Consider the following 59,035-nt stretch of genomic DNA (forward strand, 5'->3'; position numbering starts at 1 on the left):
TTTCTCCCACTATTTGTTAGTTGGTTGTCCCACTTAGAATAATATAAAAATGAAGGTCGTACTTGTGACAACAGGCGACAATGACAAACACAGTAGGCCTACAGAACGATAAACGAGCTGTCCATCGCTTTTGCATGTAGAGGTACAAGTCTATGCTTCTTACATGTGATTCTGTGTGTTTATATTCTTTTGATATCGACGTGGTAAGCTGCAATTCTGTCCAATGTCACAAGTGTTTCTTCACGAATGTGTTGTAGCTTGCCACTATATTCATGGTTTTTGTCCATACTTGCGCTTATTTTGGAATCATTTTTAGAAACATATATGCCTTCTGATACTACACAAACTCTTGGAGGCAAGAAACTAACTCGAATAATTCGGAAATAATGTAGGAAATGGATGCAAACAAACATTATGCTTACGACGTATCTGACGTTCACCTTACCTTCCGCTTGGAGCGCTAGTGTCGCTCCACCTGTCAAACGGCAACAACTTTTACAGCAGTGAGTGTCGCGACTGTTATATTAGGCTAAATTTACACTGCCCGCGATGCGACGCGATGCGATGCCGAGCCGAGCGGAGCGATGAAGCGCTGAAATCGCGTGACAATGGGCAGGCTCGGTTTAACAGTGGCAACAGAGCGGTGCCCGTTTAGACTGCAGGCTGGGCCGAGCGATGTGATGCGGTGCGATGCGATGACTCCGCTGTAGTCGCAACCGAGTTTGCGTTTCGCGCGAGTGTTTGGAGCGATTGCTTGTTTGCGCTTGCGTCTGAAGTAGTTGCTTGCTTGCAATGGACTTCGAAAGACTAATTAACAGCGTGCGTGAACGCTCCGTGTTGTGGGAGCAGAAAAATAAATATTACCACAATAGGGATTTTGTTCGTCAAGCATGGAATGAAATAGCTGAAGATTGTGGAACAGACAGTAAGTACAAAAAAGTAAAATAAATAGCTACAAGACTCCAAGAAATAAGTAACACAAACAACTTCGTTTATTTTCTAATTTTAATTGTGTATAGATACTATTACAGTATTTTGATAATGAAATGACGTTCACAATAATTACAGTATTTGATAATTTCGACATGAAATATATTTGCGTTAATGACTGTTGACATAGTTTTTGAAGGCCTCTCTGACACTCCTCGCTCTTCTTGAAGCACTACTGTTTGCTCTGTCATTTTGGAATTTCACGTCTATATTTTCAGGCGAGGTACTGAAGAATAAATGGATGCACCTACGTGACACTTTCCGCTCTGAACTCAAAAAACCTCGTGCTGAACGTTCAGGAGACGAAGGTGGTATGCCGCATTTCCAATCCAATTGGCCATGGTACGAGCTAATGACCTTCCTGACTGACATAATGACGCCACGGAAGACCAAGACTAATGTTCATTACAGTAAAAGAACAGCATCGCAACACGACGACGTACCATTTTCACCAGCTCTTACAGAGAAACAGAGTGTTTCACCTGATGAAACCAATCAAGCCAGGTCTTCAAGACCGTCTGTAAGTTCAGAGGGTAGCGTTTCGATGCGTCCTCCCTCACCCACCCTACACACAAACCAAAACAAGAGATCCAAGAAATCGACAAACTCTGAGTTGCTAAATATAGAGAAGCAAAAGTTGAAGCTAATTGAGCAACTAATGTCGAAACGCAAGATGACAGCTATCATTTTGTAGTGAGTTTGCTGCCAGCAATGCGAAAACTATCACCAGCAGCTCAGTTGAGAGCCAGGATAAAAATTCAGCAGGTTCTTTTGGAAGAATTGGAACAATCAACCACTTCCACTGCACATTCGTTGATGTCACCCTATGCACCTGAAAATCCAGTTGAAATCGTAATTGCTGGAAATCCGCAGAATGAAATAGTCATTTCTGAAAATGAACCTGATGACATTGTTATTTCAAGCCACCAAAATTCTGAAAACTTTGATACTTAAGTGAGTGAACTGTGATGTATTTTACTTCTCATTGTCAACTATATCAAAATTTATTAAAAGAAAGTTTGAATCTATCACAATTTGTAAATTTTTCATAATAAAATGATTGCTGTAAACTTAATATTGTACTTACCTAATGGTGATCATAACTCTTTCAGGGATAATAGCCATTCTGAAATTTGTGATTTGCTTCTGTAATGTATTTGAAACAGACGGCACTATATAATCAAATGTCTCTGTACTCATTCTGGATAACTCCAAAATTTATCCTCATCTTTTCTCAAGTCACTGTACAAATGATGAAATTCTCCTCAAGCCCTCCTCTCCTTGTTGATTTCATGCACCCATTCACGACTGCGTTGAATTCTCAGAGCACTGTTTTCTAATTAAAAAGAATTTACTGGGTCCAGGAAACACGACATCGTGCCGAGACTGCTCAATTGCTGGCCAGATGGCGCGCGCTGTATCGTGTGCAATCTGAACGCTCCATCGTATTGCATCGCTTTGGCCATTATGCTTCGCATCGCGTCGCGTCGCGTCGCATCGCATCGCAGGCAGTGTAAACGTACACTTGTGAAAGCCACGGTCTCACCATGTCAGTTTTAGACAAAATAGCATCTCTTTGTGGTTCACTTGAAGTTCTTTGACGAGATTACATGTCCGCGGGAAGTGTAAGTTGTACCGGTTATTAGATGAGAAATTGGTTGCCCAATAGAAGATAAACAGGCGAGGGAGATGGAAAGCCTCGAGGATGATGTTATACAATTGAACAAAGGTGGTTAGTGTAGGCATATGTGGACGTATCTGGTTCTAAATGCGTGATTAGAAACACACATTGTCAGTTTTGCGTTAACTTTGGCGTCTTGATATTTGTGTGGATTGGTGCTACCTAGGTTAATGCTGATTGTTATGATACTTTTCATTTATTTATTTACTTTTATTCATCCAAGAATAATCCTAAAATGATTTAGGATTTCAGAAAGTAACACAGTGATAATCATTAAACCTAACAGATAATGCAGCATACAATCTTACTTTAAGGGGATAGGTAGTTGTATGTTCCAGGAATTATTTTGCACCATCAGGCGTAAAGATGTGGAACGAGTCATTTTACCGTCACATTCTGAACAAGTGTAAGTTTTTTTTTTTTTTTTTTTTACAAAAATATAGGCCTACATAGATGTTGAGTTAGTAATTCCTACCCACAATCTTTTACACAATACAGTAATAGAAATTCTTCTGCGAAATTGGAGAAGTTGTTAAGGAAAAAATTTCTCAGTTTGCCTTAAATTTACACTTTGCTGCCTGTCAGACATTTTATATCACTGATAATTGATCAAAAATTTATATTGCAGTATTGTGGCAGCCGTTTTTGTGCTAAAGGCAATCTTAATGTGGAGTAATGAGTGTCATTTTTTCTAATGGTATTGTAATTATGTACATCATTGTTCCTTTTGAGCTGTAGGGGATTATTTATAACGAACTTCATTATGTAATAAATATACCGTAAAGCAGTAGCCTAGTCAGAATACCCAATTCCTTAAATGGGTGTCCTAAAGATGATCATGGGTGAGATAACATACTATTCTTGTAGCATGTTTTTGCACAATAAAGACTTTCTTCGTTAAAGATCAGTTAGTTCAGAATATTATTCCATATGACATTATTGAATGAAAGTATACAAAATATGTCATATTACTGATTTGTCTCCCTCTAATATTTGCAATCATTCCAAGTGCAAATGTGGCTGACCTAAGTTGTTTTTTGAGTTCCAAAATGTGCTCTTTCCAATTCAAAGTCTTATCAGTGCATGTGGACACCTATGAATATGGAGGTTTCTACCCAATTTATTATTTCCTCACCATGTGTTACACTAATTGTACTTGTAGTAACCGTAGATTTACAGAACTGACAGGAGTTGGGCTATATCCTAGATTACTGAAGTATCCTGAAATTTGCCTTAATGATCCAGGAGAACTGCTGATGACTCCTGGACTGCTTCTGATCACTTGAAATAGAAAACAGTTCCACTAAGACACCAACTGATGACTTTTGGACTGAGAAAATTCTGCTGTGCCCCTTGAATCAGTTTCAGACTCCGCTCTCGACTCTGCAATGTCTCTTAACAAAGAGAGCCACTACTTTTTTGTTATTACAAAAATCTGTGGTAATTTATAACCATCTAAATATTGTCGCTTGTAACTGCAGAATTGCTGCTGCTTGTTCATGACGTGAGTAGAAATCAATGTGTTTCAGCAAATAGAAATTCCTCTACATCCATCTTACTGAAACTGAGTGATGCCAGCTCACTATCTGAGATGTTAATAACTGCTTATCTGCTCTGTCTAGTAGAAACACTCTCCCAGCATTCGTGACTGATTTATTTACTTTCATAATCGTAATTGCTATTATGACATCATGAACGCTAATCCCCATTTCTATACTGACATTGTTGATAATCTATGGCCTATTTCCATCTGCAAGGTCTAAGATATGTCCATTGCATGTGGGTTGGCAAGCTAGCCGAGTAACACAGTTTTCAGAAAACATGTTCAAAAGTATTTCTCATGACTGCCTGCTGTATCCCCCACATTGAATCCGTAAACACCCCAGTCTATACTTGGCAGGTTGGTCACCAGTATAGTATAATCTAGGTATTCACACACTATTGACCATAGACTTTCTTTGAATGACACTAGAACTGTCACATCAGAATCGGGTGGTGGCAAAAACATCCAGCAATTAACTTGTTTCACATACTCCTGTTATACGCGTCCAGATGACGTCACTGTCAGTCTACTTCGACCTCAATAGAGACAATATTTTTGCCAACTGCAATAAATGTAACTCTAAACTGACTCTTGTTCTAAGATTATGTATGGAACTATTAGTGCAATATTTATTAATGGGCCATTCCACATCAAGAAAGAGTAATTAAACTTTTAAAACTATTAACAGGTTAGTGCCCAACTGTGATAAGTCCAGCTGGTGACAGTGGTTATTCCAGCCCCCTCTCGACTGTCCACCTGAAAAAACAGCAAACCGATATTACTGCATTATATTTTGACATATGAACCTTGGGAAACCGAAATCATAACCGTGTATTGAAATGTGACAAGGTACTATAGTACCCCATTTCATTACCATCCACTAAGTAACCTTTAATTGTGTAATATGCATTGCTTGTGATGAAAGTTTTAGCTGTCTTTTTTTAAACAAATGTAGTTCTTGATCTTGTGGGAAGTTCATATTTAATCGCAGCAGTACCAAATCTCATTGGTCTTCACTCAGTTCTTGTATTTTTGTAGAGTTTTTATACGAAGGTACAGGTTGTAAAATGACATGATGTTTTTAGTAATTTTCCAACATTGCATGAATCACATTTTCCATTGAAATTAACTGAGCACTAATTCACTTAAACCGTAATTTATACAGGCACCACGACAAACAGATATGACCCGTCTCGGAGAAAGACAGAGAGTAACTGAGGCCAAATAGTCTAAGTGTTGCATGTCACTTATTCTCAACCAAGAATTTCAGTAATTATTTCATTGTTTTCATGTTGCCTGAACACATGAATCATATATATATAATAATCTTTAAAAAATTACTTAATTAGTCAAATGAAAGGAAATAAGTTTTCACACTTAAAATTAACTTGCTTCCCCAGAATGAGTTATACTTAAATAGGCTACTTTGATACCATTGCATCTGAGGCAGTGAATGGCTGACCTTACTTAAAATGATCCTTTTCCGTCACAGCAAAAAGTATTTTGATTTCAGGTGTGTGTCAATTAGCAGAAGACACGTTAAAATTTTTATTTTATTAGAAAGCTTACAATCTAAGGGATTATTTAAGACCAAAGTCAGGTTCTCAGTGGCTTGGAGAAATGAGATATAAGCATTTTTCCACGTCCTTGCACTTTTTCTGAAATCAAAAATTGACATATATAAATATTTTTAAAAAAGTTTCTTTGTAACTTTACTACTTCAATAACGGGATATTTGTTAACTGTTTGCCTTACTTAACTTCTGAAAAAAAAAAATCAAGTTAAAAGCTTCATAAACACCTGAATTATGGGCATTTATGTAGATAAATACCATTTTTGCACTGAAATTCTTTAAGAGCCCAGTTATCAGAATATCACTACCTTTAAAATTCGATTTAAAATAAATTTATAGTCTGAGACCAAAAATATTTTGCAGATGTTCCTATGTTGTAAGTACAAACAAATGTGCAAGGTTTTGTGAAAATTTGAGATAGAGGGTTACAAATCCTTGAATTATTGCGTGTTTTGATGTGTAGTGACCCTAATATTTTCCCTCATGTGCACCACTGATTGTTATATGTACTCACTGGGTGCAGTAAAGATGCCCAATTTTTTAAAATCACTCTTTGCAATGAACCGGACTACTGCAGCCACTCCTTAGTCTTATGGACTTTCTGCTATTTAAAAACTGTGTGCATGTTTTGTGCCTTCAGTCTTCAGAAGAAAATCCCATAGCTAAGAACTGAGTGTGTGTAGGCATAGTATGTCACTACAAGACATTGGCTGTGACAAACTGATGCTAACACCATAAGAGCGTAGCATGCTGATGAGTCTTTTTGCCACTGTCTTTGTTTTTCACTCCATATTAGCTGACAATTTATTTTCATCCCTATGCTATACAATCTATAGATTTATCACTAAGCTTAAAATGGCAGAGTTGCTTCCTCTATTTATTCTGAAATGTGTACTGTTAGTTTTTTTATTTCAACATTAATTTGTTATGTACTACTCTGTTCTAAATATCCTTGAGGCTGTCATATGCTTTCTCTAATTGGAGTTCGGATGTTTTCCGAGCAAGACTGAAACCACTCGTATTCATTACCTCTAATACCTAGTGCTTCTAGCTTGTCAGTAGTAGTTAATAGTCAAAAGCCTTGGACAAGTCTAAGAAAATGCCTGTAACACAGTCATTCATTAAAGATGTATTTACTCATGTAACTTATCAGCCTCTCTTTCATGATTTTCAGTTATTTTTGAGAATGAAGACAGCAGTGAAACTGGTCTGTAGTATTCATTGTTTGGAGCATTACTTTTCTCTTTGTACATATTTAGATATTCTGGAAAAAACACCTGAAGTGAAAGATTCATTTATGATGGTTGTTAATGTGGCTTGCATGCTATCTGTGCACACCTTCAGAACTGAGACAGTAACTTCACCTATGCCTGAAAACTTCTTGTTTACTTGTTGTACAGTCTTGCAACCTTAATGCTCTGTTGTGCAGATCGTCGTCATCATCATCATCATCATCGTCATCTTTCTTGCTTCATAAGTTATTGTGGGTGCTACATGTATTTACAAAATTTGATGATTCCCAAGAACTTTCCATTGTTCTACCCCCATCTTTTACTTGTATGTTGTTATGCCTGTGTCTGCCTTTTCGAGTTTCTTATTTTATAACCTCCTACATCACTTTGCTTTTATTTTCTGCAGTATATATCGTCACCTAGAAGAAGATGTAATTAGATGAATGACAAACACTAACTTCACTTAATGAAGGTTTGTTCAGTACTTGCACGTACAAGAGTGCAGAACGAACTGCCTCCAGTCAGAATACATACAGTATATACACATTAAAACTGTGTGCCGGACCGAGACTCGAACTCGGGACCTTTGCCTTTCGCAGGAAAGTGCTCTACCATATGAACTACGCAAGCACGACTCACGCCTTGTCCTCACAGCTTTACTTCTGCCAGTACCTCGTCTCCTACCTTCCAAACTTTATAGAAGCTCTCCTCTGCCGAGGTCCGAAAGATTGCATGCCCCCAATGGTGTTCCGTTCCTTTTTCCACTGACTTTTATCAGAGTTTCGGGACGCTGTTGTTTCCTACACCGATGGCTCTAAATCTGGTGATCGTGTGGGATATGCCTTCACGTCCTCTGTTGGCACGGAAAATGATCTGCTGCCACCTACATGTGGGGTGTTTACTGTGGAATTGATGGCAATTTCCCAGGCCCTTACCTTTATTAACCAGTCCCAACACAACCGCGTTTTGTTATGTACGGACTCAATGAGAGGCCTTCTGGCTATTGACTGGTGTTTTTCGCACCATCCCTTGGTCTCGGCCATCCGTGAGCATCTCGCTAATCTTCACCGTGCTGCTTTTTCCGTTGACTTTCTTTGGGTCCCTGGACACGTGGGTATCCCAGGTAATGAGCTTGCTGACAATTTGGCCGGGGGAGCAGTCACTTACCCCATGTTCTCTGTAATCCCTCCTGCAGTGGATTTGTGGCCTCACATCAAATCCCACTTTGCACAATCATGGGCCAACTCTTGGGAGGCTACCTCCCTGTCTAATAAGCTTCGTGCGATTAAGGTGACACCAGGCCCGAAGCGTTCTTCCTTTCGCCTCTCCCAAAAGGACTCGACCACACTGTGTCATCTCTGTATCGGCCATACTAGGCTGACACATGGTTTTCTTTTGCATTATGAGCTACCCCCACTTCGTGGTTGTGGAGCCTTCCCGTCACTAGCCCACATTTTGGTGGAATGCCCCCTTCTTTTGGCCCTGCCTAGTAAGTAGAGACTTCCCCGCACTTTACCTTTGATGTTGGCTGACGATTCCTGGATAGTCGAACTGGTTCTCAGTTTCCTCCGGGAAAGTGGTTTTTATTCTCAGTGAAAGGTTTTTAATCTCACTTTGGTGTTAGGGCAGGGCGGTGAGTGTTGGGGTATCTCCCACTGTAAGCTGTGTTTGGCGATTCCCGACTCCCCTCCCTGGCCAAGATCCTCTTTTCTTTCCTTTTACTCTGTTTTTATCACTTTTTAGAATTGCTTAGTCTCCTTTTCCCATACGCACTTCTACATTCTAGCGGTTGAACGCTTTGAAGTTGCAGGTGGTCTTGCCTCTACTGCTTCAGAGGTGGGATATTTCCTGTCTCTAGCATAGCCTTGGGGTCGCTCTCTTGCTAACTTACCTCATTTTGTTTTTACCATTGATGACACGACTGCACTTTTACGTTTTTTAGCCTTTTCCCTTTTATCGTTCTGACTTTTCTGAGATGTCAAACTATCTGAATGGACCACACTTGAAACAAGGGACTGATGACCTTGCTGTTTGGTCCCTTCAACCCCAATCGACCAACCGTCGTCACGAATTATTCAATATTATGTTGCTGACACACAGTATGCTCTCTGGCTTATTGGTTGATGGTCTCCAGTGCTAATCCGTGTTTCACCGTCGATTTGTCTAATTTGCTCTTCGCCTGTGGATTGAAGCATTCAGAGAACTCTTGAGGAATGCCAAGTAGCTTCTTCTGTTGTTCCTTAGTGAAATCTGGTGATAGTCGAGCTAGAAGATCTTGTCTCGTAGTGATAGTGCCAATTTCACCCACAGACTCGGCATGGGAGGTTTCTGCGACGCTCAGCTGTTCTTCAGTTAACGGCTCAGAGTTTGCTACGCACATGCGTCTTTGAAGGATCTGCGGTTCTCGGTGACAGTTAACTATCCACAATTAACTGAGTCCGTTCTTAAACGAGACAACAGAGGCTGGGATGACCAAGCTATTCTTCAGTGGTATGCTTTCCTTACATTCCACTATAAGACCCTTGGCTTGATGCATAGCATGACACGTGACAGCTACCTTTCTAGCGCTGACTGCAGGAATGATAACTTCATCCAGCATACAGTCTCTGCACACTCGGATGCGCATCTTCCTGTACACAGTATCTCGTCTCGTCTAGCATAATTTTCGAGCGACCACAATCTATAATTGCCCGAGAAGCTTTCAAAAAGTCCCATCCGAGAATGACGTTGTGACTACACTCTTGTAAGATGATGAATTCTGAGGGCTGTGTATAGCCACTTATACCCACACGAATAGTACATCTTCCTGTAGGTTTTACATATTTCCCACTAGCCACCTTCAGCAGAAATATTTTGTCGTCGATGAATACGGTCTGCAACTGGTGACGGTACTTCTCCTAAATGACTGAATATGATGCTCTAGAGTCCACAAGAGCTTGGGCTGGTTGGCCATCCGTGAGGATATCGACATAGTTTCCTATCATTTTTGTAGTGATCGACAGCGGAGGATTTTTCTTTTCGGCGGCCTCACCTCAAAAGAAGGCCGCACCCTTTAGTTTTCTGGGTTGCGGTGGCTACGTGATTGGTTGGAGCTTCTAAATGGTGATGGAGACCTTGATCGGTGTGTTGGAGCATCCTCTCCAGCGGCTAGCTTGTGGCGATGGTGACCTACGTCGTCCTGCACCCATATCTTCTTGTTCATCTTTGTCGTCCCGGAGTTGGCATCGACTAAGATGAGTCTGCTGTCTTCTGGCGCGGGCGTCACCAAATATCCGCCGCCTTTCTCGACAATAGCGCACCACGTGTCCCGGTCGTCTGTAGTTGAAACATACTTGGTCCTCCAGACGTCAGTCTTCCTCGGTGCCCAAACAGGTTCCTCATGCGGCATTGTAGGAATGTAATTCCACCTGGGTCTTGACTTTTTCATCATTTTAAAGGGAAATGAAGGACGAGAGATTAGGTTCAATGTCTGTTCCACTTCCTCCCTTATGACCTCTCGAAGCGTCTCGGTTTTTTGCTCGCCGTGCAATCTGAGTGCCTTCTGAACTTCCTCTTGCACTATCTGACGAACACCTGTGAAATCAGTTGCTTCCTGCGTCACAGACATCGATGCGACATTTGGAAGCTGTTCAAACTGCTCGAGTGTGATTCCTGTTTGGTGCTTTGTCTCTGTATACTGGCACTATTTTATGAAGTCATCTGCTGTCAAAACTTCCTTCAGGAGCAGGGCTTGATACATGTCCTCAGCAACACCCTTCATGAGATGTGCAACCTTATTTTCCTCCTCCATCCTAGGGACCACTGTTTCACACAGCTCCAAGACGACTCGAATGTAGGCTGCTGTAGTTTCTCCTGGACCCTGTGCCCTGCACTTTAATTGATATTGAAATTTGCACTTCTGTCGTTGTGTGTCGCCAAAATACTTGCGCATTTCGTCCTGGAATACTCCCCAGCTTGTTCTCATACCGTTGCTTGGCAGTGCCCTCCAAGTAGAAAAACACGTTAGCCAGACACACGGTGTCATCCCATTTGTTAAATTTGGCTATACGCTCATATACTTTCAGCCACTTGTTTGGATCTTGGCCATTGGCACCAGAGAACCCGGAAGGATGTCTCATGTGGTGGCACACAGTTGCTGTCATCGTAACATCCTCTTCTTCTTCTTCTTCTTCTTCTTCTTCTTCTGTCTCCGGTAGATTGCGATCTGTTGAATATGGCTCGAACTCGGGTTTCTTGCCGCGTAAACGGCGGCTCTGTCGTGGCCTGATGGGAGCCACTGTGCCGTCGATAATGTGCGCTATCACAAGTTCTGATACCCGGCGCCTCCACCGGAATAATGTCACGTAGAAGAAGGTGTAATTAGATGAATGACGAACACTAACTTCACTTAACGAAAGTTTATTCGGCACTTGCACGTACGAGAGTGCGGAGTGAACTGCCTCCGGCCAGAACACGTACAGTAAATATAAAGCTATAGAATATTCCAGTACAATGATTCTTGACATTTGTGGATACTTCTAAAATGTACTCGAACATTCCAGGTGAGTTTTGAACTCGCGATCCTCCGTGCAGCAGTTTAGTATCGTAACCACTATAGCACGGTGCTACTCAGCTTCTTCTGCGACAATATTAATTTGTCATCAGACGACTTTTTCACTGCAAGTAGTATCCACCTTTGTATTTATATCTGTAATAGTACTTGACAAACTGTGGATCAGTGGGGTACTTTTGAAAGAAAGAGAGACATTTGTGTCAGTGAGGACTTTCGAATACCCGTAACTGTCCATCTCTCTTCTTTATCTGGAGAGGAAGAAATGGATACTTTTGGAATTGTCATTCCAAAAAAATTAATTTAAACAATGCGTGAAATTTAGAGTGTTTAGCTTCTATATCAATTTCCATATGCTCTTCATCCCAATTTTGATCTGCCGATGACCTATAAGTCTTAAGATTTGAGAAAATCCTTTTGTAGGCTTGCAGTTTTGCATGTTTATCTGACAGTAATGATCCGAAATTTCGAGATTTCATATAAACACTTAAAATTTTCCCTGTAAGTACCTGCTCTAAAGTTGAAATTGCACCGTTTGAAAACCTTGTAGCAGTGTTTCCCAGTTGTGCCGCACCAGAAGTGCTCACAAATGTTTGGGAAGCTGTTACTAATGTCCCCCTCAACATCTGTGTTAATATCCATGTCTCAGTGTATTATTATGCTGGTTTCAGGGGCTGGGACCCTTTCCAGAACTTCAGTTAATTTGTTGACGAAAGTGTTCACATTACCAGTAGGTGAATAGTAAACACACAGAATCGTTAACTTCTTAGAGACATCTAGTTTTGTTGCTTCAGTGGCTGACAATTACATTAATTGTGGTCAGATTTTCTCAAGCTTTAAAGCTAATATAGATACATGATCCCCACCCTTTAAGGCAGACCTACATTAGCAACTTGCACAGTCATAATACCGTGTGCTGCAGTTCATAATCCTTACACCAGTACTCTGTGATGCACTGATGATTAGCTAAAACAGAAATTTAAAGCTCTGTGTTCTTGTTACATCACATCACAAGGTATGAAATGTAAGCTATTGGATAACACTGAGAAGTGTAAGATAACTGAATTGCTACATAATAATTTGTGCAGTTTTGATTTTCTCTGTATACTCGATTATTAAAGGCTAATGTTTTTAATCTCCTTTCGTCTGGTGGTTTTGTATAGCACAAACATTCTTCAGTCTTTGAGAAGTGGCTATAAAGCTGCAGGAAAGTAAATTTTGAAGAGGACTATACCACTGGATGTTCACCCTACAATTATTTTTCAACAGCACCAGAAAAGTGTGTGCTTGAACTGGAATAGTGGTGTTCCTCATTGCCATTAGATAACAGTGCATGTGTTGTCTGCCAATTTTGTTAACTTTGTGTCTCGGAGAGACAACAGTTCGAATCCCATCCGGGATTAGCTATTCCGTGATTTTCCTGTGTCGATAAAGAGCTAGATGATTTCTTTAATAAGGATTCAACTAATTTTGTACCCTATCTGCCCCCAAATGAAATTTAATGCATCTCATCACAATTAATGTGGTTTTTTTTTTTTTTTTTTTTTTTTTTTTTTTTTTTTTTTTTGTGGAAATATATATTTGCCAACAACAGAGAGAAATGTCCAAATTTCCTGTCGATTTTTCTTATACTTCGTCGTTTGTTGTATGTAACCCATCCAGGGATCTTATCTTGTCCTAGGCATTCTGTTTGTAGTATGCTCTCAATTTGCTGAAAAACTTTTTTTGTTAGAAGTTTTAGCTGTTGGTGGTACGTTAAAGCATTTATTCTTTTAATTTAAGCATTTATTCTTTTAATTTTTCTTTTAAAATGTGGTGCTTTCACTAGAAAGCACCATATTTTAAAAGCAAAATTTCTGTTCCCACCCTATTATGCACTTTTCAGTGCATAAGACTTAACATTTTATGTTTTATTTAACTCCATGCTGAACTCTGAAATCTAAGAATACTTCATTTTGTAGAAATCTGACTTAGTCTAATTTGTTTTGTATAGTCGTGGACCATGGCCATCAGCTGTTTTACTGTGGTGGTGGTAGAATGTGTAAGCATTCTCAATCTAGTTTGCCAAGAACTAAATCAGCCTTCGTACTGTGTTTACCCATTGAAAATGAGGGGATTTCTTCCTTTATTCACTTTGTTTTTAATGTAAAAGAAATGGTCATGTGGGTCTGCCATTGTATTTGCTTCTTCTTCGGCAGTAGGCATATTACTGTTGCTGTACTAGCTTCAGTTGACCTTAGATGGGAACTGAGTGGTGTGGAATGGGTACTTGAAGAAAATGTGCGTGTTGCAGGAAGATGAGCAGAGGAAACGGTGAACAAATCCTAACTTTTTCCACAACTGGATGTTGAGAACAAAATGGGTGTGAATGAAGTTACGTAAATGTTCCTTGTATACATTTCATATAGTGCGACTAAAGGGAGGTTTATTGTTATGACTTTTCTCACAAAATCATTCATATACAAGAAACTGCATGCATTCCTTCACTGATAAGTCACCTCACCTCATTTAAATATCTCATTATCACCATTTAAAGTTAACGAAATTGAATGTCTTGTAAATCTCTTAATCATAAAGGCCAATGGTAGATTATGGTTATTTTGATTATTATCCTCTGTAAAATCCTGGCTATAATTATTATTGTCCTAGCAGTATTTCCATAATAAAGTCCAATCATTCGCGAATCACAACACTTTTCCCCCCTTTGAATTTTTTGCACAGGTCTTGATGGAGGTGGCCTGTAGATTGCTAACATCCATAGGTGTTGCTTGACTGGCCGTAAAGTCTCGAGGAGGAGGCTTCCCGTACGGACGGAAGTGTCCCCGATGGTAAAGGGTCGAGATGACAGGAGACGTGGGGGTCGAATCTGCTGGGGCCCCATGCACCAATCTGTCCGTTGCAGCAAGTCCGGATGTTATAACAGGTGACATGGGCGATGTGTCTGCGTCCGTAGGAGAAGGAGGCGAGTAGAGTTGCTTCGACAGATGATGGTCGTCTGGTTCCTGCATGGGCACGTCTGCTGGTGGCATCAGTTCTAGTGCTGGCACTGATTTGATGGTGAGAGGACTGTGTTGTAATGAGAGATTCCAGGATCCCGAGCGTCAGGTAGAGCTGAAGGTGGTGTAGCGGCATCTGGAACAGGCGTTGCCGGCACTCGAGGCCGAAGCTGGTCTGAATGACGCACTGCAACACCCGAGTCCGTCTGGATTTCATACAGGCGTCGGCCACGGTGTCGTAAGATGCGGCCGGGACTCCATTTTGGCCGCCTGCCGTATCCCCGTACCCATACGAGGTCGTCGGCGGTGAACCGGCCAAGCGAAGGCACCCGCGGCCGTGAGGTGGAAGGCCGCAGAAGATGAAGTAGCGTGCGGGGCTGTCGGCCGTGTAAGAGCTCAGCCAGGCTGTGGTCACCCGTGGGGATGAAACGGTAAGAAGCCAGAAATTGGAGAAGCGCATCATCAGCAGCAGAAGAAGAAGTTAGGAGTTTCCTCATCTGAGCCTTAAATGTGCGGACCAGTCGTTCAGCCTCACCGTTTGACTGTGGATGGAACGGAGGGGCCGTGACATGCATGACGCCGTGACGGGCACAAAAATCCACAAAATCGGAAGAGGCAAATTGCAGACCGTTATCAGTAACAAGTGTAGAGGGAAGGCCTTCCAAAGAGAAAATGCGAGCTAGAGCATTGGTGGTTGCCGCAGTGGTAGGCGATGTGCAACGGACAATGAAAGGAAAGTTAGAGTAGGCGTCAATAACGAGAAACCAGTAAATACCTAAAAAAGGTCCTGCGAATTCAGCATGAATACGCTCCCACGGCTTCTCAGGTGAAAGCCACAGTGACAAAGATGACTTCGGGGCGGTGGCCTGTGGTGCACAAGGGCCGTAGGCAGCGACCGTGTATGTGATTTCAGAGTCCATGCCGGGCCAGTACACATGACGGTGCGCCAGAGATTTCGTGCAAGACACACCCCAGTGCCCTTGGTGAAGGAGGCGCAAGACCGAAGCACGCAAAGACGCAGGTACCATAACACGCGGCGAAGCATTTTCGGTGGAAAGGAGGATAACACCATCCCTAGCCGTGAGGCGGTAACACAAAGCTTAGTAGTTCCGCAACGGATCAGAAGTCTTAGTGGACGGACAATCTGGCCGACCCATCTGAATACAGTGTAAAACCCGGGAGAGTGTAGGGTCAGAACCCGTAGCAGCCGCCAGTCAGTCCCCAGTGATGGAGAACCCGTCCATAACCCGCTGCTCGACAACATCCAGGTGGAAACACAAAACTTCATCCCTATCGAATGCCAGATCAGGACCCACGGAAAGGCGAGACAGTCCGTCAGCATTCGCATGTTGAGCCGTCGGGCAGAAATGAATCTCATAATTGAAACGAGACAAGTAAAGAGCCCAACACTGGAGGCAGTGTGCAGCCTTGTCGGGAAGTGACATTGATGGATGAAACAAGGAAACAAGTGGTTTTTGATCCGTAACAAGATGAAATTTGGATCCATAGAGAAAAACACCAAACTTATGAAGTGCATAAATAATGGCCAAAGCTTCCTTTTCAATTTGAGAATACTTTTGTTGGGCATCCGGAGCGTTTTGCAGGCATAAGCAATGGGTTGTTCAGAACTGTCAGAAAAAACGGTGCGCAAGGACTGCACCGACCCCGTATGGAGAGGCGTCCGTGGCAAGAACAAGATGTTGGCCAGGTCGATAGGTAGCCAGGCACGGGGCCTGTTTCAGCAGTCTTCAGTTTCTGGAAAGCCGCATTGCATGACGCGGACCAGTGAAAAGGCACGTTTTTATGCAACAGGCGATGCAGCGGCTGAGCCACCGAAGCAGCAGACGGTAAAAACTTGTGATAGTAAGCTATTTTCCCCAAGAAGGCCTGCAGTTCCTTAACAGATGTAGGGCGAGGAAGGGCATCGATCACAGCGACAGTTTGCTGAAGCGGACAAGTACCATTCCAAGAGACTTGAAACCCCAAGTACGTGATAGATGCCTGAAAATATTTTGATTTCTGAAGATTACACTTAAGACCGGCAGTCTGTAAGACATGAAAAAGTGTGCGGAGTTTTTGAAGATGTTCGTCAGTGGTGGAGCCAGTGACAACAATGTCATCCTGGTAATTTATACACCCAGGGACAGTGAGCAATAATTGTTCCAAGAATCCCTGAAAGAGAGCAGGGGCGCTGGCAACCCCGAATGGCAATCGTTGGTATTGATAGAGACCGAAAGGCATGTTAAAAACCAGAAACTGGTGGGAAGCAGTGTCGAGAGGAAGTTGATGATAAGCTTCTGACAGGTCAAGTTTAGAAAAATACTGGCCTCCAGCAAGCTTAGTGAACAATTCTTCAGGTTGAGGCATAGGGTAAGTGTCGATAAGGCATTGAGCATTTACAGTGGCTTTGAAATTGCCACAGAGACGAATATCATCATTTGGCTTAGCAACGACAACAACAGGAGAGGACCACTCACTGGAAGTGACAGGAAGCAAGACCGTTTGACCTGATCATGAAGGGCCACAGGAATGGGCCGAGCCCGAAAAAACTTAGGCCGAGCAGTGGGTTTGAGCGTGATATGAGCTTCAAAGTCGTTTGCACGTCCTAACCCAGGAGAAAAAAGGGACGAAAATGTCGTTGACGAGGAATCCAATTGAGCAGAGACGATATTGACAGTCATCTATGGAGAACCCAAAAGCGCGAAAGGCATCGAAACCAAAAAGATTCTCCGCGTTACTATGGTCGACCACAAATATGGGAACAATGCGAATGACAGATTTGTAAGATACCTCAGCACCAAATTGTCCCAAGAGAGAAATTTTCTGTTTATTGTAAGTCCGTAATTGCCTAGTGACAGGTGACAAGATTGGAGAACCCAACTGAAGATACGTCTGAGAATTGATGATAGTGACAGCAGAGCCAGTATCCACCTGCATGCGAACATCTCGACCAAGTATTTGGACAGTGAGGAACAACTTCCCTGAAAGGGAAGAAGTACAACATCATGTTCAGGAACATCATGTATGTGGTCGGTGTTTTTTTTTTTTTGACAGACGGCCCAACTTTGTGGACAATCTTCTCGGGAATGTTTCGTAAAACGCCGCGGACATGAAGGAAGTTGCCGTGGTTCTTGCTGCAGTTTCTTAGAGGTTTGTTTACGGTTAGGCCGAGGCTGCGCTTGGGAGCGTACTGCGGCCACGTCGGCCAGCGGGGACACGCCACCCGCTTCGTCAACATCGCACAGAGGTTGTATTTCCCCGACGTCGCCCCACGCCTCTATTTGCGCTCCAGCGGCGCGAGAAATTTCAAAAGACTGAGCGATGGATAAGACTTAATCTAGAGTCGGATTTGCCAACTGAAGGGCACGTTGCCTAACTTCTTTGTCAGGCACCGACCGGATAATAGCATCCCGTACCGTGGAATCGGTGTAGGATTCTTTGTGATCTTCAGTAACAAATTGACACTTTCTACTGAGGCCGTGAAGTTCAGCAGCCCAAGCGCGATAGGATTGATTCGGTTGTTTTTGACAAAGATAAAAGGCAACACGAGAGGCTACCACATGCGTTTGCTTTTGAAAATAGACTGACAGAAGTGAGCACATTTCAGCTAAGGACAAAGACGCAGGATCTTTCAAAGGAGCCAATTGCGACAACAACAGATACATTTGAGGTGAAATCGATGAAAGGAACGGACACGTTTGTCCGTGTGCGACACGAAATGCCAAGAAGTGCTGTCGAAGACGTTTTTCGTAATCGGACCAGTCTTCCGCCATCTCGTCGTAAGGAGGAAAAGGAAGTAGAGACGACGACGAGGGACGCCCCACATTTGATGCCGCGACAAAATCAGGAATCGCATTTGTGAGAAGCGTTTGCTGTTCTATGAGACTTTGCAATAGTTGCTCTAAAGTAGCCGTGGAAACATGTGGGTCAACGATGGAAAAGAAAAATCACTACCTCATCGCCAATTGTAATTACTTCAAGTTGAACAAATATATTCCAAGGACGACGCAATACATGAAAGTCACAGATCAAGTAAACAGAGTGAGACGTGTGTACACTTTAACAGTCAAATCATAACTGAGTCTGAGTTAGGGGCCGCTTAGGTGGCGCTGCTGCTGCACGGCTGGCAGACAGCGCCGCATGTAGAGGACGTGCGTGACTGCGCGGCGCCACTTTCAAAGATCAGCTAGTCCTAATAGATAGAAAGCTTACTTGCAATTTTTTTTAAAGAGCAAGAGACTTCATTTTATAAGCAAATATATTTAGTTTTGTACTTTCTGTAATGGCGTAATACAGATGGTCTTATCTGCTCACTACTAAAAAGGAATGGTCCAAGTTTTTCTTATTTTGAATATGACAGCATTTAATTTAATTTACATAAATTGAAAATTGTTAAATAAAAGTTGGACAGCACTTTAAATTTCTCTTTCACAAACTTTTACATTGAATTGTTCTGGTGCTGAACTGAACTGATTTGGCAGGCACAGCTGCCGAAATATGAATATGTCCTTAATAGTGGAAACCTGGACGTGCACTATTGATGGTATTTTAGTTTAGTTACTATTTAAAATCGTCTAAATGTTCTTACAGTTTCTGCAGTAACCACAATCATTGTACGGGTCCAGTTTTCCGGCTATTGTTGATGAGCTTCTTCCACATCTTGTCTGCATGTAGCCTGTCACGGGGAAAACCATCTATTGTCCACCCTCTGGCAGTGTGGCCATCCTCGATTATGTCCATATGAAAGGTTGTGTGTCTTATTATAGCGTACGTTCTTACACCTCTTTTTCTGAATTTATTTGGGCTTTTGTTGTTGGCTCCAGCCTCATTGCACGAGTGTATCACCATAGTCTGGATGTACCGTTTTAGTCCAGAAGGGATGTCCCGAGTCCTGCCTGCTGTCTCACCTCCTCATTCCTTAACTTCTTCTGGCCGTTGGTCGAAGAAGTTTAATTTCTGATGCCTGCGGTCTCTGTGACACTCTTTGTGAGGCTGCATGCTAAAGTACCCTAGATCAATATTGGTATGAAGTAGTTGTTTAACATAATTAATGTCACTTTTTCAGGAATATGGAGCCTGTGAAAGGATTCTCACTTATGTGCAGAATTCAGCAACTACTCAGTGTCGGTAATCTACTGAGATGCAGAAAACTGTACATACACTCTCACTGGTGATACAGTTTCACACTTGCCAGATGTCCACGTCTGTTGACTGCCATCATCACCGTCTTGGTCTCATTGATGTGGAAGCTGTATTCCTGGAACTGGGATTTCCTTATTTTGAGCCTGATCTGAACTTTCTCATCTGTTTCACCCTGAGATCATATCAGCAAAGGCAACTCCATTAAGTTCACAAAAACTTTTCTCTATGTTCCGTATTATGTCATCCAGAACAGTTGCGGGGGCAATGTATGGCCTCCTCTAGCTCCACCCTCCGTCCGAAACCGCGAAGACCGCCCCTCGGCAACTCGTACGCAGCTAACACAATCTCGCACGACGTCACCAGTCTGTGACGTACATCTCTTTTTTCCTCGGGCACTTCCAGATGTGTTCCCTTGTAGCACTGTGATATGCCTCCTTTACATCTAGGAACACAGTTAACAGGTTCTTGCCTTTCTCCTGGTATGTTTCCATCAGCATGCAGATACTAAAAATTAGATCCACTATTGATCTGTTATTTGTGAAGGCATATTGCCCGTCTTGCAGCTGCAATTCTATTGTTGTTCTCTCTCTTTCCTCTGTGATTTTATCCATAGTTTACACCTCGTGTGACAGCTGAAGTACTCCCCTTTTAGTGAGTTTCAGTAGCGAAGGTGAAAAAATTTGCATTATTTTAAATTGAAATTCATACTGTAATAATTGTTTTAACAATAAATTTTACATGATGTTAAATTCATACATAATTGAGTTATAACTTCCACTTCTCTCCAGTTGTAATGGTTTCTTATGACAATTCGTGTTTTATGTAAATTACTTCTGTTTCAGTTTATACTGAAGATATGGCTGTGATATTTTCTTACATTACAAACAATAATTGTACAATTTATGACCAATTAAAATAATTTCTGTATATGACTAAATATCATTAAGAATAATTATGCATGTTGGAATGTAAACATATAAACCTTAAACATGAATATATGTAGTGAAATTGACTGGATGGGGGGATACATTTTGGAGTACTGCTCATCTCATTGTCATCAGGCTGCATTTATTTTAAAATGCAACTGTGTAATTTATAATGGCATCATTTGGTCTGAGAGTAGTAGATATGCATATTAAATTTAGACAGATTGTAGATTGCAGTGCAAGCTGTTAGCTTTGATTGGTGACTACATAAAAAAGTATGGCGAAGTGATGTCTTATAATCACTCGCTTTTATTAATGTGTTGGGACTGAGAGGGAATATGGGGATTTTACGCAACTGTGCTTGATATTGACGCCTTCAGACAAATTAATAGCATAAACGTGGCAGAATGTGTGGCACATGGATTTCTCTTAAAGTTTTTTTTTTTTTTTTTTTTTTTTTTTAAGATTCTTGTTTCCTGTATATCACTCATAGATCAAAATGGTAAAAGAAACTGATGCCTGTAAACAAACAGTGTGGGCAGGTGTTTGGTGATGACATTAATAAACAGTGGAGCAACATTGTGTGTGTCTGTTATGTATATTTTCTTCCCTTTTTGAAGTTATTTTATAAATATTTTAAATTTCAGGTGTTGTGGAGTTGGCTCTTGCACACGGGTTTTTTGGGCCAGCTGCAGGAGGTGTGCAAACTGAGGTAAGGCTTTTGGAAGCTCTGTTTGTATATTGATGCAATATTCTGCTCATATTTGGTACAAAAACCCTAAAGAGCTCTAGTAGAACATAGTCACAGGAAAAGTACAAAACCTGGAGTAACTCATTAGAAGAAAAGCTGCCACATGTTTAAAGTACTTGTTAGGTTTTTACAGTTCTGTACAGTTGTGCAAAATAGTCTTTCATTTTTTGTTATAGTGGATGTGTCACAACCGTCAATTTAGGGAATCGAAGAACAGTTAATGCAGAACGGTATACTATACGACACTCTATTTGCCTATACTCGCTGACAAAATCGGGAAAATTTTGTGTTAGGCAGTGAACGGACACATTTTCTGTGCTTAGTGCCACCCACCCCCCTCCCCCAGGGTTCTCGAGGTTCTTTTCCGGGTTTGCACGTGGCGCACACGGGGCCCCGAGCTCTTGCAGCCCATTATTTGTACCTGGGCTGCATTTCCTTCATCCTGCCCCTCCTTCACTATCCTCAGTCCTTCCCCACTGCCCCCTCCTTCCCCTCTTTCGGTGTTCTAATTTATGTAGACATTGTTATCCACCTGTATTGCTTGTTCCTCCTGCCTGTTCTGTCATCTTTTCTGGTGTTTAGGTTTCACCTCCACTTCTAAATTCCTGTGTTCAGTGTGAGCCATTTGGGGAAGAACTCCCTACCTAGCGTCTGCAGTCTGGATTGCTTTCCCCTTTCTTCCCCACCGTAGCCCCTCTCCACTGCGCGAGGTCACCGGCACGTGTAGGCAGTCGTGTTGTGGGCGTATTACGTACCCGTCTGGCTGAGCCCCATGACACTACTGATACACGAGCTGTTCCCTCCGCACGTGTGCCGAGGAGTGGTTGCTCGTCTTCCAGGAGTGTCGGTACTGCTGGCAACAGCTGCCTCTGCCAGGTAGCCCCGGCTGTGGCCGGGTGGTGCCCACGGGGAGAGCCCGATCGGAGTGGGTGGTACCGGGGCAGATACTTGCTGCGCCGATCAGAGTGGGTGATACCGGGGCAGATGCTTGCTGCGCGAAGCGTATCGGGCTGCAAACATCTGACCGTTCTCAGCCGTCTGTTCCGATGGTGAAGGATCACTGAATGTCGCTTTGTGTGACCCGGCAGCCTTTCCTTCCCTGGCTATATTGTGGCGAGAGGGCCGTGCTCACCGTCTCGGGGCGAAACACTTTCCCCCGCTACCTCATTTGTACTACTACGGACGGGGTCATATTCGCCACCACAAATAGAATATTGAGGACGAGTTTGGTGAAATGGAATCTCTCGGCAAGATGCGATCGGGCTTCCTGTTGACGAAAGCTTCGTCTGCCACCCAATCTGCAGCTCTTTTCGATTGTGATCATTTCGGCAGTGTCCTAATGTCCGTTTCCGCTCACCAATCTGAATGCGGTCCACGGAGTCATTTTTCGTAGGGATCTCACCCTGCGAGCTGACGACGAACTCTGGCGAATCTGGAGTGACGTGACGTTCATTTTGTTCGACGTGTGAAGAAATTTTGGCTTTAGAGGAGAATACCTCCCAGAGAAGGTAAAGGTTACGCGCTACAGATGTGACGTGAAGCCGTACGTCCCACCACCCCCGAGGTGCTTTCGGTGCTCGAGTTTTCGGCATACATTTTCCCACCGTACGGCGGACCCTCGAGGTGGTGACACGCGGTCCACTAGGGAAGCCCCCATATTCTGCCACCCGTGTACGTCAATTGTCACAACCGTCACTCCCCTCGCTCACTAGATTGTGGAGCTTACAGACGATCTAGGAGTGAAAGTCCCCGGATTGCCCGTCTTACACTGAGGCTCGCTAAAAGTACGAGAGACTCCATCCGGTGTCACTTTCTTCAACTTTTTCCTCCGTTACGTCCTTCCCTGCTCCTGCCGCTTCCGTATCCCCGCCCCGCCCCGTCCCCTGCCTTCCCGTGTCTCCCCTCCGGGAGCCGCTCCCCCTCCCCGGCCGGAGCGCCCTCCTTCCTCCTTCGGCACCTGCCGGTGGTGTGGCTCCCCCCGGAATCCCTCTCCCCGGCATGTCTCAGACTGGAAGCCTTCTGTCACAACTCGGCCACGAGACACCTCACCTGTGTTCCCCCGAGTCGCCTGCTCTCTTTTAATTCTGGATATTGCAGAAGCCTGTGCTCCCTCTGTGCCCTGCCCTCCTCCACCTCTAAAAGAGAAGAAGAAACGTAAGCCCCAGGACAAGACTCCCCACCCCCCCGTGCAGTGCCCCCAGACATAACGTCTCGCCTCGCAACTGGAGCCTACGCACGTCATCCGATCCTTGTCAGTATAGCGGTCGCGCGGTTCCAGACTGGAGCGCCTAGAACCGCTCGGCCGTGTCTCCTCTCGGTGACGGTTCCCCTACGCACTTCGGTGCCACTCGTGGCACCTGTACTGCTATCGATCTCACGATCTCCCCCCCCACGCTCCCGTGACTTCCGTACATTGGTCACCCCGTGATTATCTTTGTGACAGTGACCACTTTCCAATGATTCTACTGTTCCCCTGCCGCCGCCAGGCAGACAGGCCCCCACGTCGGGCATTCTGCAGGGCCTATTGGCCTTTATGTACATCTGCTGTGCACTTCGACCTCTCTCTGGAATTGCGTCGATGCGTTTGTGTGGGGCATCTCTGCCTCTATTCTTCGTGCTGCTGTCACTGCTGTCCCCCTATCCACAAGTCCCCCTCACCATTAACTGGTACCGAGGTGGACCAAAGACGTAGCAGTCGTTGTCTGGGACTGGCAGTGGGAGCTGTAGCGATTTAAATGAGCTGAGGCTCGTTTCCTTATTAAGCAGAGTAAAATGGAATGCTGGGAGTGCTACGTTTTCTCCTCGGGGACTTACGCCTCATCCTCGCACGTCTGGTCCACGCTCGGTAGCTTTCTGGGCCACCGGCGACAGTCGACTGTCCGGGGTCTCACTCTCCGAGGTTCTCTGCGCATCGATCCGTCGGTCCTTGCGGAATACCTTGTGACACACTTTGCGACGGCATCGGCATTGTCTTCCTATCCTGGTACCCTTCTCCAGCAGAAACGCAGAGTTGAACAGACCCCTACCCTTCCCCCCCCCCCCACCCCCCCACCCCCCACTCTGTTTTAACCCCCACCTTCACTCAGTGAGAATTCTTGCAGGCCGTTACCTCTTCACACGACGTGTCCTGCGGTCTGGATTCCGTCCAAAACCAGACGATCCGACACTCGGAGTTTACCGAGAGGCGACATCTACTCGGTCTTCGACTGCATTTGGCTCGTAGGTGTTTTCCTGTCGCAGTGGCGAGACAGTGTAGTTATCCCCGTTCTTAAGCGCAGGAAGAAACCGACATCTCTCGACAGCTACCGCCCGATTAGCTTGACGAAGGTACTTTGTAGACTGCTCGAGAGAATGGTTAGCTTCACTTCGTGTCGGGTACTCAAATCTCGGGGCCTCGAGTCCTCGTATTGGTGTGGTTTCCAGGGAGTGAGACCCCGGACAGTCGACCGTCGCCGGTGGCGCAGAAAGCTACCGAGCGTGGACCAGACGTGCGAGGATGAGGCATAACTGACCATTTACTCAGATTTTAAACAGCAATCTGACAGGGTTTTACTAATTGCCGGTACCTTCTCACCGATTTCTTTGACCTACGTAAGGCATACGACACGACTTGGCACCGTCACATTGTAGTTACCCTTCGTGACTGGGGCTTTGATGACTGACTTCAGATTTTTATGCGCAAGTTTTTATCCCATCACCCGTTCCAGGTTCGAGTTGACACTGGACTAAGTACCCTTCGGATTCAGGAGAATAGTATCCCAAAGGGTTCTGTGTCGAGTCACTTTCTTCCTCGACGGGCTTTCAAACTCTGTCGGGACTGTCACTACCCTGGAGTTTTTTGTCGACGACCGAGCGAGGTGGCGCAGTGGTTAACACACTGGACTCGCATTCGGCAGGACGACGGTCCGAACCCACGTCCGGCCGTCCCGATTTAGATTTACTGTTATTTCTCTAGATCGCTTCTGGCAAAAGCCGGGACAGTTCCTTTAAATGGTCACGCCCGACTTCCTTCCCCGTCCTTCCCTAATCTGATAGGACCTATGTCGGCAATTTTTGCATCTGGTGCAGTTCCCACTTCGCTATCTGACGGGTCTCCGCGTGAGCCGTCTCCCGTGGCTTCCCGTTTTCTCCCTCCAAAGTGCAGGTTACACACTCTCGTCATCGGCCGACAGTATGCCGCGATCCAGAACTTTATGTAGGTGACCAGCTCCTCAGTGTTGTAGCACAGTCCTGTTTCTTGGGTCTTATTCCCGATAAGAAGCTCACACGGCTGCACATATTCGCCACCTGAAAACGACATGCGTGCAGAAGCTTAATGCTCTCTGCTTCGTGGCCCACATTTATGGAGGTGCAAACAGAGCTAGTCTTCTCCATCTTTACCGTGTTCTGGACTTGTCCAGACTATATTATGGTAGTCAGATTTACGGCTCAGCTAGTCCTTCCAATCTGAATATACGTGACCGTGTACACCGTTGTGGTCTGTGTCTGGTTGTTGGTGCGTTTCACACTGCTTCTGTCGGCAGTCTCCTGACAGAAGTCTAGATTCTCCCTATACAAATACGATGGCGCCAACTCCCGGTTCTTACGCATTTGCCATTTGTAGATTCCCTGACTGTCCCTGTACCCTGTCTTCTTTGCAAACGGGGGATGTCTCATTCCCGATAACCGCCCACGGGTGGGACTGATTATTGGAATGCATCTCACTTCCCCCCCGTCGGGATCTCCGTCTCCACTCGCTGGAATGCACTCCTCGGATTTCTTCCCACACCCTCCCTCGGATGGTGCCTAGGCAACAGATTAAGTCCAACCTATTCCAGGGTCCTAATGTCTCTTTCGCCGCTACGGTTTTCCGGTGTCTCGTATGTTCTATCCTTGAAGGTGGGATACACTTTTATGTCTCCTAGCTTAGAGCGCCATTTTTATTGCTGGAATCGTGTAGTGTCTTCACAGCAGAGCTAGTAGCCATCAACAGGGCCCTCAGTTTTGTTTCTCAGGCCTCATTCTACAGTGTTTTAATATGTACCAAATCAGTGAGCTGCTGCCGGCTATCGACCGATGCTACTCTCTTCGTCATTCGGTCTCTCCTATCCGTGACCACCTCTCTGCCCTTGAGTGTGCCACCTATTCAGTTGTCTTTCTATGTGTCCCGAGTCGTGGCGGCATCCCAGGGAAGCTCTCTCTTGCACTAAAGTTGAATGACATATAATACGCTACTGCTCTCAGTAATAAACTCCGCACAATCGAGGAGCCTACTGCAATTACGCATGCTTCTTTCTACTCCTCTCGGAAGGAGTCCACTGTCGTGTGTCGTCTACACATTGGTCGTACCAGGCTCGCTCATTGTTTCCTCTTGCGTAACAAACCACACCCACAGTGTGATTGTGGAGCCAGACTAACAGTATTACATATATTGGTGGAATGTCCCCTTTTTTTGACCCTTCGTACTAAGTAGAGTGTTGCAGATTCCTTAAATTTAATATTAAGAGACGATTCACGGACGGTTGAACTTACCCTCAGTTTCTTCCCTGAAAGTGGTTTTTATTTTTAAATTTAAGGTTTTGCTTTACTCCGGGAGTAGGGGCAGGGCGGTTGTGGTTGGGGCCTCTCTTCCTGTTTTCTCGGTCTGGGACCCATGACCACTTCCCCTTGAAAAGACTGTTCCTTTAGCCCTCCATTTTCTCAATTTATGCTTTGGGCTACCCTTTTTAACCTTTTACCATGTGTGTTTTAGCTTCCCCATTCTATAGTTTGATTCTTCTGACTGGATCCATCCACTCTGAGCAGACTCTCTCTCTTTTGTGTGTAACTTTGGAATTGCGGGATTGATATCCTCACCATTTGGTCCCGTAACCCCCCCCCCCCCCTCAATTAATCAATCAATCAATCTGTGCCTACTGCCACGATCTGTTGACCATGAAACAAAATTAACAGTGTGTGCAAATACTGACCACGAAAGCCTACATTGTACAAAACTGGGAGTAGCAGCGTTCTTTGTCACGAACACTGCCTGTTCACACACAGCGTGTCAAAAAACTGCCAATTAATGCATAATCTCTCATCTTCATCTGGACTATTGCCTTAAGACCTCTTTATCTTGCACTGACAGTGATTTTTATTGCCTTGCTTGACTGATCCTTCCAAAACCCTGTTTTTGAGCTACCATCACCAGAGTGGAGAAATGTTTGCAGAATTGGTTCAAAAGCATGCAGAAGCATGTCAATTTTTAATGCATTCTCGAGATTGTGCAGGTTACAAAAAGCACATTGGAATACATTGCAAGTCAGAGTGGGCGATATGGCTGGAAATGGGAAGTGGTGTAACAATTACATTTAAAAGGTAAATATCTTCAAGTAGTTCATAGTAACCAAAGAGGAAATATGAGGGTTGAATGAAAAGTAACACCTCCATCTTAGTTGATTGGGTTTGCATGGGAATGTTTTAATAAATCAAACGCAGAAATAATCCTTGGAATGTGATGTTTAATTACCAATATTCACTTTTCCACATAATTACCAGCCAATTGGGTACATTTCGGCCAATGATGAACAAGTTTTCTGAAGCCATCACAGAAGGAATCGACACTGTTTCTGCAACCACAGTCTCTCAGTTCTCTCAACATCATCAGAAGCACAGTGATGTCCCCGCAGATCAGCTTTCATTATCGGGAACAGATGGAAGTCAGACGGTGCTAAATCTGGACTGCATGGAGAATGCCGTACAGTGGTGAGATTCAGTCTCTGAAATTGTGCTGTGGTTGCACATGAAGTGTGTGGTTTGGCATTGTCATGCTGCAGGAAAACAGAACTTCCAATAGCCAAGCAAAGCAATAAATTGACCCACACGTTCTTGTGAAATGACGATTGTGCTTGCAGTTTCTCTCAGAGTGATACGATGATCGTCCTGTATCAGTCTGTCGACATTTTGCTTGTGAAATTCGGTGGTTGCGGTCACGGGACGTCCGACTCTGTCCTGCAGGTCAGATGTTCCCACCTCGACATCTTTAAACTTACTCACCCGACGATGCACAATACTAATGTCAACACAATCACCATAAACTGCTTTCATTTTCTGATGAATCTCCTGTGGGGTGACATCTTCTGTTGTCAAGAATTGAATGACTGCACGTTGCTTTAATTGCATTGACCGACCGTCTGTGCAGGGCTGTAACAACACAACCTTCACTGCTAAGGCTTCCCACCAATTGGAACCATAGAGAAGAGGCGGTCGAACAAGCCAGTACCTGCCGCATACCGATGCTACCGACTGTTGGAGAGTTACGAAAGTGGAGGCATTACTTTTCAGTCAACCGTAGTGCATACTAAGAAATTCATAAAATACGTAACAAGCACCTTTTTAAAGAGAAATGTTCTTAGGCAGTATCGTCATCAAGTTACTAGAGTATGTTACAGACTCTAAGATTAAGACTGTAAAATTCGTACACAGTTGTGTGTGTACTCTCACATGACTTACATAAATGCCTCTGTCTGCTTATGACAGATCAGGTTCTAAGTTTTCCTGTTAACTGTAAAACAATGAATTATTATATTTATTAAAACATCCTGTAGTTTTGTGATGTTCGTGTGTGATTCCCAGCTAAAGATGGCAGCAAGTAAGTTTGCCAAAATATTGCACCATTTGGACGGCACCATAAGGCTGATTAAGTGAGAACGTTTCAAAATTCCCTCAGTGGCATTTATACCCTGACGTGTGCTGTGCTGATGAACTGTACTGTTTTGTTGTGTGGGCAACCGACCTTTTCCAGTTTTTTCATCTTGTTGGGGTCTTAGTTCTTGTCTAATTTACTGAAGTTTTTGTTTGTAAAATGTGATAGGTAGTGCATGCTGGCATACAAGGGGTTTCTTAAACAGTAATTTACACATTTTTTTCTGTCTACTTCAACAGTATTGCTCTGTCTGCTCACCTTTAAATGGTCAAGAAACTTCACCAGCTGCAATTTGTGCCCCCCCCCCCCCCCCCCAAAAAAAAGATGGTCCCATAATTGAGTACTGAATGAGAACAAGCATAGTACATCGATATGCACTACGTTTCGTATTGAACGAATTGTAGAACGTACTTTACTCATGTGGTTATATCAGTGTGAGATTTCCATGAGTGTAGGTGATGAAAATCCCTTGGAATTTTGTTTTGTTGAAAAACTCCGCATGGTTATAGCTTAATAATACAGTGGGGACCAGTGGAGTTTTATTTTAGTATTGCAAAAAGTTAGATCAACTATATACTTTACATTAAGGAGCAGTCTGTTTAAGCCACCGTTGGTTTGTGCTTCTATTCAACACAGTCTAGCCAGGTTCTTTTGTCAGATATGGGATTTGCGATGCCTTCGTCATAGAGAAATGTTGTTTTACTAAGTAAGATTAACGAAAGGTCACATATGTCAAGTGCGAACAATAATGGGTCGAGGACTGAGCTTCGTCTCATTGTGTTGTTTAGTGGACCATAAAATTTGCTACGTGACTGCAGCTAGCCGTTTTTCTTGTTTGTTAGGGCCAGCAGCACTATGTATGTTAGATAATGATTTAGGTATTAGAAAGGTGCACCAGAATGACCACTTGTAATAATTAATCTTCATTAATGACAGTCTGTTTTGGTGTTTATTGCCATTCTTAAGAACATCTAGAATGATGTAGTGTCAAACTACTGTGAAACCATAATTAACATATTATTTTCAATACATTTGTGTTATTCACCATCCGATCAGAGCGTTGACAGCTATAAGGCAGTTCACTGATGATGTAAGATGAACATCACATCATTCTAGAGTACTTGACAATGGTGGTAAATGGAGAAAAAGTCCGTTGTTAATAAATATTGTTACAAGCAGCTATTCTGGTTCAGCTTTCTAATGAGCTTCCAGCAGTATTGGGCAACTTTTATTGTAGATTGTGTTGTTAGTCATTTCTCTGACTATGTTGTAGTTATGTGGTAATCAAAATCATCATGGTGAGGCAAAGGAATAGAGGGGAATTTGAGTGTGTAGGGAGGGTGGGGGTTGGGTATACTGAGATGATAGTTAAATAAGCTGCATGAACATTTTATTTGATGCCTGTCTTTCAGAATTTGTTCTGGGATTTGACATTTGACAACTACAGTGGTGATGGTGGCTGTGTTTGTTTCTTTCTTTCTTATGTCATTAACAAAAGTGTTCTGTATAAGTAATTTGATGAACAGTAGACATTACTTAAGTTCCTCTTACCAAATGCTGTTTTTTTTACATAAGAAAAATCATTAGTTTCTAAAGGATGAGCATAGTTTTGGTATTTATTAGTTCTAGGCCAAAAAATAACACACTGTTGTGCTTGAGGCATACGAGAATGTTTTCTCTTTTGATTTGCAGTGTGGTTGTAAGGCATGTAAATTGTTGCAGGCAGAAAAGATGGAGAAAACAGAGTTTTGGATGGCAGTAGATTCTTTTCTTAACTCTGTGAAATCTCACAGAAGTGAACCAGTCGACATTGGAGACGAGTCAATTTTGCGGAGACTTCGTAAAACTGCCAACTACGTAAAGGAATACGAGGTGACATTGCTGACAACTGCCTTCACATATGGAATTTGAAGATGAGAGTATCTTGTTACCATACAACACACAGTTGAAAACACAGTGGCCTGTGCTTTTTAAAAAAACTCATGGTGAAACTAAAATCCTTAATTTTTATATCTATATTTAATACACAGTCCAGTCACATTGATGTGACCACCTGTCAAAAGCCCGAATAACCACCAGAGAGGCTCTGGGAGGTACTGGCAGGGATATGGCCTGCTGCCACAGTGCTATAGTGTAACATATCACTTTGTTAAAGTGACGTGTCGTGCAGGCTATTAGGACCGACAAACGACGTTCATCACGTACAGAAGAACCTCACACTTGAGAAGCGTGTTCCATTCTTTGAACGATATTAAATATGTGTGCTTCAGTGGTTGACGATTGTCATTTGACACTCCTAAGTACCCTGTGCGACACATCAGTTTGACAAAGTGCTATGTTACACCATAAGCTTTCTGCTCTTAACTCGTGCCTGATTATTATTATTATTATTATTATTATTATTTAAGTTTTCCCCCTCCAGTAATCTCTGTTTTGCACATCACTTTACCTTCAGTTTGTAAGCTCTCTGGTTTCCAAATCTCATCTGATACAGTCCTCAATAATCGTCACATTTGGTAAGTCTCCCGACCTGTGTTCTCGGCAATTTTTCTGTAACTCTACCTGTTTTGTAAACCTCCCCAGATCTTTTCCTTCATTACTTTTCCTCCCCCTTCAACCTGTCTTCCAGGAGAAGGAGCCACTGGCTCCAAAAGCTTGCACATTTCCACAACTTTCATGTGTGTATCCAATTATATTAACCTGTACTTTGTATCAAAAGAAAATTTACTTGAGAAAATTAGAAAATTAAGAGACAGAATTGCCAGTCAGTACTTGGCATTACGAGGTAATTTTTAGCATAGTGAATATATGTACATAAAAAGGACGTGACACGCTACCTAGATTTGGGAACTTACAGTTACTTTTTCAGAGAGGAGATAGGGTCGGGTGGAGTAAGGTTAAAAAGGAGCGGCAGCTAACTCGGACACCTCACCCTCGTTATAGCTGGGGTCTAAGTGAGCTACTCTTCCTTTTTAATCTGGCTCGGCGTGTCACTTTCTCCTCTTTGAGGAAGAAACTGTAAGTTCCAAAACCTAGGAGTAATGTCTTCACTTTCACATTTGTTTATTTCTTGTACCTGTGCGTTGCAGATGACTTTGTGGTATTAGCAAATGATTTTGAAGAGCAACAGACTTCAGTTATAGATCTCAACCGAGGATGCCGGGCAGCAGAAATGAATGCAAATCTTCTGTTGACAAAATTTGTCCACTAAACGAAGATCTGTAGGAAAAGTACAGCTCGAAAAGAAACTGTCGGACAGTGTCGGAGAATACGTCCGTCTCGGCTAGCACGTAAATACGACTTGAGACCTGAGATCTTAAATCTTTATACATATTGAGCTAGGCTGGCAATCATTTGGAAGACATTTAACAAAATTCAGATCAAATACGGCAGTAAAACTAGGGAAAAAGTTTTCTGATCAGTGTGCCCTCCCAGTTTTGACTGGAGGCTGTGGGACCTGTGCACTTCACGAATAGATGAGGCAGAAGCCTAGAACCGCACAGCGAGGCACGGAAGGTCTGTGTTTGGGTTACAAGGCAAGAAGAAGAAGAAGAAGAAGAAGAAAAGGGCAGAAGACACGAGATCAATTACTGACGTAAAAGACATCACAGAGAGAACAGCGGGGGCAAAGGCGAGTGGAAGGTTGCTGAAGTTACCTGGCTGAATGTTACCCGAGACTGAAGTTGCAGACATACCTGAACTCAGTACTCGGAGAGGCCGCATCATTTAACGATAGAAATGGCAGTGGTGGTAGCGGCTGCTGCTGCTAATTGGCAATAATAAAAATTTCATCTCCCAAAGCCAAGACCTGTAATTCTGCCTGGTTTGTAGCTTTTTAATATAAGCTTTTATTGTACATCCTTTGCAAAGCTTCTTACAGAACACGGCAAATGAACAGACGGAATTTATTTTTTCGCAGGAGACTATAGCTGACGCCACTAACAGTGCCGAAGGAGACGTGGACGAAATAGAAGAGGAGGAGGAGGTGACGCCGGGAGAGGTCAGCGGTGCTGTGGCTGCACTACCTGTGCCGACTGTGGTGAGCTCACTGTGTGCGTAGTGTCACTCGGTTAGGCTGAGCTGCAGCTGTTGGCTCTGTGAGGGCTTCTGGGCTAGCCTTTCCTGCTTCATTTCAGAACAAAACTTCTTAGATTTGTACCACTCTGCAGTTCTGCAAGAAATATAAAAATTCGTTCCAAACGATGTCTCGATGTTTCTTTCTCGCCGTAGACTTAGTGGTAAATTATGACTGCTTAAAAGTCATACGACAGATTGACCAGTTAGAATAATAAAGTATTACTGTGTGAACTATAGGCAGATAATGTTGTTACATTCTGTAAAAATATCATCCGATAACAATCGCGAGCTGTCGGAGACACTCGGACCGTAACACTGATATGTTAACTAAAGCGAATTTTTGTAGCTCTTCCAAACATTTAATGAAACATTATTGGTATTTTGCCTTTCTGCAACTGGCTGACGGCTATCGTTGAAGTAGTGGTACCAATTTAAAACAGTTACATCCCTAAATGGAGCACCGAAGGCTGACCACCGAGCCTCTACACGACCATCAACTGTTAATAATGATCATTCCGAATAGTATCTGATGGGACAGTCCAGAATAAATTGAACTGTAATTGTTTACTTTATCAGCTACATCTCAATTTGTATGTGTAGTATTCTGAAATAATGGTATTCAGAGGAAAGTATCTGGAATGACCTAAAATTGTCAGAAATAATCTAGTTGACGATCTCTCTTCAGAATTTTTTTCGATGTAATATTAAATCCAAAAGTGAGTTCAGTTCACAAGTTTGATGTTATGTGTGTGTGTGTGTGTGGGGGGGGGGGGGGGGGGGGGGGGGGGAGGTTAGGACATTGTGTGTGTATCCAGACAGGCATCGAAATTGCAAAACTACCTAAGAGTACATTATACGATTCTATAAGAATGTCGAACTTTTATCCCTTTAATCCCACTAAGAGATCGTTTCCCACTACGTCTACAGTTAGAAAGTTTATAAGAGAGTGCAATTTGTGAAGATTATGGTCAAAGTGGAGAATGTTGGTGCACTTTGCCAAAGATGATTATTTAATGCACACTGCAAAGCATTAAAATGGTACAAACCGTCATTACACTTCATTGAGCAGACAAAAATATTCTCAGCAAAGTCTTCGAATTTACTCGACCGATTTTCTGAGATCTGTTCCTCTGTGATGTAGCAACTGTCGGCCATCTTTAGACTGACACCTGTCTAATTGTTATAGCCCTCAGTGTGAAGAGCTGAAAAATTTTTAGACGAGCGCTCCGAAAAGACGGCCCGGCGAGTCGGCGACTGCAACGGCAGACGCGTGTGGGTTACCTCGGCCTCTCCGGTTGGCCCGCTGTCGCCTGCAGTGGCCGTGTGTCGCTTGCACCCTCGCCGGTTACCTTTAGCCTCCTGGAGAGAGACCCACTGTAGTGGCCTTTCCACCTCTCGTGCCCCTGGCGAAAAGTGTTCTGTTCTGTCAATACCGAAACTTTGTGTGGGTCATATTATTACCAAAATTTGTAGGTAATCACTCGACTTAAAAATCGTTACAAATTTATTAGTTTATTATTATAAATAGTTTAAATGCTTAATGTAATATAAAAAGGCTTCCCAGTTTCAATCTGCCTCTCAGCATTACTACCAGACAGATTTCTTGTCAAACTTTTGCCGTCCTATCTGTTCGTGTACTGCATAAAGGATCAAGAGTGTCAACAGTATTGTGCAACGTTTCGTAATGAAAGCTTCTCAAAAAATATGTGCAGAAACATTCTCTGCCTCCAAAGATGAGGGGAAAGTAGTATTGGGTGGCAGGAACAAAATGCCCCACTTGGTGAGCAGCAGCAGATACTTGGCTCCCCCTACAGCTGCCGATTGCTAGCCGTCCCCGAGGCGAACAACTCTGTGTCCGTTTAGAGCTGGTGGTTCTCGTTCTTGTGTGAAAGACGACACAGTGCATTACACACACATTAGTCAGTAATCAACATCCTTGTTTCACGTGTTGCTTTATTTTTGATATTCTAGGGTTTAGCACCGCTGGGTTCGAGTAGGTGGTAGCAGCTTATGAATTTTTTGGGAGTAGGAGCTGTATTAGTAAAATAGTGAACTGAGACACAGTTTTGGCTAAACTATTTTGCACAACCAAAACCTTTGATATGGCAGTCAGTGCTCTAGAATACACGAGTTAGTAAAGAAATTAAAAAGTACTGTCAAAATATTTACATACAATAACTGTAATGTTGTGTGGGGTTAGAATGGCTGGCTGGTTGGTTGGTTGGTTGGTTGGTTGGTTGGTTGGTTTGGGGAAGGAGACCAGACAGCGTGGTCATTGGTCTCATCGGATTAGGGAAGGATGGGGAAGGAAGTTGGCCGTGCCCTTTCAGAGGAACCATCCCGGCATTTGCCTGGACTGATTTAGGGAAATCACGGAAAACCTAAATCAGGATGGCCGGACGCGGGATTGAACCGTCGTCCTTCCGATTGCGAAGAATGGCTGGACTTCACATCCTGTCGTGTGGTGAAGTTCCAAATGTATATTGTCGATAAACGTGTAAAAGTGCAAAAAAATGGTAGAAAGCACGTGCGAGTCACACGAAGCAGAATAGCCGGCCACTACGGTCGAGTCGGCGTAAATCGATCCTCGACAGTCTCGGCGGGCCGGTTCTCGTGAGCCTATCTCGACCGATAAAGTAACGCAATTTTGTAAATGTCTCTGCGGTGACACCTCTGTGCCGTCACAGCTCGTAGCCGGCTACTGTTTTCGCCTGGAACCGTCAGCATTTCGGAGTGGAAAGTCGGGAACGGCACTGTGAAGTGTCGGGGTTCTCCGTACGTCGTCTCGACTCTAGCTATCGTCTGCAGGTGAAATATTTTGTATCGCCGACACGCACAAATTTTTTCCTCTTGAAGAAGGGTCAGCTGAATCGGTCACCGGAGTGAGAGGGACTCACCTGCGGTGAGGACGACAGGAGGCAAAGTCGAATTGGGGACGGGGCCACGTCGGAGAGAGTAGGTCAAAAATATGGCATTGTTTTTTGTGTAGGAGCAGCCATCTCAAAACTATCTGATAACACAGTTGGACGCATAAGATCTGCCTGCTCGTGGACAACCACTAGCTGGTACTCTACAGGGAGCAGAGAGCCAGCAGCTGCTGCGGCACTAGCGGGACATTCGCACCCTCGTATCCTCGTACCTGGTACTTCTTTACCCAAACTCCCTGGCTCTCCAGCCCATCCTGGCATTCTATTGGACCTAAACTGTGTTAAGAATCCCTCCTGTTCTGATCCGTGTAACTAAATGGCCTATCCACTTCACATTTCATAGTCCTAGTTGCAGGTTGTTATTGTAGTGGCTTCCGGGAACAATAATAATTTGATTTTCAATATTTCATACAATTATTGACCAAATTTAAAGCACCGACACAGTCCATTTGCCGCTAAGTGTGATACGTTGGAGGTTTAACGTAATAAAGCAAATATTTAGGTTATATGTCTGAACCACAGTAAAGTGGGAATTTGGGACTGATCCTGTTCACTCCAGCATGGGGAATGAAAGAGTTGCCAAAAAATGGAGAATTATTCTCCTCCTTGTATTCTACGGTGTACATTCGGTCTATCACCTGCTATGACCGCGGACGGAACCGCACGTAGTGGTGGAAGAGCATTATGCCCTCGGCTGGAGGAGCAGGCGGGCACATCCGTAGGGTAGCAGGGTCGGTGGACGAGAGAGCGATTCGCTGTCGTGCCGGTCGGCACGTGCTCCCCACGTGACCGATCTCTGCCATCCCATTTGTTGACGGAACGTTCTGAAAGCACGACTTGCTCAGTGTGCGTAGCTCAGCAGAGCTGAGAATGGGATCCATTCCCACTGCTGCTGAGCTTCTTATATAACCATCGTGCCACTGAGGCGTAGTGGTAGTCATGAGAAAAGCATAGCAAAAGTTGAAAAAGAAAATAGTGCTCCTTTTTACCCTTAACACCACTTTGGGCTGCAAAATCCAATATTGGGTGATGAAGGCACTGTGTGACTTCCAACAAGCTTTATACATAATTTCAAACCTCTTTTTAGCTTTTTCTCACTTAAATATTTGATGTCAAATGTTTAACACATTAACTCGTTTTTTGCCAGGGAGTAACTGTTGAAATCATAACCAAATTTCCTTTAACAAATGGGAATTTTATTCACTTTAATAGTGCCTAAAAGCATTTTTTAAAAGAAATAGATTTAAAATTATAATCAGAAGGCACCCTCTAAATATCAAAGTTTCAATTTATTCAGAGGCAGAAAGAAACAAGTTTTGACTGTATGAGCTTTCGGGCAGAGAACTTTGCCGCTCCCTTTTGACACGGCCGTAGTTACGACCACTCGCAACAGCCTCTGAAAGACTACACTGGTGCAAATCTGCAACACACCAGATAACTTTAAACTAAGAGTTTTAACAATTTACACAAGCACACAAACTATGCACCCCCTGTAGGAGGGGTGGAAATGGTACAAAACACTAACAATTAAAATATTAACCTTGCACTGAAGGTGCAACTTGATTTTAACTTCTAAGAAAGGTCTTACAGCGAAAGGGTGGCAACTTTATATACTAAAATGATCATTTAAATAAAAGCCCATGAAATGCAATCTTATATAAAATTCTACAAGGTTAGCCAAACAATAGTTAAGATGCTCTACAGTACACAGATACCGCCTCTCAAGATCATAGGCAATAATATCAAAGTTCCCAAAGATCAAAACATGTTTCAGGTACTAGCCAATTACACTCCAAGCAATAAATTCGTTAACACACCAAATCCGATAAACGTGACAGAGGCAGCAACTAACGTGTGGTAGATTGATAGGGAGATCACCGAACAACCCAAACCGCAGGTTGCTCTAACCCTCCCCTACTCCAAAAGGGAAAAACGGACCACCCAATTTATAAACACCCACCTTCCCGCGGGTGGGCAAACGGAGAAGAATGGTGGGACGACCCCAAAGCAAAAGACTGGTGACCTCACCAAGAAAACAAGTAGAATTTAACAAGAGTAAATCAAACAACATATCACCAATCACTTAACTTCTAATAAATTGCGATTTCTCAAGAAGACCTGGCCCAGCACCCCCAAATCGCTCACCTGAACCGTCCGCTGCCAGCCGCTTCAACGGACGCAGGAAGGCGCGCCGATCTCCCGTCTCACGGCGTCGCAGCTCGCACCGGCCAGACCGATGTCGTGGGTTGACTCCTGTTGCTCTCGTGTCGACCGCGAAGTCACTACCCCTCGCTATACGCCGCGGCCCACTGGACTCACGTGGCGACCTCACGTGCGCCGACGCTCGAGGCGGACAAATCATCTCGTGTCTCAGTGCGCGACCGACCGACCGATCGATCCGACCGCCAATGAGCATTGCCTGAGCAGACTGGTGGCCTAACGCGCAGACTCAGATGCAGGAACTAAGCCCCGACCAGGCGACCACTTTCTGAGTTCTCTTACTGGTGTAGTGGAAAGACTCTCTTTTTGCCTGCTTTAAAGGTTGATCCAAATGACAGACAGACACTAACTGCCTAACAAATGCGGACAAGAGACAGACTAGCAAGCTGGGGACGAGAGACTGAGCCAGACTGACCGACTGGCGAGCTCATAGCGCCCCTTAAATGCACGTGAACGGGCAACCTTTCCCCTTTCCCACCAGAGGGAGACACCAAAGCTGCAATTGCCACAGCGGCACCACCGCCAGAAACGGAGGACGACTACTTCACACTACTCACTGCGGCGCGCTCTTCCAAACAGCAATTTTTACCTCGGCTCAGCCAGCTTACCCGTCACTGTACTGGCTCTGACTTCCTCCTGTCTGTCAACTGCCTCTCTCCCTGTCCCCACCCGTCTTGTTGTCGACCGGGGTCCGACCTGCCCCTCTCTCCCGACTTTCGACGAGTGATCCTTCCTCCCTTTCTGAGGAAGGTATTAAGTTTTGAAAGCTTTTTCACTTTAATGTATGCATATTGGCTGTACTAGAAATTGCACGTCGTCGGTGGCCGACTAGTCTGTCACTTAGTAACTCTACGAAGTACTGCCACACACGGCAGGCACGTGCAGTTCATGTTCACTTCCACACTGTAGTGGGTAATAAGGGAAAAATCTAAACACTTTGTGTGAGCCGAGGACTGCAACTGCCAGTTTTTCTTTTCGACTCCTGTGCTCTGCCCGAAACTAATCTCGAGGAGACTGTAGACTTAGGCCAGATTCTTCTAATGCTTATAGCTCACTTTCCTATGCGCACGCTTCACTGCAGTAGGTTTATAAAACTTGGTTAGTGTACCTGTCTGTATTTCTGCTTCCTTACTATTTGACTGAAACTTTCCATTTCACACTTAACCTACACAAAAAACCTCAAAACACACTATACTGTATTTATATTAGTTGTAAAGAAATAGCTTAAAAAGTAAAGCTGTTGTCAGTCCGAAGATTGGTTTGGACATCGGAGCACTTTACTAAGCACTGTCCTATCATTTGAGGTATGCAGTCACCCTCCTCCGAACTTTGAACTGGCTTACTCGGCCATTTATAGGGGATCCTACAGTTTGAACTGTGGTGTGACTCGGCAGCCACTGCCGGGGTTGAAAAACGAGAAATGTGACAGGTACAAACACTAGAGTAACGAGACCTCTGGACCTGTAATCTGGCACTTCACCACTGAGCCAATGAGCTGCACAAGAAGTGTTTATGTTTTGCAAATGAGAAAACTTTGAAAGTCATTGCTTTTTCTCATACAGAAGTTTTCGTATTGTTCCCGATTGTGACGAGTTATTTCATCTGCAAAGGTGATAATTAATGTACATGTATCGTATGCAACTGTCCAAACTTGCAGGTATTTGTCAAAATAGTTAAACCAATTTTTCTATATTAGAAATAAGTAGCTTTAGTTTGTAGTTATATTAGAGTATTTGAGATATAAATAGAAGACAGTAGTTGTTAAAGTAAATCTTTGTTGTAACCTGGTGTTAATTTTTTGTACTGCTACAATATTTTGTACCTTCTAATTCTCTCACCATTTCCTTTAATAATTCAATCCAGTAAAAAATAAATGCAGCTTGCACATTAGGGAGTAGGTTGTGTGAAGTATCAGAAATTTTGTGTTCCGATTCTGTGTTGTTGCTGAGTAAATGATGAAGGTCATTTAAAAGAAAAAAATTCTGTCTACCAATCTGACTGAAAATGATAAGAAGTTTCAGCCTTACATTAAATTGGCCAGTGGATCAACTAGAGACAGGCATAGAAATGACTGCTGACAGAGATTAGAGCAAAATATTAAATTTCTCTTTGTAGAACTATTTCACTGAGGTTCCTTGCTTAAATTGTCACACAAATGTCAAAAGCATAGAGACGTTGCAATACTAGAAACTAGTAGCAAAATGCAGGAAGATCTGCAAACAATGTTTATTACAGGGATTGGCAGTTGACCCTCAACATAAACATATGTAACACATTATCCATAAATAAACAGAAAGATCCATTATTTTAAGATTACACAATCACAGAACAATTTGTGGAAGTAGTTGTATCCATTAGGTACCTGGAAGTATGCATACATTCCAATTTAAAGTTGAATGACTACATAGAACTAATGCCAGGCAAGGCAGATGGCAGAGTGAGGTTCTTTGGAAAAATCCTCAGTAAGTGTAGTCCGCCCTCAAAGCAAACAGTATACAAAACTCTCATTTGAACAATACTTGTACACTTGTCATCAGTTTGGAACCAGTACGAGATACAGTTGACAGAGGAAATAGAGTAGACCCAAATGAGAGAAGTGCATTTCATTTCAGCTTCATTTAGAGAGAGAGAGAGAGCTGCATCACAATATGGTTTACTGTTAAAAATGTGAGTTTGTGTATTTCAGCAATGTTCAAACAATATACCTCGACAAAAGTCATGGCGTACCTCTTAATATCATGTTGGACCTCCTTTTGCCCAGTGTAGTGCAGTTACTTGGCACGGCACGAACTCAAGTCGTCGGAAGTTCCCTGCAGAAATACTGAGCAATGTTGTCCGTCATCCACAATTGCAAAAGTGTTGCCGGTACAGAATTTGTGCACGAACTGACCTCTCAGACGTCCCACAAATGTTCGACGGAATTCGTGTTTGGCGATCTGGTGGTCAAATCATTTGCTCGAAACGTACAGAATACTCTTCAAAACAGTTGCGAACAATTGTGGCCTGGTGACAGGTTGTTTTGTCATCCCTAAAATTTCTGTTGTTGTTTGGGAATGTGAAGTCCACAAATGGCTGCATACGGTCTCAAAGTAGCCGAACATAAGTGTTTCTGGTGAATGATCATTTCAAATAAAATAGAGGACCCAGCCCACTCGGTGTAAACACTGCCCACACCATTACGGAACCGTCACCAGTTCGCTCGGTGCCTCGTTTACGAGGTGGGTCCTCGGCTCTGTGGGGTCTGTGTTGTGCTTGAACCTACCGTCAGCTCTTACCGACTGAAATAGGGACTCGTTTGACCGGGCCACGGTTTTCCAATCGTCTAGGGCTCGACCGATACGGTCGAGAGTCCAGGAGAGGCGCTGGAGGCGACGTTGTGCCATCAGCGGAGGCACTCCGTCGGTCGTCTGCTGCCATGACCCGTTAATGCCAAATTTTGCCACACTGTCCTAGCAGATAAGTTCGTCGTACATCCCGTGCCGATTTCTGCAGTTATTTTGTGCAGTGTCGCTCGTATCTTAACACTGACAACTTTGCAGACCGCTGCTCTGTCGTTAAATGAATTGTCTGTGGAGAGAGGTAGTACCTGAATTTGGTATTCTTGGCACGGTCTTGACACTGTGCACCTCAGAATTTTGAATTTCAGTTTCCAAAATGTAGTTTCCCGTGCATCTGGCTCCAATCACCATTCGACAATGTACGAAAAGATAGATTGCTACTAACCGTAAAGAAGACACCGTAAAGAAGTTGCGAACAGGCATAATTAAAAGACAGTGTAAGTTTTCAGCCACAGCCTTCATCAGCAAAAGGACACACCATTCGTAAACACGAGTGAGCACACATCATTCGCACGTGCCCACCAACTCCGGCATGTCGGGCCAGAATATAATTATTACGTGGGGTGCGAGCAGCAATGTAGAGGGGTCGGGAAGGAGAAGAAACGGTAGTGTACGGGTGGGGAGAGAGACGAATATTGTCCGGCGTTGCGTGCAGGGTCCAGAATGCCGACAAGCGCAGCGTCAGGAGGTTGTGGGGGAGGGAGGTAGGGAAAGCGGGAGCGAAAAGGGAGAGGAGCGGGCAAAGCTGGGTGGAAGCGTTAGCAGAGAGAGGACAAATAAACAGTGTCAGAGTCTCATTTAACAGCTCTTCTGCAATCGTTGCACAGCTTTTTATGTCGCTACGACTACCAACCAGCTGTCCACCGGGATGAACGGCCGCCACCGAATTGGCCGAGAGCAAAGCAGATCACCCTGTGGCACATCACGCAGCTGAACGTAACGTGTGTGATTTCAAATGGCTGCTTCACTACTCGAACCATGTGGTTCCCTCACTCCGTCACCAGGTTTTCTGAACTGTGCAGTCGGGACATATCCTTACGACACATTCTCTGCTTCCGTACTTATTCTGGCCTCGAGGTATGATAACGTACTGTTCCCACACCCTCCAGCCGACAGTTTCTACCTCCTCTGTTCTATCGTCTCCTCCTCATTCTCGTTTCCCACCCTGTTTGTTGGCTCTCTCTCTCTCTACCAGTGCACCTGCCCATTTTTCCCCCACTCCTCTCCTTTTTCGCTCCTTTATTCCCCCTCTCCTTGTCCCACAACCTCCTGACACTGTGCTTGTTGGCATTCTAGACCCTGCACACTCCATCAGACAGCATTTCTCTCTACCCCACCTGTACACTACTGTCCCCTTCCTCGCTCCTTACGTACCACGTGATAGCTGCATACGAGCCCGAGGTGCTGGAGTTGGCAGTCGTGCGCACGAGGTGTGGTTGCTTGTGTGTACGAATAGTGTATATTTCTCCTTCGCTAAGGAAGGCTGTTTCCAAAAGCTTCATTTAATTGTCTTTTAATTATGCCTGTCAGCAACTTAAATATCTTCTTTAAGATATACAGCAATTTATATTTTTCTATCTTGTCGATATTCTTACACGGAGTTTCCATCGTTCGATTCCATCTTCCGTTACACATTCAAAGTCTTTTAATTCCCGTCGTGCGGCCGTAAGCACATTTGAAATCTGTTCTCACGAATGCCCTTCTACGTGCCGTATACGATACTACTGCTGTCTGTGTATGTGCGTATCACTGCCTGTGACTTCTGTCACCTCAGTGTAATGCTTTTTGCTACATATGTTACTCGGAAGACCACAAAGGTAAAATTATAGAAAGTGGTCCTCGCACGGAGGCTTACGAACAGTCGTTCTTCGTGTGGACTGTAGGGAATAGTAAAACTCTGGGTAGGATGGGATGTGCTTTTAGGTCTCTTGCCAATTGGGAAAAACATTTGTTCCTGGAATATGTAGTATTTCTAGTGTGGAGCTGAGAACTGTTCACAGAGCCATACATTTTATTAAAATACCATCTGTCGAGTGTTTCAATTTGCAGTGACTCGATGAGCATCACCAGCTCACTGGCAGGCACCAATCTCGTGACCTCGCAATCTCTGCTCTGCGTTATCTTCTCTGCGATCTCAGTCGTACTGCCCGCTCGGTCGTCACGGTGGTACACTCGGCACATTCCGTTCCGTACGGTGGCTTGCCGAGTATAGATGCGGAAGCGGGTTTCAGAGTTGTAAAACGCACAGAGACGGGGACGGTAGCTCTGTGGTAAAATGGCAGACTGAGGATCTGTAAGTTCGGATTACTGTAGGATTTTTTATTGTTCACTTGTTGCTCTTTTCATCTCCGGTAATGTGAACATAAAAAATGTCGAACCTCACCGTAGTTCAGAGTCCCCCCGTAACGGGCCGTGCCTCACAGAGCGGTAGGTCGCACGACCAGAGCTCCCGGCCGGCGACTCTTTACGTCGAGATGTACCGACTGACGAGGCGAATTCTCTGCAGGATGGCGAAACTGAGAAACTACTGCGGAGCTCGAGAGCCTGGCACCGAGAGGTGGCAGGGCTGCGGTCCTTTCTGGAAAGCGTCCTGTCCGACGAGGCGGGAGGAGGACGTGTGGATCTGCCCGACTGTCCCGAAATGGAGGAGCCTTCGGTTAGGCAGGTGAGTATAAGACGAATAAATTTTGGTGGCAATAAGGCGGTAGGGAGAGGGGGGGGGGATATTGTGGGTAACTTTGGCAGGTTTAGACCCTAGTTTACTCGGTTGTATTACGAATTTCTTTGTTTGTGAGAGTGTTTCAAAATATGAGATAATGAGTCCTTCTTGAGAAAAGGTTTATTTGAGAAATCTAGAAGTTGCACACGGCTAATGAGACACAGTTAAGCCTCAGGTTTCCTCAGTGAACCGATCTGGCTTAACTGGCACGAATAAAAGCGGGATCCCGGTCGAGGAGCCACCTGACGACAGCTTCACGACTGTCGCCATCCGTCCCGAAGTGGTGAGCGAGTAGATGCTTCTCTAAACAGTCGGAGATGGCAATTGCTGGGATGCGGGCCTGGGATGCACAGTGTGTGTTCCGATGCAGATTGCCAAAAGTGCCGAACCGAATCACCTGTATCGGAGGTCGTACGCGGTTAAGTATTGTTACGGGACCGCGTGACACCGGTAAAAGTAATCTCGGTCATTCCTTTAGTAGCTTACTGCAGCTTTTTCAGTGTCTGTAGCATTTGTGGATTCTACACGCGTGAGCAAATCTACCGGTAGTATGATCCAGATGTTACAGTATCTTGCCATTTTGAACATCTTGCTTAGGAAGGTGGAGAGTCTCTGTAACACTGATGTTTTCTGTGTCTCTCGTATCGGGCACCTCAGTTTTATTCCCTGTGGTAATGCGCTGTAGGAACAGAACTCCCTCCACCTGGAACCGCATTTCTCATCAGATAGTTACTGTCGTATCCAGTCAGAACACATCTGCTGTAGTCCAGTGTGTTATGTGTAAATCCCACTACACAGCCAGTGGAGACGTGAGGTTTTGTGTGATCCGCCTGCCACAAATGCTACAGTAGACCCAGATTGAGTCCTCGACATTGCACACGATATTGCCTGAGGTGAAACATCTCACCCACCCTTACTTTTGCTTGTCTTATGTTCTTTATTAAAATCGTGGCCCCAAAGCCACATCCATTTTTGACATTTTACTCACACTGTAAACTTCAGTTAGTTTTCAAGGAATTGCAGTTTCTCACATCCGTATTGAAGTGCACTGGTAAAGCTACCTCTTTGGTGTTCAAAAACTTTGGTCGTCTGTTCTATCTAGCCTGGAAATTAATTTTTTGGAGCTTTCGTTACTTTACTTATTGAACCACCTTGTATTTGTTTATCCCTGAGAAATCATAAACATTACATTAATTGTTACTGGATATTTAAGGGAAACTTAAGAATTTGATAAATGGAAGTGCTTTAACCCAAAACGGAGTAGTAGTTTGCTAATGTTTTTATATGCCCAGGCACAGCTAGTCTAACAGACATTTGAGATTTAATTATGACGACAGGTATTTGGTCTGACGTGAGGTACTGGAATACGAGTGCACTGATGTAAATGTGGCACGTGACAGTAATGTAACTAGTCTGGCTGCATCCGTCTTAGCTGATCTCAGTTCGGTCAAATAGTGGGATGTCGGAGATGTAACAAACGCGAGCGTTCGGTCATTTCTCACCATTTGCAGATCTGTGCTCGTGCCGTGTCAGACATCGCAACAGTAGAGGTACGAATAATTGCACGAGTCTAAATATCACATGCTGTGGACTGGTGTTTCAAAGCATAAAGGCAAGTGGACGTCTTTGAGCATGTGGTGACAATATTTTCTGCCCAGTTGAGAAGCCGTCCAAAACTACACTAGTTGGTGACGATTTTCTGATATGGTATTGGAATATGTTTGAGAAGAATAAGGGGTAAATTTTTTTATGGAATTTAGGGCTTGATGTCATTTACCACCAATGATTCATCACAAATGATATTTATAGGACAGCTAAGTTCTTATGGTAGATTAGGAAGTGACATGCCAGGATAACCTTTGAGGGCACAGCCTGTTGTGTATGTAAACAATTCATAGTCTGAGAGAGTGATGATGGGATACGTTGCTGCATTCACTCTTTACAACAGTCCATGTAATTGTTCTTGTTTACTTACCTGTATTAAGTAACTAAGATCTTAGAATAAGATTTAAAGAAATTGATGAAAGTCAGTTAATGTACTAGGATGGGTTATTGTTCTTACTATCTCAGATACTATCATTGTCGGAGAGCTGCAAATACTTGGCACAACGAATGAAGATTTCTGCTGGCAGTTGTATTTATATCTGTAGGTAAACAATATTTTCTAGTGTGAAGTATGTAGTTGAAACGTGCATCTAGGTTCAAACGACCTTTGTAACTTATCCGATGGGAACATTTTAATAAGTGAAGTGCAGAGATAATCCTTAGAATGTGCTTTTTTAATGACTGATTTTATTTTTGGTCATAATTACCATAGAATTGGATACAGTTCTGCCAATAATGGAAGTTTCCTGAAGCCAGCACAGAAGTCAGTGCTGTTCTGGCAGCTGGCCTCGCACCGTTCTGGAGACCTCACTGGCTGTGAAGTTTTGCCCCGCAGGTCGTCTTCCGTTACCGGCATAACACGGAAGTCGGATGCCACCGAGTGAGAGCTGTGCAAAGGAACAGTGTTTGGTGATGACCTTCAGTCTCTGAAGCTATGCTGTGGTGCCATTTGAAGTGCACGGTCTGACATTCTTGTGCTGCCAAGAAACATTTCCCTTTCCCTTTTGCACTCTGGTCAGTTGTCACACTGTAGTTCACAGCTTTGTGATGTGCCGCTCGCCGCTCGAGGAAATTGGCAGGGGTAAGACCGTTCGTGTCCTGAGACACTGATACCGAGACTTTTCCGGCCGGATATTACCTCGAGTTTCTTTTCGTGGCACAAGCCTACGTATCGACATTCCACGGATTGACGTTTTATCTTCAGTTTGTATAGGTGTACTAGTGTTCCGTCTCTAGTCGTAACTGAAGGCAGAAAGGCATCACCTCCATTCGTTTTATGTGAGAAGACATCCCGCTAACTTCAGAGATTGTGCACTTTTATTTCCGGTACCGTTCGCAGATCATCTTACGATAGAGCAAAGCGGCAGTGTGACCTCCGTATCGTAGTGAAATGCCAGTTACACTCACAGTTTTTCACAGAGAGCTACAAATGTAGTCCCGAATGGGTCTGTCGACATTTTGCTCGCACGATTCAGTGGTTGCATCATTGAATGTCAAACTCCCGTCTGTCACACGAGACGGACATTCCTACCTTGCCGTATTCAAACTTACTGCGAGGACGACAGTGTCTTCACGTCGATGCAGTTTCCACAGACAGCCCCAAACAAATTTTGTCGGGCTCGACACTTCTGCTGTCAAGAATTTGGTGACGGCACGCCACTCGAATCGCATCGACTGACTGACCGTCCGTGTAGGGTTCGATTCTATTTTAATGACTGCCCTGCCAACTAACATATCATATCCGTGACACTCTCTCTCCTATTATGCGAAAATACAAAACGAGGTACCCTTCTGTGAACTTTCTCGATGTCCCTCGCCGGTCCTATTTTGTGAAGATCCCACACTGTACAAGAAATAATCCTGTAGAGTACACAGTTGTAATGTAGGCAGTCTTATAGGAATGTTCTAAGTGTTTTATCAGCAAAACAGTTTTCAGTTTGCCTTCTCCACAATATCTTCTATGCGAAGAGTGCAATTCGTGTTTACAGTAATTGTAATCCCTAAGTATTTAATAGAATCAGCAACCTTTAATTTTGTATTATTTTTTGTGTAACTGAAATTTAACATTCTTTTTAGTACAATTTCGGGTGATGTCTTATACTTACCACCAACTTTCAACATGTATTTTGTCCAACACATCGAGGGTAGATTGACATCGTCACCAACTGTAATTGTACGAGTCGTCTACTCATTCTAAATGACTCAAATTTTCCTTGAGCCCGTTGACAACATTGTTATCTGAATCGGGGTTCATTAAAGGAATCAATTATTAATTTATTATGGTTTGTCAAGTACTAACTCTCACCAACTACTACTTCAAATTCACTGAAAGAGAAATTACTTTTACCTGCAGCGACAAACGTGCCACCACTCACCACTCACAAAATTTAGTCTATCCATTCTAAACACCATTAGCTCCTTGTTAAAATCTTCAGCTGAACTTATCTGCAGCTGTTGCCAGCTTTTGGTACTTACAACTATTTCAGTTCCAGTGTTTTCTATTATCACATGTAGCTCTGGTTCTTTCCCAAGGCAGCTGCAACAATACAAGTATAATCCTGTTGTTTCCTAGACCTACCCTCAACCTGTGTTTGTAACTTACACCGTTTGAGACTGAAGCTGTGTTTGTTCTTTGCCGAGACCCCCTAACTTAAATAATGACCAGTTGACACCGCACATCCGCCACTACCCGGGTAGCTGCCTCTTGTGTGTAAGGGATGCACAATCTGTTAGCAGATCCCGACACCTCTGCTCTCTGTGCTGCATTTTTGCAGCCTTGGTACTTGCAGCACTGTCTATCCCTCAACTCGGCTCCATACACGGTCTGCAGTCGGCCCTGTCAACGGTGCTACAGATGGCAAGCTTCACCTTCATCGTGCAAGCAATACTACTTGTGTATATCACAAAAGTACATTATTTTCTTAATATTGATGGGACTGTCGGCTTGCTTGCTTCCCTACTTCACGATACCTAAACTGTTGCACAACATTATACAAAAATTGTCATACAGAGATTTTTTCATTCCTGTTCCTGATGAAGATTGGCTGACTTCTGGGAGTGTTTAGTCTTATTGGGCTTACGTTTTTCCTTTTCTTCGTTTTGTGATGTTTTTAAAATTGCATTAATCCAACACAGGGTGTATCCACTCCGGGGAAAACCCAGGAATTTTTTTTACCCCGGAGAAAACCTGGAAAAACTTGGGAATTTTGTAGAATTCCGGGAATTTTTCATTGTTTTAGTCTTTAGTTACTTTTTCATTTTTACTGGTAAGAACTGATAAACAGCAGAATGTGAAATACTTTAGGACAAAGACTATGAAATACTTGATTACAGGAAATTGTTTCACACTAGCACGATGTCACAAGTGTTTACATGAAGTTTGTTTTGAGCAGTTGCCAGCAGGCTCGTGCACATGCACAGCTGAGTTGCAAACAAGCAGTGCCTTCTCCCACTCATGGCTACTTGAAGGGGGCTGCAGCAGTAGCAAGAAGCAGTCATGCTACACAGAAAAATTTTTCTGGCGCACCCAAGCTGCCAGTTCCGCGCGCGCACAGAGCAGTCTGGATTTAGTGGGGACGGGGATAGTTACCCGTGTTTACATTTAGTGATTTTGCTGTTTCCTGATGTCCTATTTCCTCTTCATTTACAGTTCACGTGTCAAATGAAAACAAAATGGATTTCTGTAGCCTGGAGCTGTCAAGTAGATTAAAATACATACACATAATAATTGAAAGCTAAAATATGTTGTTAGTTTTTCTGATTTTCTTTTATTTCCACATTTTTTCTGATTTTCTTTTATTTCCACATTTTTGGCAGTCGAGCATTAATTGCCTTGTACAACAATGACGTTACTTGTCGGTTTGCTAAGTAAATGTGGCATTTATTAATCTTTTCCACAGGTGCAGTTAATTTATGAGAAACAAAGTATTTCATTCCACACTATTGGCCAGTTTCAACTGTTCACTGAATTACAAGTGCACATTTTCATCTTCTGGCACGTATGGCATTATGCCATAATTAAGAATCAAATGTGAGACAATACAGTACTGGTACTGAAAGAAAATTTGCATCCCGAAAAGTGCACTGAAAAGCTTAATATCAGGTTTGGGCCTACTTCAATGTGAATCTGGATATATGAATGTGTCCTTTAAGCCAAATTATGTATTTTAGTGTGGTTTATCAAATTCCTATGCTCTTTTTTTATGATGTCATGTAAGATCTCTTAATGATCAATGTGTACAAACATATGGGCTTTCTAAGTCATCGTAGCTACCTACGCGCAGTAATGCGCTCCCTGGCAGCTGCTGAAACAAACCCCTGTCTAGGAGGTCGTGGGAAAATATTGTGAATGCATTATTTTCAAAGAAATTTTCTTTTACGCGAGATGAACTATGTTATATGTAAGAATGTGCAATGGATTTCTTATATCACAGAGTGTTTGACTCTCATTTAAAGCTTAAAACATTCAGGACCAGTTACTCAGAATAATTTTGAGCCCAGAAGACCAGACATTAATGTCTTGTTTAAAATTTTACTGGCACATTTTTGTGATGTATCTTAAAGTGTAAGACACACAAAAAAGACCAATATTATATGTGAAAGCTTAGCTACACTAAGTACATTAATTCAAACCATTAACTTTTCCTATTTGTGCATCCACACTACATAAGTGATGTTGCTATTGGCTGACTACATCACGTGTGCTATACTGTATCTGCTGTGATTGGCTTACAATAGCTCATGGCAATTCTGTTTTAGTGCTTCGGAAACAAACTTGCTGTGTTTGGTGGAATTTGAATTTATACTTTTGTGATGGGAAAATATGCAACGTACATGCTGCTGCACGTCAAAGATCTTTCCAAAACACACATTCCCCCCTCCCCTTGCTGAGTTTTGTTTTCTAAAGTGCCAGGAAGTTCTCGCTGGTGTATAAAACCTTGGAAAAAGTGTATTTTCACCTTGGAAGAAGTGTATTTTGATGTGGGGGTGGGAGTGCATTTTTATCCAGGAAAATTCCAGGCATTTTCTTTCTTTCTTTCTTTCTTCTTTTTTTTTTTTTCCAGAGTATACACCCTGTAATATTTCGTGATAACTTTTGTATTTGTGCCATTGTCAACGTATGTCTAGTGCTTTACCACATTGCTTTTGTTTGATATTTTATTTTCTGTATTTACAATTATAATGTAGTGTGATATGTGATAAGTCATTTAATGCTTTCAGATGTTGGCTCCAATTGGACATATTGCAGAGAAAAGAGAAGAACTGAAAGTTCATGAGAAATACCCCGATGCCTTCTTACCAGATCACGTCCTGGCATCACTGGATAAGTGTGTGCGAATGCTGTCCAATAAGACAAATGATCAGCAATGCTAGATCTTTTGTGGAGCTGCATAGATCTTTTATAACGTGAGTGGTTAGATATGTATGTGTGCTACATATGGAAAGTTATTACACGAGATTGATATCTTGCATAACTACTCTCCGAATTTAGCAGCTGTATCCAGCCGATCGTGCAGTGAATGATCTACGCAGCTCGACAAAACATTCGTCGTGCATTTCTCCACGTTTTTTAAAATAAGAGCAAAAAACCTCTGTTATGGTTATTTATCATATGTATATTGCTTTATGATCTCCAAAGAGAATGTTAACTTTTAAAAGTGAATTATGGAGTTTCTCTGTTGCTGCCAGTTAACAGCATAAAATCTAAACAAAAAAAAAGCCTTACCCGAGAAACTGAGATAAAATGTGGCCATGCTCTGTTTTTTGTTTAGCCATATGTTTTGTGCGTGTGCATGTCTTTGCTACTTTATTGATTTGGTATTTATTTGATCAGTAAAGGTGACTTTTGCATAAGGAGGTTTGCTTTGTCTTTCCTCTTTGTCTGGCATGTCTCCCTCCTCCTGAAAACAAAGCCCTGACCTTTCACATAAGTTGACAGAACATCACGAAAGAGTTATTACGGCCTTCACGCAAACTAAAAAGGTGTGTAAATACGGAGGATCATTTTGAAAGCGGGTTTGTGGCGTAGCAAAGTATGTCTTTCCTTAATATTTTTAACAATGGAAGAAATTAGGAAGAGGGTTTTGTGTGATTGAGAACTGTGATAGGTTCTTCTTTTAATACAAGAGTAAATGGATACAGGAGTGACAGAGGGCTTTGAGTACGTTACAGAATGTCACAACTGTTTAAGAAATAATAGTGACTGTCATTTTGAAAGTGAACTCTGATCTGGGAAATGGAGAAGCGTAGTCAGATATTAAAAAGCTCTGAAGAGGGTCCCACCAGAAGTTACTCGACAGGTTTGGAGGCCGACCTGGTAGCCGTCACGAAAGTGAGTGTGTACCAGTTTTGAACCCTCGACAAGCGGCCAGTGTAACACAGTGTTAAATGCTACAGCCACAAAGTTAAGTGCTTGAGGAAGGTACTTTGCCTGTAGACTCAAAGAAACACACCTCAAACACTTGCGAGGAATGTTAGTCTGAGTGTGTTGCAGGTGAGAAGAATTGTAAATGATAAATGGGACATTCTGAACTGAAACAAAAATTAGTTACACTAGTATTTTGAGGACTGCTCAATGCATCTAATTTCCAGTAACCACAATGACTATCTTTGTAAAAAGTTCTTCTTATTAGCAGGAGAACCAGATTAAATAGCTGTTAAACAAATATGAGATTGTGTACATCTGTAAAGTTGTGGTTTCTTAAATGTATGTTGATTGAGTGTAGTGCAGCATGTTAGGATCTTTATTAGTAAATGCAGTGCCGATGTGAAGTGTCATTGTGAGGTGGGTGGATTATCTGCATTCTAAGATATGGTGAGCCATTTATTAAAAATTAAATTAGCTTCTTGCTGATGTAGTCACTAGCAGTTAGTTTAGCATTTGTCTTTACAGAGAAATGGAGGTGGTTTCAACATTTTCAAAAATATTTAAAAGATTTATACTTTCACTACTGCGATCCGAGACAGCTCTGTCGTAACTAATCCTGCGAGCCACTAGTGTCAGAGGTTAATTCTGTGCTACCGACTCCTCTCCCCTTCCCTGCCTCCCTCCACTTAATTTCAGTTAAGTTGAGGATTTTGTGCCTCTTATTTCTCCTTTCATGGTTGATGGGTCACACACTATACCAACAGATATCAGGAAGGTACTCTCATTTTTCTTTATATGTCCTTCCCTTACTGATTGAAGCATCAAATCAATTCATCTTTCCTAGAATGAAACTTACCTTTATTCAGCATCTCTTCCATTTCTCTGTGTGTTATGTTATTCTAGTTAGCAGTTTATAAATTTGACATGTCAGAGTGATCATTCAGTGCTGTTGTGTAAATATGTTTGACCTTTGGTAGTGTAATGATACTGTTTCAATGGAAATGTATGATTTTCATCTTATCTTATGACATGCACGATGAAATGGGAGTACAAATACATAATTGTAATATGAATTTTTTGACCCACCACATTTGAAAAGGAAACAAAATGTGTTGTGGTGAAACATAGAGCACAGTCAAGAAAGAGTAATTAAACTTTTAAAACTATTAACAGCTGATGACACTGGTTATTCCAGCCCCCTCGATACACTCCACCGTAATAGGATTGACAGTTTGCTGGTGCATGCTACAGTAATGTCGAGGTGCCCAAATGGTCTCATTTATGACGAGAATCCTCAAAGCTTCTGTGACACTTTGACTGATTGGAGTCTGCTCAGTTTGACCCAGTCCTCACACTGGTGGGTATATTTCTCTTCATATGAGGTTCTGCAAACATATTCAACTAGATGCACTATTGCTATAATGAGTTGCAGTTGTTCTGGCAGTGTGTTTCTGCTTCCCGATAGATGTTCGCCTAGACGTGGTAATTAGGTTCAAATGAAAGTGTGCGACATGAAGTAACTTGGGTGTTTTGGGAATTATTTTGTATTGACTGATTTTTGAAGGACATCTGGAGTTGGATTGCTGATCTGTTATGAATGTGGAAACAGGAGACTTCAGTTTTGGTGGCACTAAGCAATAAATGCCATTCTTATTTGAAGCTGCAAAATCATTGGTTGAAGGTGTGATAATGTTTGACAAAACATTTATTTGACATGTCTATATCAGCAGCATAGCAATTTTTTATTTACGTTCATATATATAATCATTGTTGGCATAACAGATCCGTGTATAATCCATTTTTAGTTTACATAGTATTTTTGGCCTTATAGTTTCTATAGTCATGTTACTCATTCCAACAGATTTAAGCTCAATAAAATCCCAGTACTCTCTATCAGAATCGGCCTTTATCCTTTGATCACTTTTTTTTCTACATGGTCGTCATTTTTCTATTCTATTGCAAGTCAGGAGGGCTCACTTTCATTATACGGTCTTTCAGTACACTCCTGCAAATTCTACAGTTAACAGTGTTTCTTTATCTGCACACCATACATTAACACATTTAGTATCCTCAGTTATGTCCTATCCCTTGTTTGCACTTTACTATAACCATTTGCTATAAATATCCTTGTATCTCTCTTTAAAACATTCTGAAGTTATTTGGTAACAGCAAATTCCAAACAAGCTTTACCACTGACTTCCCATGTCATTCTTTGTACACTTGCACCTTTTTCTTTCATCAGCTTGCTGGAATATTTAATTAATTATCCATGAAATTTCACCTCTACCTTTACGATAGTGTTTCAGTGCTCGCACGCATAGCCTCCACTATCTTCTCGTCAATTATATTCTGCTGCTACTTCATCCATAAAATAGATACCGTACATCCTCTCATTTTTTCTAAAATGTGCCCTTTCCTTTATCCTTTTAATTGTTACTTACATCTATGTACAATGAAATATCAGTACACAGACACGTGCTTACCTCAATTGTCGAGATGCTAACGACACACCTATATTTCGATCAACAGTGCTTGGTTTCAAAAAAATATGATCAGCTTCATTTTAGAAATCATTAGTTATGGGTGGATGTTTACAAAACACAAAATGTTTAAATAAAAATAGTATATATAATTTATTAAACATTTTATTTACAAAACATTGTTTAACCAGTTTCCTTAGTTACAGGATAGATGAGTATAAAGTCTTTTTTTAGTTTTTAAACTCTGGTAATGTCATAATCAAACATAAAAATATATATATATTTTATCCATGGTTCTTACACATTCTTTTTTAAAGGAAGCTGACTGAATGGGACAATTTAGTTTGTATGAAAGGATGTTGTTCCCTAACAGATATAAGTTTCTTCCAACTGCATTTCTGCCACAAAGGTTTCCAGCTGCCCTGAGCTGAAACACTAACTAGAGTAACCTGAGCAGATACACAATATTTACATGTACCATACGTAATATTAACTAAAACTATAACTACACACACACACACACACACACACACACACACACACACACACACACACAAATCAAAACACAAAATTCTAATCTCTGACCCTGAAGATGTCAAAACACCATTAAAGTCAGAAGCATTTGTGCCAGTTGCATACCAGTTCCAAGGGGTACCACTGAATGTTTCAACACAACCTACAAATGGATACATAATTCATAGAAAATATTATTGACTAAGAGATTCATTTACTCACGTCAGCTGTACAGAAGGGGAGTACCATTCCATTCAGGAATGTCTACAATCAAAATAATGATAATAATAGTGTGTGCAGAGAGAATCCATTTCACAAGATCCATACGGTAATGTAGCCAGTAAGCCACATTCTATCTGCTTTTCGTAGATTTTTGGTAATTAGCATCTTCTGTCTTTGTCATCAGTGCCAGAAATAGTGCTACACAACTGCTGAGTCCAGCATATCCCAATTGCTTCATTTCTGGTGCTATCCATAAATGGGAAAAAGATGGTCTGAAATGATGGAATAAATTCAAACACAATTTTAGAAATCCAGATGGTGCAAGTTAACAACCAGAAAGACTGCTAGCCCCTAAAACGTACTGTGATAGATAATGTAACATACCACAAGTAATTGCATTGGAACACAGTTGTGAAATCAGCTTTGTGTACCATTTTTTCAGTCTGCTTCCATTGTGGTAGAAATGAGTCCAACCAGTCCGGGAAAGGATACTGCATAGTTTTCATTTTTGTAGACATTTGCAGAAAACTATTGATTTAAATTTTTGAACAAGTCGTTACTTTTAAGGTACAGCCATTATTCTATTGTGATACTTCAATTTCTCTTTCTATAACAGCATGCACAGTTGACATTTCAAACATCCTGCTGCGTGTTTATTATGTTTAAAAGACGTGTCTGTTGATGACTATTGGGATGATAGTTTTGCCACATTAGGTCATTCCACAGTTGCTAATTTGTGTGCAAATGTTCAGATTTCGAAGCGGCCAAGCTTGAAAGTTTATTTATCTGGCATAATTTTATTTTCCTGTTTTAAGATAATTTCAAAGAATCCATGGTTTTATCACACACAACTTAACTAAACTGAAGAAAATCTTTAAAGTTAGTAATACAGAAAGCACACAAGGAAGCAAGCTTGTAAAATACAAGTAAATGAAAAATTAATACTTTCAGACCATTGTATTGTGTATTTAAACCATCCAGACAGTGCCAACATTTTAATTTACTTGCTAAAATATTACAAGACTACCTGCACCATAACTCTCATATTAATAGGAGTTGAAACTGCAAAAACTACACCCTGGAATTTCTATTTGCTGAAACACATTGATTTCTACTCACATGTCATGTACAAGCAGCAGCAATTCTGCAGTTACAAGCGACATTATTTAGATGGTTATAAATTACCACAGATTTTTGTAGTAACAAAAAAGTAGTGGCTCTATTTGTTAAGAGACATTGCAGAGTCGAGTTGTTGTGATCTTAACAGAGTGACCATGAAGACTTTGAAAATGTTCCAGATTAATTTATATTGGCAACTGTGAAATGGAATTTCAAGCAAAAATTGCACTTTACTAATACATGTTCTCTCATTAAGTTTCTTTCTGCGTTGTTGTTATAGTGGGGGAGGGGGCCTTTGTACATATTACACCAAACAAATTGCAGACTGACGGTTTGGAGTTAAAACAGAATTTATTATGGCTTTACATGGGATGAAAACTTGAGTAGTGGTGACAAACGGGTGAGGAAATGTCCACTGAATCATAAACTTCCCGTTTAATTCTTTGATGAAATATTTTTTAGTTTCTGGTAGTGTGAGTAACGTTTGGTGTGCATTGTTGTAATTGAGTCTGCCAGTTCTCTGTAGTGCAAAGATTTTATAGATGGCACAGTTTGCCAAGTTTATAAATAGTTACTACAAGTACTACAAATAACCCTATTGATCAGTCAATCACGAATAAAAAAACTTGTACGTAGTGTGAAGGACAGTCAAACAATTTAAAATCAGAGATGGTGAAATAGTATATTTTGAACTGAGTGAAAATCCTAATCCACAGCAGCTGTTTATTGTGTTTTCACTCTATGACACCCAGTTTTATATCCTGGAGGTATGTCTTCAGGTCTTATAAAACTAATACTTTATGTGTCAGGAGTTCTAAGGTGCAAGTGTGAATAAAAACATCTCACACCCCAGTAAAACCTCAGATGAAACAGCAGATGGGCATCTGATCCAAACCATGCATGATCAGTAAGACATCCCCAAAACACTGTCAAAAGAAGAGCATGGACAGCACATGACAGTCCATGTATACTAGGACGACATCATCGTTAAAATCTGCGAGAGACACAGAATTAAGACACACAATCCTTGGGAGTCGTCAACATACTATAATATATTGATAAGCATCAAATAGAACTACACGTTACAGCACTAGCCACACATTGGCTACTGCTGTAACATGTAGTTTGGTTTGACACCTGCCAATACATTTTAGTATGTTGACGACTTTTTCTGATGTCTTACTGATCATGCATGGTTCGGATTGGATGACCATCTGCTGTTTCATCCAAGGTTTTACCAAGGAGTAACATGTTTTTATGTGCACATGCACCTTGTGATTGGTGGAACATGACGCATAAGTTTTATGAGACCTGAAGATATAACAGGGTATGAAACTGGTTGTCATACAGTGAAAACACAATAAACAGGTATTGTGGCTTTGGACTTTCACTCAGTTAAATATAGACTTTTTTTACCATCTCTGATTTTAAATTGTTTGATTGTCCTTCACATTAACAGTTGTCTCATAATGTTACATTGTCAAAAATGCACAGAGTATCAGAAATTGTAAATTTTGCTTGGATGTCAATCCCACGAAAGTTACGAGCGACACAGTTCACAGAGCTAGTCTTTGGTAAGCAACTAGTTTATTTTTTTGCCTTCAGACAACACAAAATTTTTTATTACTTTTTTCCTCCATAATGGCTTCACGTTACATAAGTAAAAGATAAACAAAGAGAAAATTGTTAAATTCTAAGTACCCAACAATGTGGGCTGTTCTCACACAAAGTGAAATTTTTGTGATCTGCAGTGCCATTTCTGTAAGCATTGAGGAGCTGAGCTATTGACATGGCAATTTTGGAAACAACTTCATTAAATGCAGAATGTGTTTACAAAGATAGTTTTTATGTGACTGGAAGAATGAAAATTAAGCAGTGGAACCATTCACTCTGAAGTTTAGCAATGATACGGGGAGAGTGAGAAAACAGAGTGGAAAAAAAAGCTTTAAGGGTAATTTACTGCATAGCACTGCTGCTGTTATTTTTACATAACAAAATTGAGGAAATCTGGTCATTTCATTGATAAAATTCTGTAAAATGAATTAAAAGCTAATGAAAATAATATAGTGTCTGCATTTTTCGTTTCTATGTCATTCAAATTTTTTGCAGCACAAAAAGAAGTGCACACACACACCTGAAAAATGGAATGACCTGTTATTAAATGAGAATGTTTCCACAGTTCAAACCACAAATTTTGAAGAGGAAATTAAATACTGACAACAGAACGAAAATTGTCCAGAAACTTCTAAGGAAAAAATATGATAGTTCAAAATATGTACAAGCCGAAACTAACATTAAGTTTTTGTTCACAATATTTGATGACTGACGTAGCCATTTTTCGTGAGGCAGAATAAGATAAATTAGGGTTTGATGTAACATTGACAATGTCATTAGAGATGGTT

General features: G+C 42.5%; 1 protein-coding gene across 7 annotated transcripts; it reads left to right on the top strand.

Moving 5' to 3' along the window:
• Positions 1-2,525: 2,525 nt before the first annotated feature.
• Positions 2,526-51,940, top strand: LOC124552523. Of its 7 annotated transcripts, none has more exons than XM_047126831.1 (6): positions 2,526-2,615; positions 21,280-21,344; positions 30,769-30,918; positions 32,966-33,085; positions 44,115-44,273; positions 51,153-51,896. In XM_047126831.1, the coding sequence occupies exons 3-6, from the start codon at positions 30,778-30,780 to the stop codon at positions 51,303-51,305; spliced, it is 573 nt and encodes a 190-aa protein (XP_046982787.1). In that variant the 5' UTR covers positions 2,526-2,615; positions 21,280-21,344; positions 30,769-30,777; the 3' UTR covers positions 51,306-51,896. The 7 variants fall into 7 exon arrangements, with proteins under 7 accessions (XP_046982787.1, XP_046982786.1, XP_046982791.1 ...); XM_047126830.1 differs by having other exon boundaries at positions 2,567-2,719; positions 51,153-51,806; XM_047126829.1 differs by having other exon boundaries at positions 2,574-2,722; positions 51,153-51,906.
• The last annotated feature ends 7,095 nt before the right edge of the window (positions 51,941-59,035 follow it).

Source organism: Schistocerca americana, chromosome 10 (genome assembly GCF_021461395.2).
Source record: "Schistocerca americana isolate TAMUIC-IGC-003095 chromosome 10, iqSchAmer2.1, whole genome shotgun sequence".
NCBI lineage: Eukaryota > Metazoa > Arthropoda > Insecta > Orthoptera > Acrididae > Schistocerca > Schistocerca americana.

What these genes read in the sequence shown, in the direction of transcription:
- LOC124552523 (XM_047126829.1), top strand. Translation starts at nt 2,680, where the DNA reads ATGGAAAGCCTCGAGGATGATGTTATACAATTGAACAAAGGTG. An exon ending in ACTACGTAAAGGAATACGAG is followed by an intron (nt 30,919 to 32,965) that starts GTGACATTGCTG and finishes ATTTTTTCGCAG; the next exon opens with GAGACTATAGCTGACGCCAC. An exon ending in CACTACCTGTGCCGACTGTG is followed by an intron (nt 33,086 to 44,114) that starts GTGAGCTCACTG and finishes AATTCTCTGCAG; the next exon opens with GATGGCGAAACTGAGAAACT.